The following is a 70806-nucleotide window of genomic DNA, read 5'->3' as shown; positions in this document are numbered from 1 at the left end:
GGTCGGACACTTTGCCCCAGCCCACAGACACCACGTCGAAGCAGCGCTCGGGCTCCCACCCAAAAACCCTGAGAGTGTCCGAGGAGCCGCTGTAGAGACACGAGCCGTCGGGACTGAAGCAGACAGACCTGAGGAGAGAGGGAGAGAGGGCGAGGGGAAAGGAGTTTAATCCAGGCGTTAAGTGTTCATAGTGTTCATAAACTTCCTTCTTCTCTTGCAATTTGAGACCTGGGGCTAGCTGCATACTTTAATATTCATAGTTGTACTGTAAATGTACAAAGGACACTATAGATTACAGATTTACAGTACAACTATGAGTACGAACATAGCCGTACACATAAACACAGACCTGACCGCGCTGGTGTCTCCCTCCAAAGAGCCGACCAATGTGAACTTCTCCAGCTCCCACAACTTGATCGTCCTGTAACAAGAAATTCATGTCCTTCCAGTTACTAAACATTGATTGATTCATTTTTATTTCGAGTTTGTGCCAAGAGAGAAACAATAATCATACATACTACTCTGGAAAAAGGAGTGGAAAGAAGAAAAAAATATGCAATTTATAATGATTTTATTTGAAAGTATTTTATATTAATGCATTCTTATTTTGCGTGGGGGGGGGATTTGTTTTTATTTTAGATCTGGATGACATTTAAGTTAAAATAAGGTTGGATGAATACATGCAGGGAGGGAAACCTTTCATTTGTTGTATATTTTCTAAAGGTTCCATCATTATTATTATTTTTTTTTAATATTTGGCAGACTGACTGACCTCCAATGTTTGTTTTTGTAATCTGAAAACCCATCCAACCCAGACCCAAACCCACAGGGGGCGCTCACCTGTCTGCGCTGCCTGAAGCCAGCAGATACTCGTTGGGATGAAACTGGACGATGTTGACGGCTCCAGAGTGAGACTTGAACTCTGTGATGGCTTTGCCCGCTCCCAGGTCCCACAACTGAAGAAAATAAGCACAACCACATGGACTTAACATACAGGAGTCAAAGTAATCTAATTGTACACATTTCTTCACATAATTTTGTCGGGATGAGGTCGTATTAGAGTCTGTTTCTTCTAATAAAAGGTGCACTGTGTATATTTACTGGCGGAGAGTCAATCACCTGCTTGTCTCATGAAAATGTGATTACTTTGTCTGGAATGTTATACTATATGGAACTTGGCATCTTTATTAATTTATTCCATCAGAGTTTACATTGCCGAAGAAATAGGTTTTATACCATTTTGTGTAATATTTCAGCCAAACAACATCTTCAGTGAGACAAGAAGGTTTCAGATCCTCTACTTAAAAACTTAGTAATAGTGGCTCTATACATGAGATTCAAGGTAAATCCTCCCTATAGCAGTACTGTGCCCTATAAGCACGTAGGCTCAATTTAATCAGATTAACATTTTTCTCCATCACTCTTAAGCACTTTGGTCTGTGAATGACCCGCTCCCCTAAAAACACATGCACACAGAAACCAGCACAGAGACGTTCTCAAACTGTGGTACATGAACTGCATAGACACTGACAGCTATTCAGTTTATGTGTTTGCCTAATACATGCATCCTGAATTTTGGACTTCCGGTCATCGCGCAATGCATACTGGGAAGGATCCTCTGAAAAAGTGAGCATCAAACCGCCATGTTTGATTTTACAGTGGGATGCATCTGTTGTCAAAGTCGATCTTTTCAAGTCTTTTGAACCATATCGCTTTTGTTTCTGGTTCTGATATTGTCATATTTTAGTTATGGGATTCGGATCGTAATTGTGTGGTTGTTGGATGTCCTAACAGCGGAAAACAGCTCGAGAAATGGGCTTTGGAAGTTTGCGAACTCTGTAAATGCAAAAGGGAATCAGATCTGTGTGACTGCAAACCTCCGTTCAAACTGTTCCCCTTCCCAACAGAATTGGAAAATAGTGAAAGACGAAGGTGATGGGCAGGATTGATACACAGGAAGGACGAAAAAGGAAACCTTTGACTGCCTAAGAAATCATCCCGAGTTTGCAGTGAACAATTTGTATAACTAAATAACTAAAATATGACAATATCAGAACCAGAAACAAAAGCGATATGGTTCAAAAGACTTGAAAAGATCAGCTTTGACAATAGACGCATCCCACTGGGAAATCAAATATGGCAGTTTGATGCTCACTTTTTCGGAAAATCCCAGTATGCATTGAGCGATGACCGGAAATCCGAAATTCTGGATGCATGTATTTCATCCACATTTTTGTCCTCATTTGGGAAATTTCCTGGCTGGACTACTAAGGCAATGATGTAGCCCTACTAGACCTGGTTTAGTCCTAGTTTCGACCTGGGATTGTATTGATATAGTCCTGGTTTAGATCTGGTGGTACTAGGAAAGTAAAATATTTTCTTTGGTGGAACTTGGTATGAAATGATTGACAGCCTCTACCCTTGGCTCTAGAGCAGTTTTTTTTTCCTGTTCAAGTTATACTTTTAAAAAATGTTGTTATACTTTGTTTTTTTTACATTTGAAACATTTTTTTACTTTTGTCCAGTTGACTAATTGAATTTGTCCTTTTGCCATGGACTCTACCTGGACGACTGCGGGATTGTACACAGGTTTTTACGTTTAAATTTACCTTCACTGTGCAGTCGTCACTCGCTGAAGCCAACCACTTCCCATCAGGACTAAAGGCCAAACTCCTCACTGCCTCTGTGTGACCCTGAGAAAAACAAAACATTCTGCTTTAAAGGTCCAACGTTACACAAAATTGACTCCTGTAAGCTTTAAATCATCTTATAATGTTATAATGTAATCTCCTCAAAATCAAACCTGGAGTTGTGTTTTGTTTCATTTACACAGGTCTGAGTAACGCTTTATTATTAGTAGTTTCAAGTTAATGTCAACATTTTACCTTTTTTCAGTAGAACTCCAAAATATGCAGGGTTTGTGTGTTAAATATGTGTGAATGAAACAAAACAAATCTCCAGGTCTGTCTCTGATGAAGAACCAATGTTATGAGATTCATTATGTTATGTTTTCATTATAGATCTGTCTAAAGGAGAGACATTTCCTCTCTCTCATCATGGGCTTACTGAGAGTTGTATTTTGATTGATTCACGCATGTTTCAGTGCTCAGGAAATGTCTGTTTTTACCCAATTCCTCTGCCAATTTCACAGCCCTGTGTTTATTTGTCATGTTAAAGTGACAGTCCAGAATTTTGGACATAGGACCTCATTTCCTAGTGAGCCAGAGTGTTGGAGACGTGTGGAGACACTTTTTAAAAATAATCCATCCAGTCCTTGTATTTGCAGAGGTCGCTGGTGCTAGACTAGTGCATGTCAATGGTCATTGTTATCCTGCCACTAAAAACAGTCTTACCCACTCCACAAAACACCTGAAGAAGATGTATTATTACACCAGACTGTCGATGTGAATGTTTGTGTTGATAGAATAATGTTTGAAATAAAACTAACCTTGCATTGCATGAATCGTCGCATGTTGAGAGACTATTTTCCCCATATATCAGTCTGATGCTGCCAAACTTTCTATCAGGAAGTACAATTTGCTGCTGCTCAGACATAAATCCTTCAAATGCAAGGTTGGTTTTACTTCTAAAATTATTCTGTCGACACAGACATTTACGTGGACAGTCTGGTGTAATAATAGATTTTCTTCGGGTGTTTTGTGGAGTGGGTAAGACTGTTTTTAAAAGCAGGATAACTATGACCATTGACATGCACTAGTCTAGCACCAGTGACCTCTGCAAATACAAGGACTGGATGGAATATTTTAAAAAGTGTCTCCACACGTCTCCCAACACTCTGGCTCACTAGGATATGAGGTCCTATGTCCAAAATTCCGAACTGTACCTTTAAAATAAGAGTTAAACAATGTCAAAGCAACTTTCTAAAAATAAAAACAAGTACTGGTACATGAAAATAAGCTGCTTTCTACAGTGAAAAATACAATGAGGATATGGGTTTGACCTGGTAGTTAATTGGCACATTTCTATTTTAAGCTGTTTTAGGTCAATACTGTGGTTTACAAATGAGCAAAAAGAGCTGCTCTAGTTAGTTTATATATCAAAACTAAGTATCAAAAAAGCATAATGTCCTTGTCTGACCAAATCAAAAAACAACTTTCTTATTACTTTAAACATTAGATAAGAAAAGACAAAGACAAGCTCAAAAAGCCGATGACTTCTGACAGATTGTTTTTACGTAAAACCATAGACTCACCTGATATCTGAAGATGTACCCTTTCCTCCGGACGTCCCACAGCTGCACAAAGAAAACAAGTAAGCCTGTTAGTCCATGAGATTAGACACATTTACAAATACAAACAACAGCTCAAATCCCTCCAGTATAAATGAACCACAGCCCCTCACCTTAATATTCGTGTCCATAGAACTTGAGGCCAGGAAGTTTTCAGACATCGGGTGACAGCCCAGACTCGTGATGTTTGCTTTGTGTCCCATTAAAGTGCGTAAAACTGAACAGAGAAACAGAGAAACAGAGAAAGGTCAGAGTGGGTCAACTGTGTCCTTCTAGACTATTTGAAAAATACAAATCAAACAACAAGGATTATGTGGGTTCTGTAGTTTTAACATGTTTTAATGTAAAAGTCCTACAAAAGCTCCACAGAACTGCATAAACACGTGACAACAAACCAAGTATTTCAGGGAATAAAAATGTAAAGTAAACAAATAAATAATAGATAGATAGATAGAGACAGATAGAGAGATAGATAAAGAGACAGGCAGACAGACAGATAGAGATAGAGACAGAGAGAGAGAGAGACAGAGATATATAGAGAGAGACAGAGAGACAGAGACAGAGAGAGAAAGAGATAGAAAGATAGATAGAGAGAGAGAGAGAGAGAGAGAGAGAGAGAGACAGAGAGAGAGACAGAGTGAGAGAAAGAGAGAGATAGAAAGATAGGTAGATAGACAGATAGACAGAGAGAGAGAGAGAGAGAGAGAGAGACAGACAGACAAACAGACTTTATTATCCCTACATACAAAACATAATATAATACATAACATCAATTTATATCAATTTATCAATCTATACTTTCCACATCACACCTGGAGTTGTGTTTTGTTTCATTCACACGTTTGATACACAAACTGGACACATTTTCACTCTGAACTGTCAAGCTCTACTGAACAAAAGGCAAAAGGAGCTGTTAACTTGAAAAATGCCATTTGATGACATCACAAGGTGGAACAGGGTTACTCAAACATGTGTGAATGAAACAAAACTCCAGGTCTGTTTTTGAGAAGGACGCAACATTATAACATAGATCAGAAAATAGTGTAATATGGGTCCTTTAAACTTATTTTAGGGGAGGTAACAGCATTATAAGATGGCATTTAACATAATATAGGACCTTCAATGTTTCCACCAGAAAAAAGTGAACTGGTATTAGATTTATTTCAAATACCAAACAATAATTCAATTTTAAGTATCGTAGACAAAGCAACTGTCTGATCATTGCTGATAATGAAATCAAAATTAGAGGCTAGTATGTTGATAATTAGCCTGTGAACTCATATCCAGTTGAAATAAAACCTTCAGATAGGGTTTACCAAGGACTGTATATCGTCTTTATTCAGACTATGGGTGTAACACTCACGTTTGGCGGCCTCCAGGTCCCAGATCTTGATGGATCCGGACTGAGACCCGGCCACGACCTGCTCCTCTGAGGCGTTGAGCTGCAGACACTCCACCGGACTCTTACTGCCCGTCAGACTCTGAACAAGCAACGGGGAAAAGATTTAGACTTTACACAAACTACTACTATACACTCAACAAAAACGCAATCATATAGCAGCTTCTGAAAATCTTTAAAAAAGATAAATAAATAACACAAGTCAGTTTGAATGACAGACGATACCTGTACAACCAACCAAAGTTATAAGATACATTTTTATCACAATTGGGAAAATACAAAAGACAAAATCCAATCATGGTCAAGTTACAAGTAGCTCACCAAGGGATTTCTGAATTCTATGTATTGTACTGAATAACTCAAATTTGATTAATGGTTTGATAATGCTTTTAGGTTTTACAGGCATCTAACTGAACAACACTAAGGCTTGCCCTCTTTTATTGACAAAATTTCTTGTGACCGCTAAAATGAGTGGCTCTCCAGCATTTTCATTTTGTAAAGGTAGCTCAACGGACACAAAAGGTTGGAGATCCCTGCTATAAAAATTTACAATAAAGCAATAAGGCTACAAAACTTTGCACAATAAGATGACTGTGGTGAAACTGCATCTTATAAAATACTAATTATTATTATTATTATATGGTTATACTCGTCAGACTTTGGACAAAAAGTGAAACGTAATTTTACACTTTTTAACCTTTTTAATCAGGTTTTGCATTTCTCGTAAAATATCTGCTTAAATGCTCCACTGTGTAACATTCCTGGCAACACCTCAAGCAGACAAACAAGTAGCAGACTCTCCACCAGAAAAGTTACATGTTTCATCTTTAGTCCTCAGTTAGATAGTGGGATTGTGGCGTTACCATGATGCAGTTGGTTTTGCTGACGGCCCAGATGTTCACCCTGCAGTCCTCTCCTCCGGTCGCTAGAAGGCGCCCTGAGCTTTTCCCCAGAGACAGACAGGACACGGTGCTGGTGTGGGCCGCGAACTCCTCTGAAAAAAACACACAGGGCACGCTGCGTTTGAGTCTAGAAAATAACTCTTCACTGGTTTACATGAACGTTTGGAAAAAAATACTGATCCACAAGAGAAATTGCAAGGGCACAAGCTCAGAAATACAACATGAAAACAACTGATCGACAAAGAATAAATGGAGTAAAAAAATACTAATAAAATATGAGTAAAATTGTAAAGAATAATACTCTGATACATTCATAATATACAGAGTAAAGCTTTTAAATGACTAGTTAGTATGTTGTTTTTATTATTTTTAGTTACTGCTTTATTTGATTGTGGTGGTGGCTCATGCTCCTCAACTGCACCGCAAATTTCTCTCATCAGATTTTAAAACTTATATCAGGTTATTCATATTATTTTCACATTTAATATCTACTTACTAGCTCTGAATTGGTTGTATAATCTTAAAAATTGTCACATATATTTCTTCCATGACTCAACTAGTCAGAAAAACTTAAATTTAGGCAATACATGCTTAAAATAAGCTACAATCCATTTACCATAGTTTTCCCCTGCAACACTTAACTAGTTTTTAGATTCAGTGACATTTAAGTATATTTATCTAAAACTTAGCATCCATAAACTTATTTCCAGCCCATGAACACTTACCACAGACTGCTTAATTCTAGTCTAGAGGTAGTTTACTTGTCAAGTAAAATTATCTTGCTACATGGACAGACCTTTTCACTACTTTTAAGTCATTTTCTGATAGATTTAAGTGTTTATATCATAAATCTTGGCCAAGCTTTTTTGCAGGATGCCATCTCTCTGTTATGAGGCTTTTCAGAACAATCCAAAGCTGCTTCACAGTTTGATGCATTATTCATTCATTCAGTCTATTCATAGTTACAATCTGGGGTGGAAACCTACTTCTAAAGCCACAGTTGCCTTGGGGTAAAATCCTGGCTGTCAGAGAACACAGCAGCAGTAAGTCTGGACAATAAAACTTTCTGAAATGTACTCACGCAGTCTCCATGAGATCTTGGTGGAGCCGACAGCGGCCATTTTCAATCACAGACTGGACGCAGGTTAGAGCATCAGGGTCGGTCTGAAGAAACACACAGGTCTCTGCTTCAGTCTGGACTCTCCACCTGCAAAAACAAAACAATACAAAAAAAACATTACAGTGTGTGCAAAGGATCGACAATATACATTTATATTATAAGTGTGACTATCGTGACAATGATAATAACATCTGTCCAAATGTGTTAAAAGGTGCAAATGTTGAGATGCAAGTGCAGATTTAGTGTATACTCCTACACTTTAGTTTAGTTTAGTTTAGTTTATAGTTTAATTTAGTTTATAGTTTAATTTAGTTTAGTTTAAAGTTTAGTTTAGTTTAGTTTAGTTAGTTTAGGTTAGTTTATAGGTTAGTTTATAGTTTAGTTTAGTTTAGTTTAGAGTTTAGTTTAATTTAGAGTTTAATTTATAGTTTAATTTAGTTTAGTTCATAGTTTAGTATAGTTTAGTTTAAACTAAACTATAGTTTAGTTCAGTTTTTAGTTTAGTTTAAACTAAACTATAGTTTAATTTAGTTTATAGTTTAGTTTATAGTTTAGTTTATAGTTTAGTTTATAGTTTAGTTTAGTTTAGTTTAGTTTAGTTTAGTTCAGAGTTTAGTTTAGTTTAGAGTTTAATTTATAGTTTAATTTAGTTTAGTTCATAGTTTAGTATAGTTTAGTTTAGTTTTTACTTTAGTTTAAACTAAACTATAGTTTAGTTTAGTTTATAGTTTAGTTTAAACTAAACTATAGTTTAATTTAGTTTATAGTTTAGTTTAGTTTATAGTTTAGTTTATAGGTTAGTTTATAGTTTAGTTTAGTTCAGAGTTTAGTTTAGTTTAGAGTTTAATTTATAGTTTAATTTAGTTTAGTTCATAGTTTAGTATAGTTTAGTTTAGTTTTTACTTTAGTTTAAACTAAACTATGGTTTAGTTTAGTTTATAGTTTAATTTAGTTTATAGCTTAATTTAGTTTAATTTATAGTTTAATTTAGTTTATAGTTTAGTTTAGTTTAGTTTCCATTTGCAGTATAAAAACCACACTGAACAAATGGTGCGAGAGGCCCAGAGTGTACAGCATTCATTCAAACAGACAAATTAGAACATAATAAAGCACAAATCGCATAATATAAACAAGAGTAAGAGACACTATTGATACATAATTTAGCCAAAGATGTACAAAAATAAAGTTTCTTCTATTATTATTATCAATAGCTCGGCATATTGCCCAGTCTAGTGTGTGTAAAATTGTTAGATGTGAGATAAGTGACATTTCAGTGAATTGGAAGATAAAAGATGTCTGGGGACAAAAAGATAAATGGTTTTCTCAACAGAAAACAGCAATTAAAGCATTAAAGGTGCACTAATGTTTACAGTGTTTTGGTTGGGGGTCCGTCACCTGCTTGTTTCTCTGGATATGTCATTGCTCTGCCTGGAATGTTCCACAATGTGACATTAAACAGCTCTACCTATTTATTGTATTTATTCAGTTACGGGTGGTTTTGTAGCTCAAAAATACCTAGAAACAGGTGTTCTGAATGTGTCTAGTTTAGTTTATTTGTTTATTTATCTATTTATCAGGAACAATGCACATAAAAGCATTGAGCTACACAAAAAGGTCATATGTTTGTGCCAGGTTGTAGGAAAATTGCCAGTAAAATAAAATACAATGCATCATCCGGTCAGACAATAAGGAAAACTAGCCCCATTCAGTCCCAGTGACCACATCCATCCACTATTTACATATTTACAGTTCATAATGCTGCATTGATACAGGTAAGATTAATGTGTCCAGGTTTGTTTGGTTAAAAGCCGTCGTTTGGCCAGGCGACGTGCAAACATTTCATAATTTGTACATGATATGACTTCATGGGGGAGGCTGTTCCAGAGGTTTATGGCTCTGTAGGAGAATGACGAGTGACCAAAAGAGGTTCTGCATCTTGGAACACTGCACTCTGACCTGTAACTTGGTCCAGTTTAGTCTCCGTGAAGGTAGAAAGGTTCACTGCCGTACTGTGAGACATTCCAGACAAAGCAAAAACATCTCCGTGGAGAAAAACATTTGACAAACATCCACCAGAAACGTTACACAATGCATCTTTAAGCGAAGACACCAGGTTCATCAAGTCTCCTTTGACCTATCTGCCCTTGGTCTCTGTCTCCCATTCATTTACAGGTCAGCTCAGGAAGAAACCCGCCCATGAGTTGGTTAGTTAGTATTAATAAGTTGCAAACAATAATAGGTTGACTATGTTAGTAGCATGAAGTTATTTTTAAATTTACCATTTACCAAAACAGATGAAGTGGGAGCTTAGACTATGCACTGAAATGTCACTATGCCTGAAACACCATAAATTAGGGTGACAAGATTCAAAATTCAAAACTGGGAAACACCCGGGTTGGGATGGTTGGTAAAATTAAAACTGTGAAAAGAGCTTGTAAAATTGTGCATTCTTGCATAGGGCTGGGTATCATTAAGAAGTTGCCGATACGATAAATATCTCAATACATAGGCCACGATACCATACATATCTCGACACAGTGAGCTTTCGAGTGGATATATTTCAAATCATTTCGATACGGTTCAAGAAAAAATAAAGTCTAAATAATGGCTGTTATACTAAAAGTCTTTGTTAAACCACTTCTTGTGCAAAGTTCATATGAAACACAAACATTTTAATCATCAAAACAGTGAAAATGTCAAATGTGTCGCATAAACGAGTTTCCTTCCACTAAACAAACAACTAAACTGTAGCTCTGTAACAAAATAATTTAGCAAAATATACAGAAAAATACTCTTGGCGATATATCGATACAGCATCCCACGATATCAATACTGTATCATCACATTAAACGATACGATATATTTGCAAACCTTTATTCTCATTCCAACATAATCTGAGGCACTTCTGTTGCTGGATTTTTTTGCTTTATTGTCACGATTTTCTGTATTTTGGCTAAACAAATGACAGTTTATCCTCCTTGTTACTGTTGGTGAGAATCTGATTAGTCAAAAATTGTGATAGTCCCGTTTTGGTCCTGGTTTAGACCTGGTTTATTCTTAGTTTAGACCTGGTTTAGATCAAATTGGTCAAAAATAGGGACACTTTGGACATTTCTTGTATAAAACTGGGACAAATCACTGGTTTTGTATAAATCTACTGGGACAGGGGACACAGAGCTCAAAACTGGGACTGTCCCGGGTAAATAGGGACGTCTGGAAACCTTATCATAAATGCCTCTTGACAATTTTATTTATTTAGTTTTTGTTATCTAGCAAATTGGTTAGATATTATAGATGTTTAATGGCATGTTACAAAGCTGACTGTATAATTAGCCCGACTCAATACAGTTTATAAACACGTTAATGTAATTGCACAAGACTCTTTATTTATTTTATTTAGTGCCAAAAAGCCCGAACAATCCGTGTTTACGTTTTATCTTTAGCTAACTATTCTCACCTTTATTACATTTAGCAGGTATCAGTTTGAGATAAAAGTAGATCTGATCGCTTTACCTGTGAGTTTCGGGTGTCGTCTACCATCGGAGAGGTCCTAAAAGTGTATTTTTAAGCGTGAAAAAAGCAGATTTTGTGCAGAAAAAGGTGCAGATGAAACTTGTTGACGGCTCTGACTGCTCCACTGCAGCTTAGCAACCGGACCACACTTTACGTCACTTCCGCCGCTCTATCTGGATTTTCGGTTTTAGCGTCACCTGGTGTAGAAAAAATTAAAATTAAAATTAAAATTAAAATTAAAATTAAAATTAAAATTAAAATTAAAATTAAAATTAAAATTAAAATTACCTGTTATTTCAAAACTATAAAATATATTACATAAAAAAATAATTATGCCTGTTTTATCTTGGTTCTTTTATTCAAGAAGCCTTGGTTTGGGAATAAAGCTTTTGAATTAAAACCTTGCTTGCTTAATTTTTATTACAATTTAGTTTATATTAAAATGTAATTAAGACCAGTTCAATAGGTTTTACATACATTTACATTAAGGTAATAGTATATCTCTGCATCTTTGGGCCTTGATTAGATGCTATGTCAATTATTTTCCTAGGACATCTCATAAAAATAATAAATAGCAACTTGTAATGATTTCCAGAATGCATTTTAGTTGGGCTGAATCTGATAGTCAGGCCATACTGCCAGTACCAGTGTATTTATTTATTTATTAACTAATTCTTATCATTTATTTATATGTTATTTATTGTTTGTTTTGTTTTTCTCATGTGATGTAAGATATTTTTCAGATGTATATTTTGCACTTTACTTTGACCTTGTTTAAAATGTGTTTATTACATTTTAATACACACTTTGCTTAACTCTGTTCTGCATAATATTATTTGTATTTCTTTATGGAAAAAAAAAAAAAAGAAAAAAAGAAAGCAGTAAATAGCATTGTTTTGACAAGCTGGTAAGATTTTATGTTTATGTTATGACTAAGCAATGAAAAAGTGAGGTTGCCTTATTAAAAATGTCATTTTAAAAACACCTCTAAAATAAAAGAAATGCAACTTTAGTCCATTCATGAGGTAAAATGATCAAATGTAATTCTAAATTAGCTTAAACGAGGCAGTCAAAGTCAAACAGCCCCCAGAGCTGTACAATGCCCAGGTCTGCACTATACACACTGTCAGTAATTTATTTTTCTCGTCATTTATTTAACAAAAAAAAAAAAAAAAAAAAAAAAATTAATTTTAATTAATCTTATGGCAAAAAAAAATTATATTTATATTGTTTACAATGTATTCCTATCTTTATTATTTATTATATTTTAATAACACAATATGTATTCACTAACAACATTGTCCAGTAGGTGGCAGTACCTCCGACACAATCACTACCAAAGAAGACGTGGATAACGATGCAGGAAGTGGTTGTACAGGTGATTTTTGTTTACACAAAAGTGCCAGCTTTTTACCCTATAACATGCTAATGACGACGTATCTACATGTATCCTTTACGCGATTACTTTAGCAAAATTTTAACTTCTTATTTTCATGTTTAGGCGGAATAAAGTGACCAAAAAGAGGATTAAACAGATCCAACATGGCCTCAGCAGTGGCAGCAGTTGACGTGGAAGACGAGAGCATCCTTGCGTCCGTGTTTAAAGACAGTTTCCCGGAGAGCTGGAGAGACAACCCGGACTTCGCCACGTATCTGTCCGAACTGAGCTCCTTCGGGGTGGAGAAGCTGCGGAGGGAGCCGGAGAGACTGGCGGAGGAGCGGGCACAGATCCTGCAGCAGACCCGGGAGCTCGCCTTCTCCAACTACCAGACCTTCATCCGGACCGCGGACTGCACCCACCACATCTACCGGGACTTCGGGCAGGTGGAGAGCAGCGTTTCCCACCTGCTAGACACCCTGCCCCGGTTCGGAGAGAAATGCAGGTCGGTGAAAAAGAGCAAGAAGTAGTCACAGAGATGCGTAAAAGTCCCATATTCAGTGTTGGGAAGGTGACTTTTAAAATGTATTCCTCTACAGATTACAGATTACATACCCCAAAAATGTAGTTTGTAACGTAATCCATTAAATTTCTTAAAGTGAGTAACGTAATTTGAATACTTTGGATTACTTGATTTGCTGTAGAGAAGCAAAGACGAGGAAATCGTAACATAAGATATTTTGTCTGCTAAAAGAAAATAAAAGCCCAGACTTTACCTAACCAAATTAAAAAATATTATTGATAGAAGAGGAGGAGACACGTCCACACAGCATGGTTTAGTCCTGGTTTAGACCTGGTTTAGATATGGTTTAGACCTGGTTTTAGTCCTGGTTTAGTCCCAGTTTAGACCTGGTTTTAGTCCTGCTTTAGTCCTGCTTTAGTCCTGCTTTAGTCCTGGTTTAGTCCTGGTTTTAGTCCTGCTTTAGTCTTTGCAATAGTATTTCTATTGTAAAAAGAACGAGCCACGAGTGTGTTCAGCTGTTATATCTGCCAAAGATGGACACTTTCATGAATCACAAGTTTAGAATCTGTTTTGGTCAACAGTAAACAGTAAAAAAACTGGAAAAAGTGCGGTGTTCTAAAACTTTGGTGGTGTACATGACATCACAGAGTAGAACAGAGCATTTTGAGCTTTGGAAATATAGACAGAACCTTGGTGTCATTGCGATATATAGAGGATGTTATGATATCGATTATTGTTTTAAATCAAAACCAAAATACCCATACTTTTGCTATGTATTGTGCAGCTCTACACATGTTACCTCTTTACCCCCTCCTCCCCTGACTTCCTTTGTTTTTGGTTGTGTGTTTTCCAGAGTGTTCATGAAGGAGGCGGAGCAGATCGGAGCCAGTCGCCGTATGAACAGTCTGACCCTGAACAGACACACGGAGATCCTGGAGGTGCTGGAGATCCCTCAACTCATGGACACCTGTGTGAGGAACAGCTACTACGAGGAGGCCCTGGAGCTCGCCGCGTACGTGAAGAGACTGGACAAGAAGCACTCCTCTCTGCCCGTCATACAGGTGAGCCGGGGGGAGAAATAAGGCTGGGTTTTATTAAGAAGTTGCCGATACCATACATACCTTGATACATAGGCCACGATACGATACGTTTTTTCGATACAGTGCACTTTCAATCCAATAGGATTCAGTACGATATACAGTATTTCAAATTGATTCAATATCGTTCCGTGAAATCGTTCGTGGCTGTGATACTAAAAGTCTACGAAGTTTGTGCAAAAAAAAACTATGAAAATGTCAACACAACTGTAGCTTTTACAGAAAATAAATTTGTAAAATATACCTGAAAATATTCTTGGCTATATATCAATGGAGCAGCCCATGATATCGATACTATAATCATCAAATTCAATGACACAATATATCGATATTTTAATATTTTTGCACACCCCTAGTGAGAATAATTTACCATAAAAATCTTAATGTTTTTAGTGAATATTATTGTACAAGAGATAACAAAAATTTCACAGTTTTCTTTTCTGTTAACTCTCATTATGTCCTAGAATAAGTCTGGGGAAAGAAGCACACATTTAGAGTTTTTTGTTGAGTTTTTTAGTGTCCGTAATTAAATCGCTATTCTTATGTTTTGCTTTCAGCCTTCTACCTGTAAAATCCATTGACAAAAATATAGTGAAAGTGTTACTTACCGGGACTTAATATTATTAAAATTGCTTGGGATCAGTACTTTTTAAGATGTCAATGTAGAGGTAAAAATAAATTACAATTTCTCTCAGTTTAAAATGTGCTCTGTGAACTGAATCATGCAAATTGCAAATCTAATCACAATCACCATTATTCAAATAATCACATAGGATAAGTCTGTGCAATTAATTGAGCTTTGATCGCGATTTCAATTAGTGTGTCAAAGGATCTCCAAACTCATATAATCGAGTTGAAACAATTTAAAGCTTAACTTAAATAAGTATATTTATTTTGTTTTTGTATTGAATATTTTGTAAAACAACTAGAGATACAGTTTATTTTGGATACATTTATGTTTTTCTGTGCCTTATTTCATGTTCAAAGTTTATTTTATTCATTTTATGTTTTATACATCGCAAAACTGCTCTAAGGTTCATATTTGTAGCTTATATTTATGTTCAATTTGAAAGTTTTGTGTAAATTATCAATAACAAAGTGTTTTGTTTTTTTTTAAGAGAGAAATGTTGAATAAATTCATTGTGTAACTAAAAAAATAATCGTTTGAATAATTGTGATTTAAATTTTGACCAAAATAATCGTGATAATGATTTTATCCCTAATCGAGCAGCCCTAATACAGGACGACTACTATTAATTAGAGATAGACGAACCAATAAATCGGAACGATATCTGCACTTTTTGGCAAATTGGTTATCGACAATACATTTCTGCTGGCTGTTATTTTGTTTTTGCCAACATGCTGCCTAAAGAAGCTCAATTTGAACGCTTTAGTGCAATAACAAACATGACTACACAGGTGTGTGGTAAAAGAAATGGCCATGGGTGACTGTATAGTACATTTAAATTACAGAAATTGGGGGAAATATTAAAACTCAGCCTTAGATATCAGCCCAAACTATCAGTATCTGCATCGTTCATAAAAAATAATAATAATAATATTAACATATTGGTTAAGCTCTATTATTAATCATAATCTCACTCGTGGTCTCCACTTTGTTCCTCTGTTTAGGGAATAGTCCGTGAAGTCCGCCAGTCGACTCAGCTCATGTTAAACCAGCTCCTCCAGCAGCTCCGCAGTAACTCCCAGCTCCCCGTCTGCCTCCGCGTCATCGGCTTCCTCCGCCGCATGGACGTGTTCACCGAGGCCGAGCTACGCGTCAAATTCCTCCAAGCTCGAAGCACCTGGCTCAACTCCATCCTCTCCGCCATACCCGAAGAAGACCCCTATTTCCACATCACCAAAACCATAGAAGCGTGCAGAGTCCATTTGTTCGATATCATAACTCAATACCGCGCCATTTTCTCAGACGAGGACCCTCTAGTGCCTCCTATTGGTGGACAAGCGTCGGTGAACGAACCTGCGATTTTTCACGGTTGGGTTGTTCAAAAAGTGTCAGAGTTTTTAGCAACTTTAGAGAGAGATTTGGATAGAGGAGTAGGCAGCAGGCTTGACTCCTTACTAGGCCAGTGTATGTACTTCGGTTTATCGTTTAGCAGAGTTGGGGCAGATTTTCGGGGACTGTTACCTCCACTTTTTCAGCGGGTAGCAGCTGAAACTTTTCGGAAATCGGTGAAAGAGGCAGTGGAGAAGTTTGAGGAGGATATGAATTTGTACACGCTGATTTCGTTTCCGTCGGTTCTCGGGGGGACGATTCCTGCTGTCCAGCCCACAGCTCAGCCCGGGACCCTGCAGCCCCCCATGTGCCTCCTGGACTTTCAGCCTTTAGCGTGTTTCCTGAATCACATCCTCACAGCGTTCAACGACCTGAGACTCTGCTGCCCCCTAGGGCTGGCCCAAGACGTGACAACGACACTGGAGGATGCACTCAAACTGGTAAGATAAACTAACTTTAACTAACTTTTATGACTATTATGGACTAAACTAAGGGATGTTGCCAATATAAAATTCAGAATAATTAACACCATGACCAAACAACTGTGTACAATCCTCCTCATTCACCATGACCAACCTTACAAAATCAAACTTTCTGAATCTAAAGTTAATGGGGTAACAGTGGCTCAGTGGTTAATGCACTAGGCTCTATTCACACTCACGTCACAAACCAGGAAGACGTTTGGAAACATGCAATGACAAATTCCGGTGTAGTTGCCGACACTGAACTCATCGACCGACTGTGATCAAACCCACTGAAGTAAATGTGACTGCATACCTATGTGCTGTTTGGAATCATCTCGTCTTCCTGATTTGTAACATCTAGCATCTGAGTGTGCTTTGCATTTTTTTCATTTATAAGTCGCTGCTCCTTGCATTTGCACCTCTACAAGAACTTTTAGTGTGCATTTTCTGTTTCATTTAATACAATAGTTCCGTACCACAACTATGAATGAGTATGAAGTGAAAGAATAATGACTACAGACTAAAGCCTAATGTAATGTTTGTGTTTTGAATAATTCTCAATACTCTTCTCTTCCTGTTTCCTTTCAGGTGACCCGTCAGATCATCGTGTTCCACCGCGCGGAGCAGACTGCCTTCAGTGACAAAGAGAGGGCGCTGTTCGTCCAGTTTTGCTGTGCGTTCGCTGAAGATCTGCTGCCGTTTCTGAACCGCTGCCTCCAAACTCTGTTCCCCCCGAATCAACTCGCCCTCATCCTCGGTATGAACACAGGTTTTATCTCCTGACCACCAGAGAGCGACTCTTTTATTTTGCTACATATATTGGATTTATTCAGTTTTTATTCTAATGTTTTAACTGCTGTCTGTTTCACTGTGTGATCATTTTCCTCATGTTAATCAATCTCAGGTTTCGATTATATTTTTTACTTATTAAAAAGGCGTTCAATATAAATTTACTGAACAATTTACACTTTTACTGTAGACCTCTCTCTTTAAAAGCACGCAAGCATATAGTTTTCACCACATTTGTTTCCGCTTTAAAAACAATTATATTACTCTATTATAATTAATGAATAGACTTATTTTCTAATTATTTTCTAACCCTCTTCCTCCCTTTCTTTTTCTCTCAGGTGTTTCTCCCACTCAGCTGTACAAACACGGTAACTTGGGCCGGATCGACATCTCCTCCATCATTGAACCTTTGGACTTTGTTTTACCCAAAAAAGAGATTCCAGACCCCACAGATCCTCTGCTCTCAGACCTGGACCTCACTGCGGACCTGGGCAGTCTCAGTCTAGACCCACATGTCCAAGATCCCAAAGCTCCTAAGCCTGCTTTAGACCCTCAACCAGAGCCTCAACCAGAACCCAAACCAGACCAAGAGCCAGACCCTAAACCAGACCAAGAGCCAGAGCCCAAACCAGACCAAGAGCCAGACCCTAAACCAGACCCTAAACCAGTCCTGGATTCTGCTCTAGACTCAGACCCCACACTGGAGGAGATCCTGGGTCCTGACCCTGGTCCTTCAGATGATGGAAAACCAGAGGAGGATCTAGACGATGATATAGAGGAGTTATTGAAGTAAAGAACGAGTTACCATATTTTTCGGACTATAAGTCGTGCCGGAGTATAAGTCGCACCAGCCAAAAAATGTGTAATGAAGAAAAAAAAACATATAAGTCGCACCAGACTATAAGTCGCATTTTTTGGGGGAAATTAATTTTTATAAAATGAGAGACCGGGAACCGACATTTCATCAAACGCAAGTTAAAGTAATAACAACAGAACAGAGAACAACAGACTGAAGGTGTTTGGTATGTTAACGTCACATATGAACAGTTATTCAAATAACTATAGCATAAACAACAGAACATAACAAGTTTACCAATCTCTCTGTTTCATTGCACATAACTAAATCCATTGAATTCTTCATCCTTGGTGTCAGTTCTGAGCAACTCCCATAGAACTTACCTCTGGAGGTAAACGAAGCGCCGCTTCCTCTTCCGTGTAGCTGTTGTCAGACTCAGCATCAGTTCCATTTAGAATTATTCCAGCCTTTCTGAATCCCAACAGGATGGTTTCGGTGTCACTAAATTCCAGGCTTTGTCAATCCATCCAGTGACTTCCAGGAAAGTTTCATGGTGCACCCTCCCGGTTGCTATGAAGCTGTGTTCTCCATTCTTACTTTCCACCAGTCCCTCACAGGTTTCTTGCTCACTCCAAACTTTGTTTCTGCTAATCGATTACCATTTTCGACTGAATATTTCACTACTTGCAGCAGGACAACAGCTTTTTCCGCACGAGACATGTGCAGTAGAGCCAAGTGACAGTGGTACACGAATAACAGGAGCAGCAGATACTGACACACAAGACTAGAGCCTCTCGCGGCTGTCAGTTTATTTTAATATATAAATCGCACCGGAGTCTAAGTCACAGGAAACACCCAAACCATGAAAAAAGAGCGACTTACAGTCTGAAAAATACAGCATATTTGTATGTAACATTTTGGATGGAGGGTCTGCCAACTGCTCGTCTCCATGGTAATCGTCTTACTTTGAAATGTTCTGCAATATGGCAAAAAGAAAACCTTGAAAAACGTGTATTATTCTGACTCTTAACTGATCTGTAACTTAACCTAGGGATATCGCCTCCTTGTCTCTATGGAGATAAGGTCAATGTAATGCCATACTGTGGAAATTTTGAGGCAAAGCAGTAACGCACTACGAGCAGGTGGCAGCTCATCCGCCAGAAAAGTGACATAGTGCCCCTTTAATATTATTTACAATTTTATATTTTCCATACCAGATTCTAGAGATGGGTGATATTGTGTACAGGATTTGCTAAATTGTTATTCTGGATGAATGCATGCAGGTATTTTTATACCTGCTAGTTTCCTGATTTTGCTCGGGCTCATCGTTAAACTCGTCACATGAAATAAAAGGGGCCTAATGTAAAAGTTCTGTATATTAACTGTTAATTAAGATGTGTAAATTATAAATATGTATTGATTGATCGGTTTGGGACAGATAAAGTTTTATTCCACAAGAAAAAAAGGATTGTATTTTTAATTTTTTTATTTTCATATTCATAGTAATATAAAGTGTATTTAAGTTACATACTTAAAGATGTATTGTGTAACTTTTCTGGTGGAGGGTCCATCACGTGCTTGTTTCTGTGGATATGACACAGTTCTGCTTGGAATGTTCCACAGTATGACATTAAACAGCTCTACTTTACATTTATTTAATTACAATTTGGTTTTACAGCTTAAAAATACCTAGAAAGACAGGCATTCTAACTGTGAGCGGAGTTGCTTCTTCACAGATCTGACCTGTAACTTGGTCTGGTGTGTGTCCATGAAGACAGAAATGTTTAATGCCATACTGTGAAACATTCCAGACAAAGCAATGACTTCTAGTGGAGGGTCCGTCAAAAGATAAAAGTTACACAATACAGCTTTAACCACTATCATTGAAAAATACAGTGTGTTGTTACTCCCAATCTGTGCATTAAATTGGCAAATCTGGAACATAACAATGGGTCAGTACAAAGACATTTCACATTAGGTCCAAATTGCTGAGTTCAGACATTTTTAACACATTTTATGATTAATTCAACTGAGAATAAATCTCATGATAAACAAACATAATATAAATTCAGGTTCGACTTTTAGGAATATTTGTAGAGTGAGTTTGATTATCTTTAAGGTGCGCTATAAAACTTCTCTGCATGTACCCATGGAGAGGTTTGTTTTAAAACTTAGTTCATTTTTACCTCTGTTGACTTTAAAAACTCCATCCAGAGTATTTTACAGGATCATTGCACATGAACACTTTTATATCTTTAATCTGCAAATGTTTCACTGTAGAGATACTTTAACTCTAATCTATGTTCCTCCCCTCACCTATGGTCATGAGCTCTGGGTAATGACCTAAAGGACAAGATCGCAGATACAAGCACTTGAAATAAGTTTTACTCCCTTAGAGATAGGGTGATGAGCTCAATCACACGGGAGGAGCTCAGAGTAGAGCCGCTGCTCCTCCACGTCAAGAGGAGCCAGCTGAGGTGGCTCGGGCATCTGTTCCTGATGCCTCCTGGGTGCCTCCCTCGAGAGACCCCGGGGGAAGACCCAGGACATGCTGAAGGGACTATGTCTCTCAGCTGGCCTGGAAACGCCTCGGGGTCCCTCCGGAGGAACTGAAGGAATTGTCCAAGGTGAAGGAAATCCGGGAGTCCGGTCCCGGATAAGTGAAAGAAAGTGGATGGACGAATGCTTCACTGTCTTACACATCAAACATAACATCAAACAGTGAATAGAGACGTGAATGTATTCAGTCTGTGCCGTTTTATTCTGCCTCTTGGTCGTCACTGCAAATGAGGTGTTCTCAATTGATTTACCCCTTTAAAATATTGAATAAATAATAAAAATAAAAATGTTATTGCTTCGCCTGGACCTAGGATGTTCCACAATATGGCATTAAACTTACGGAGACAAGCAGGTGAAGCCAACAGGCCAAGCTACAGGTCAGATCTGTGGAATGGTGACCCTGCTCACATGTTCTGTAATGCAATAAAAACACCTGTAATTGAATAAATGTCAGATAAGTTTAATACCAGACTGTTTAACAATCCGGGCAAAGCAAATATGCAGTAACGTCTCCATGGATACAACAGATGATGTATCCTTCATCATCACTAGAAAAGTTCCATGATACACCTTTAAACCGAGTCCATACAGTTATTTGAAAATGGCAAAGAAATTAGTGAATGTTGTTTTTTAGTCCAAACATGTCGCTCACTTCTTCTTGACAAACTTCTTGCGTGAGGCGTTGGGGTTGGCTCTCCGGCGCCCCCCTCCGCTCTGGCTGTCCCTCAGGTGCAGGTTGGCGGCGCGGCTGTAGATGTCGTTCTGGCTGAAGGGGGAAGAGCCGGCCACGTAATCGGGGTCGAACACGTTTGTTTTCTGACGTGCCTTTCGGGAGAGTCTCTGCTGAGGGAAGCGCTGGTCCTCCACCAGGTGAGGGTTATCTCCGTGTTTACCGCCCTGAGGCAACGGTAGCGAGTACTGGAGAGAGAGATTTCACTCATAAATATCATCAATACTCATAAATACAAATTCAGGAGGTATTTAAATAATAAGGTTAACATTATAGTGTTAATATTTCCTTTATCTAAATTACATTTCTTTCAGTTTTGCACAGTGTAACTTCTCTGGTGGAGATTGGCCATGATGTTTTTTAATTCTGAATTAATTGTTCTGAATTAAATAGTTCGGAATTAAAATATTCTCCTTGGAGTTTATATGGAAATAATAATTCTGAATTGATGTTTACATGGAAAACAGGTTAAATTGCCTTTATTTAATTCCACTCAACGTCTCGGGGTAGGGAACAGTTCTGATTGGACACGGACACGAACATATTTACGTCGACCGGAAGAAAACACACACTTCAGCTGCTACCGTCTTTTTTGTCATCTCAATTTGTTGTTACGCCACGGACACAAACACGGATCCTAACTTTTTCCGCAGTCGTTCTGATGATAATGAAGCAGCAGCTCGAGAATTCTCTCATTACGCTTTACGTCTGTCGGCTGAGGAGGAGAAGGGAAGAGTGTTGGAGAAGGGAGGAAGAAGACAAACTGAGTCAACAGCTGCTCTACCTCAGCTCACTCCCGCATCCCGCTCGCAAATCCAAAGAGCAGTGGATGAAAGTCCGAAGCCAGGACTGGTGAAGCCGGATCATCAGGATCGCGTCAGAAGGGCGACCCAACAAGCATGTGCTGAACGACCGAAATAATTTTTAAGAATAAACTTTTACATGATCAAGGAATAAATTAATTCGGCTTTAAAATCAGAATAAACCACCCACTTACTTCGGAATTTAGTTTAATTTTGAATAATCATTTTCATTAGGAATTAAGTGTTTACATGGTCTTTTTAAAGTGGAAAATTTTTTTATTCACAATGAAATTATTTTTATTCAGAATTAAAGCTCTCGTGTAATTGTGGCAACCGTTATGGCTTTATCACAATTTGGTATTAAACTTTTTATTTTTCAGTTACACGTCTTTATTGCATGGAGTCTTCGCCTTCATGTCTCCATGGAGATTTAACGTCTTACATTTAGCTATTAAAATTGAAAATTGACAAATTGGAAAGGACTTGTGGATGGGAGTCAAAAGATCTTGATTTCAAAAACTCTGAAACCACTGCAGGACCCGGCAAAGCAACAACATCACTGTGGCGAAAAGCAGGCGACAGACCCTCCACCAGAGAAGTTACAAGCTTAAAATGTTTACTAAAGTTGCACTATGTAACTATTCTCTTTACCCGCAGTCCTTTAGGGTTGAGCATTTTGGGGTTCCTGGAGAAGTGCATCTGGATGGAGCCGTCCTCGTTCACCGTCACCGCCAACTTCTTCAGAGTTTTGTTCCCACAGTGAGAACAGAACACCCTCTCCATGTGAGTCGTCGTCCTGAAGGGGGGGAAAAAAGAGGGGAAACATCATACATACATAAGTAAACACAAAATTACCTCTTGTTTTAAACTGAAATCAGGCTGATACTGACTTGAAGCAGGCGTGGCAGCGGAGGATGTAGTTTCGAGCCTGTTTGATCACCATCCCGTTCACAGAGAGAACATGGAGCCCAATCTGAATCAGCACGTTCTGAGCAAGTCAAGAAAACAATAGAAGTAACAATAAAAGACATTTCAAGTTAAATAATACTACTACATTCGCGGCCCTATTTCGATCTTGTTTAAACTAGTACAGATGTCTTAGATCATTTAATATTTAAAATTTCGACCAAAAGAATTTTATAATTTACTGCACTACAACTTTAATTACAGCAATTATACTTATTTTTTTTTAGTTTTGTCAATATTCTATAGTTTGCAGAACATTTTTGGTAAAGAAAGGAATAAAAAGAAAATTGAAAAAATAATTTGCAATTTTATTTTTAAGCAAAATCGTCCAGTCCTACTCCTACATTTGAATAGGAAAAAATAAAATAACCACTTAAAACATGAATAATTTGAATTTAAACACAACTAAACTAAATGTATTATTAGTTTCTGACAGTGTAGTGTACAATTATAATTAATATACAAATGATACAGTCTTCATTGTTGTTTCTTACCTGCATGGCAAAGTCAGTAGTGAGACAACCCACTGTGACGTCTTCAGGTTCGCCCCAGTTCCCAGTGTCCATTTTGACCTGTTTGATGTTACTAGGAGTGATCCAGCCTCCTCCATCGTCATCCTCCTCCTCCTCTTCTTCTTCTTCCTCTTCTGGCTCATTCTCTTTGTCTTCGTCTGAGTCTTCACTTACAGCAGAGTCCTGTTTAGACTCAGATACACCACTGTCCGACTGAGAGAAGAAACAAATAAAATACTATAAATTAAAAGGAGTTTGACAAGAAAATTTGGTGTAATCACAAGTTACTACACCCCGAACCTTTACAGCTGTATATAAAGGAATACAATTTCCATTTAAATAAAAGTGGTTATAATTATAGACTGGATTTTTGTGCAGTTATAGATGATCCTGAGATGTTGATTTGAGGGCACTGTATAGAAGTAAATATATTAAAGAGAAGGTATTTTACTAGCCTGATTCATTAAAATCATCTTAAATCTTCAAGAGTCTCACCAGTAAACTGAGCAGGTCCTCGTCAAATGAAGGCGGTGGTTCTCTCCAAAAGTAAAAACTGTTGAACTCTTCACCGTTTTTAGTCGTCGTTGTCGAGGGTTTATTTTGAGATTGTGTCTGTTTTTCTGTCGGAGGCTTCTCTGGTTTGGTCTCTGTTGTATCCTCTGCTACTGGTTCCTGTGATATTACAAAAAACATTTTATTTAATATAAAATGTGAGCTACTTACTCTCTCTTTTTTATTAAATGAAATGAAATGTAATTCTCTGTAGAGCATGTAAAGGTAGAATTATGACATAAAATTATCCAATATTTTAATAATAAAAAATTGCATAGACTTTTTTTTTTACACTTGCAGGAAAGAGTTTGGCTTTAAATAAGATTCAATGCACTCTAAGTCAGAACTCACACACAATAATGAAATAACCTAGGTTCAATAAGTAAATAAATCTAAAGTAATTAAATCTACTCAAATCAAAAACATGTCTCCATGGAGATCAATCTCCAAGGACAATCATATTAAGTCACAGGTCAGATCTGTAGAGAGGTACCCCAACTCACAGTAAGATGCAGGCAAAGGTATTTTTGAGTGGTACAGTATATGCGGTGGTGGGAAGAGTACAGCAAATTTGTATTTGAAAGTATAGCTGCAAATATTTACTCAATTACATGCAAAAGTCTTCTCACCAGTAAACTGAGCAAGTCGTCATTAAGTGAAGGCAGCGGTTCTCTCCAGAAATTAAAACTGTTGAATTCTTCAGTCTGTTCCGCCTCCGTCTGTGGCTCTGAACACGAGTTTGTCCGAGTGTGAGAAGGGGTCGTTTTGGAACTGTTGGGTTTCTGAAAAGACAGAAATAAAATATAATCTAATTTGCTTTGGTATGTTACGTACGCAATGAAAAGGTGTGAATTCATTTAAAAGCTTGTGGCTAGAATTACAGCTTTTTATGTTTAATATTTTTGTTTTACCTTTGATGGAAAGTGAAACCCTGCAACATTGACTGGTGTCTCTGGGTGACGTTTTGTGCTCTGAATATTGACCTAAAACAAAGAAATGGAAATACATTACACTGAAGAAGCTCACAGTGATCAGTTTGTCAGTCAGAATCCTTCTTTTATGATGCTCAGATCATTGTAAAAACATCAGGATGAAAAACACCATTAAAGAAACAATAACTGAGACATTTACGAACCTTGATTTCGGGCTCTTTCTTCAGGTGTTGGAAGCCCACGTGTTCGAGCTCAAGCTGATACGTCAGAGCCAAGACTTTGATATCTGTGGCAGACAAACTCGCATAGTCTCCAGTCTTTTTGGAAAACTCCGTCACTGAACAACAAAAAGAACAAGAAATTATTTACAAGAGAAAGTCTGAATCTCTCACAATCTGGCAACTCAGATGGAGAGAGATAAAAATAAAAGGGCATAATAGTGCATTTACTCTATTAACTAATTTTTTTAAGACAGTAAAAGACATTATCACATGTAGCCATTACATTTTTTAACTTAATATCGTCACTAACACATTTTTGTAGAGTACTTTTTACACTGTTTTATTGTGAAAATTTGTACTTTAGAAGAATAGTTTATCTTTTGTTTTTCACCCAACTTTAAAATGACCAAGATGTCACCTACGTCACTGAAATATATGACTAAATTTCACCGAATTATAAGCAGGTATGTCTTCCTTTTCTTTATTGTCTTGCATTTGGTTTAAGTGCACTTGTACCTGTCCGAATGTGTTCAGGCAGTGGCTCTTTAAACTTCAGCTCGTACGGCAGAAAGGCCAAACTCCTCCTCGTGGGTTTGTCCCTGATCTCCTCCACGACATCCTTCAGAGTGTAGATGTTTTTACCAATCTCCTAAAAAGAGAGACAAAAAAAAATCCATATTGTATTAAGGAAAATCAAACTAAATTTAACTTGTTTGACAATTACATGATGAAATTTGACACAATAGATTATCATAAAACACAAACTAACTCATATTAAACATTTATAGAAGTTATTATTTGTGACAATTACATGATGAAATTTGACACAATAGATTATCATAAAACACAAACTAACTCATATTAAACATTTATAGAAGTTATTATTTGTGACAAGCATCAAAGTGAAAGCAAATTCTCTGAAATCTGCTTGAATGTACAGTGTAATTATTATTATGTAACAGCGCCCTCTTTGGCCAAATAAAGGGCTCTTTAACATCACACGTGTAGTGCATTACTGGTTTTCAAACACAAAAACACTCGTATTTAACATGATACAGCAATTCGGATGACTATTCACTTCATCTGTTATAAAAACGACCTAAAGAATTCAGAAATAATTGTTGTATTAGATCAGATGCTCAGATCAGATGGGGCCTGTTGACATCTCCTCTCGTAACTACGCTATTAACGAAAGCGACACATGACAACAACAACAGGGCAGAATTATATACATTAGATTTGACTAGTTAAAGTCTTAAATGTGGATGTATTTTACCTGAAGAGGCGCTTTCTTGAGAAAAGCTCCCGCATCAGCAACGACATGCTCCACCAGGCTGGGCGCCATGTTGGACTGGGGGACGGAGCAGGAACGGACCTATCAGAACTCATGGAGCAATCACGTGGTTTAATCGCGTCAAACTTTGTATTTTTTTTTTTTTTTTTTTTACAGTATTGCAGATTTTCAGATACAAACAAGAACGACACCTTATAAAAGTATACAGTTCACATGAAAATAAAATAAATGCGTAAAAAACACAACAGTGAATAAAAATATATTCACATATGGTATAAAAGGGTTAATTTCAAAGCTGTAATTTATAGGAATAAATTAAAATCATTCAAAAAAAAGCCAGCCTATTTTCTCTTAGTTAGGTCTAGTGAGCTAGTAAAAGATTTCATTTATTTATTTACCTTTATTACATTCTATTAGATTTGCTTGTTTTATTAAGGAGTGGTTTGAAAAACATGTTCACTATTGATTGATTTATTTATTTATTTATTTTTTACTTTTGAACTGGACTTTGCAGATTATTGCCATTTTACAATGTACAATTTTTTATAAGCATTTTAATGTTGACATATAGACTAACCTTTTTTAGTCCCTTTCTAAAATTTCTATGTATTGTATTTAAATTACGTTAAGTACATAGAAATATTGTTGTTACATACTAAATTTGCTAAAAGGCATCCGATTAAATGTTTTCTTGAATGTATTTTAAATTAAATGAATATATCACAATTGTATTTGCATTTTAATTTTGACATAAAGTTTTCAGATTTAGTCAGATGTCTAGCTCATAGACTGTATATATGAATTCTTTTATTCTTCTTCTTTTATACATTATATACATTTTTTATACAGATTATTTTATTACTTTTTTTAAACAGTCTTTGGTCTAGACCAGGGGTGAAAAATATTTTTTTTTCCCCCAAGGGGCCACATGAGAAACAAAAAATATTGTGGAGGGCCAGACCAAAATGCTTAACTCAATTCTGCATAATATTAATTGTATTTCTTAAAAAACAAAAAAAACAAAACAGTAAATATAATTGTTTTGACAAGCTTGTAAGACTGGTAAGAGTTTATGTTATGACTAAGCAATGAAACAGTGAAGTTGCCTTACAAAAAATGTCATTTAAAACACCTTTAAAATAAAAACCGCTGCATCTTTAGTCCATGCATGAGGTAAAATGATAAAATATATTTATTTTGTTATTCCAAATTAGTTTAAACGGGCCGGTTAGAGTCAAACAAAGACTTTCTGACTATAACTTTGACCACAGAGTGTATATATAGACTTTGAGAGGATAATTTGATAATTTTCTCCACATTATTTTAATACATATTTAAATTGTTAAAGTATTGGGACAGTGCCTAGATGTATTATTACTTTTTATATTTTAAACTTATTACAATTAGATAAATAATGAAGTAAAAAGTAATCATCTTTAGTGAAACCTCTTTTTTCTTTGACAGGGCTCGGGCGTATTAGTGTCACGTGACTTTTGTTTATGGTGGCGGATGGAAGATGGCGGCGCGCTGGAGCAGTGAGAATGTGGTGGTGGAGTTTAGAGACGCACAGGTATTTATTTAAACATTAAACACTAACGAAACAGCTCAATAATGAACCGCACAGATGTAATAAATATGCACCAGTGTTTAGAGTAAATGCAACGAACAGCACCGCGCTAAAGCAGCTAGCATAAGTACCATTTCATACCATTGATTTCCAGAGCTGTGTTAAAGTATAGTCACATTTTACGCATTTTACGCATAAAACATTGCAAGAAGTATCCTTTTTATGCAGCCAAAAACCTAATTGACCTCACACTTAACATAACAGCATGTACAGAGCAGGAGGAGCATCTGAACTTTCTCAAGTTTAATGCACCATGATCTTTATTCACGTGATTCTCACATATTTGTGGGTTTACTGCCCAACAAAATGACAAAACAAACTTAACCGAATCTCCCAAGAACAAAATCCATTATTTCTGTCTGTTTTTACCATCAGAGTTACAAATTTAAGAATTGAAATCCAATCCACTTTATTTATATAGCACATTTCATGAACAAAACAGTTTCCAAAGTGCTTAGACTTAGACAAACTTTATTGAACCACAAGGAAATTATTTGGACACAATAGCTCACACATCGCAATATAATATAATAACAAAGAATTCTAAATAAGTAACAAAAAAGAGCAAGAGACTGGTGTCAATAAAGCTTAATTATATAAATGTAAATGTAGAAATCAAAATAAAAATTGAAAAATAAGTAATAAAATATTAAATCTCAGCTATATACAAGAGATCATAAGGAACACAGTGCAACAATAATATGATATGATGATGGACAGGGCATAGGGTGTTGTTGTACAGTTGTAGGGAGTATTATCGGTTACATAAGGGTGAGTTTTTGGTATGAGGAATATAGATATAAAATAAAATAAAGCTCTGTTTAACTCCACTCAACTAAAACTAGTAAAATCAAATAAGAGTAAAAATATCAATACATAAAAAGTCAAACTTGTGCCTTATAGTTTACAGTTTATAGTTTATAGTAACTTTTAATTTACCAGTGTATACAGTATACTAAGGGTACTTCTGTATGTAAATTTATAGAGGTGTTATGTCACTTTTATGCTTTTTCATTTAATTCCCTGACAACACAATCAAAATGGAAAAAAACTAAATGTATTATTATAATTATCATTATCATCATAACTGTCATGTCTTTGTGTTTTCAGGCGACTGCCATGTCTGTGGACTGTCTGGGGGAACACGCTGTGCTCTCAGGGTGAGTCTCATTCATCTGAACTTCATTAAAGAGCCCATCTCATGCAAAATCAACTTTCCAGAGCTTTCTACCTTCTAAGAGTGATGTGCAGGCCTTGTATATGTGGTTTTTAGATTGATTTGGCATTTTTTTTTAAAACAAATTGCAGCGTATTTCTGCCACACTTCCACGTGACAACAAACTAAAGCTGCTACAACGATGACGCGGCAGCTACACTTATGACTCGTTTGACGTAGCAGAAAGCGCTTTGCACCTGCCCCCCTCAGTGTATTGTTATACACCGCAGTGTACACGATATAATAAGTTTATTTACTAGTGTTTATTAATAGTTTACCAATTAGTAATGTTCAGCTGATGTCGATGCGGTGCTTGAGCTTTGTGCACCTCAAAGTCCTCGTCTGATTCCGGGTCCAACATATGCGGCTGAACGCGCTGTATCTCCATGATAAATAAAAGTTTATTCCTACCACTATCAGGGCACACGTCTGTCTCCCCCTCCCTCCCTGAGATGGGCGGAGGAAGGGTGGCTCACTCAGAGCCTACGTCACGTTTGGAGGGCGGAGCCTGTGCTTTCTCAGGACGGGCGGGGGGGATGAGTAATAGTCAGACTTTCATTGTTCCTGGTCTGTGACTGCCTCCAAGAAATCAGTAAGATTTCATAACTGTTGTGTAATGGATGTTCCAAAACCCAAATTGTGCTTGTATATGTGCAGAAGATACAATGTGAAAAGAGTTATTTTGCATGAGATGGGCCCTGTAAGTAATACCAGATCTTTGGCATTTTTTGTCCTAACATGAAAATTGGCAATGCACACACCCGACCCATTAGGATGATACACTCCAGATTTGAGATTGGTCGGATGAGTGGTTCGAGAGTTATGCGTGGAACAGACAAACACACAAACAAACACACAGACAGAAGTTCCTTGATTAGACTAGATAGATTAAAGTGTCTACTTTTTCATGGCTTCATCATATTACATCCTCATCTGTGCAGTGTGTGATATTGTTGTTGCTTGTTGTCTGTAGGCGTCGCTTCCTGTACATGGTGAATCTGGAGAGTCCTTCAGAAACCCAGAGGAAAATCGGGCGTCAGAGCAAATGGGACGTGGGGACTGTCCAGTGGAACCCGCACAAATCAGAAGCTCATATCTTCGCTGCTTCGGTCAGAAAACAATTCACATTATAAATAAAGTTATGTTGATCAAAACTAGTTAAACATGGACTGGAGTTTATTTTAATTTTCCAGAGTAACCAACGCGTGGATCTGTATTCGTGGAGAGATGGTTGTGGAGAGGTGCACACATCTTTACAGGGACACACAAGAGTCATCAGGTAACATTTCAGCTTTTTCAAGATGTTCAAAGATTCATGATTTAATTCGACTGTAATTTTTTTGCACATGAAAACAAGATGCTGTTTTCCAGTGTAATGCTAATATGTTTATCATACACAATTACCATATAATTTTAAAGGATTAGTTACTCAGAGGCTCAAAGAATTCAGTGATATTTTCGATTTACATTTAAGCTCTGTCATTCTTTTTAAATTTGTTAATTACTTAAATTGATAAATAGATAAATAGATTCATTACATTATAAATCTTTCTTCTTTTTCTGTATCTTATAATTTATTTTGTACATTAACAAATAGTGATTACATAAAACTACCTGACTCTGAGTATTAGGCAGGTAAAGTGAAATTATAGTGTATTTTCTGTTTTTATGCAGTGACTTGGACTGGTCCTGGTTTGAACCAGAGCTTTTGGTCACAAGTTCAGTCGACACTTTTATCTACATTTGGGACACAAGGTAAAAGAGTCAAGTTTTTATTATGCATACTGTTTATTGTTTAATTATTTTATCTGTCCATCTATTTTATTGTATTTCAGAGACACTCGGAAACCAACAGTCGCTTTGTCAGCAGTTGGTGAGACAAATAATTTTCCATCTTCAGAATTTGGCTGTTATAAACACACAGTAGTTTCATAGTTATTGCTGAATGATTTTAGAATTGTAAATAGTTATTTTCTTGTTCTCAGCCGGAGCCTCTCAGGTGAAGTGGAATAGGAAGAATCAGTATTATTTAGCCTCAAGTCACGATGGAGATGTTCGGATCTGGGACAAACGGGTGAGAGCGTTTTTTTCAAAATACTTGTACCTTGTACTTTACTTAATCATAACCAGATTAAAACTGTTGAATAAAGATTAAAAAATACTTACATAGGTTATCTTAATTTTTATTTTAAGACTAGTTAAGTTTCAGTTCCAGACGTTTGTTACAGGATCATATAAGAGCATGTACACCGCTATTGATGCTTTTTGTATTTAATAAATGCTTTTTAGGCTTTGGTTTCGTTTTCTACAATGGTTTTACAGATAATTTTTGTATTGTCTTTTTCAGAAACCAAACACAGCCATAGAGTATGTCGCTGCTCATTTGTCAAAGATCCACGGCCTCGACTGGCATCCCGACAATGAGTTTATCTTCGCCACATCCAGCCAAGACAACTCAGTCAGGGTGAGGTGCAAGTAAAGCAAAAAGCAAAAATATAAATGGTCACATATCCAAAATAAAAACAAAAAACAGTTAGAGATCTGTATATGCAGAGGAAGAATTGATAAATAATGTTGTGTTTGATTTGTTTCCGGACAGTTTTGGGATTACAGACAACCAAGGAAGTACTTGAACATTTTGTCGTGTCAGGTGCCAGTGTGGAAGGCCAGATACACAGTGAGTTTGACCAGTTAAATTATACAAGGGTCTCTAAGGGTGCTTTCACACTTTTTCTGATTTGGTCCATATTTGCAGGGTTCCCGCGGTGTTTTAAAAAGTCTTAAAAGCATTGGATTTATGAATTTGGAAATAATACCTTAAAAATACTTGAAAAAGTCTTGAGTTTTTATATCTAGGTCTTAAAATTTGTGCCGTATGTAACGTTTCTGTATCACATTTCTACTCAGAAGTTTAAATTGTCAACCACCATTAAATAACATAGTCTAAATAAAGTGGCTTAACCAATAATTAAGAACGCAACTCAGCCCTGGGTCAAAATCCTCCGAGCGCTACAGCACCTCAAGAAACAAGCAAAGAAGAAGCATAAAATCAAAGGAAATCTCAGCAGAACACAAAGCCTGATTAATGCTGTTATGTTGTTTTTTATTGTTGGTTTTACGTTACTGAGCAACACATTTTATGCTGGAGTTATTCGGAACAGTTTCTTTACTCTCCCATATTTCTTTTTCATAAAATAGGCCATGAAATAGGTATTAAGTTTGTATATAAATAGTCTTAAAAAGGTCCTAAAAATACTTAATACTTAAATTTAACTTAAAGAAACCTGTAGGAACTCTGTATTTGGTCCTGTTCTATTCCTTACGCAGCAAGATGGATTCTCATGATTTTTGTTAGTTCACAAACTCATGACAGTCCATCTTGAGATACTCCTGCTGTAAGGTTCAAATTCACACACCCTAAGGTCCCAAATATATCCTTAAAAAAGCATGAATAAAGACTGCTTTTCCATTGAATCTCCTTTAAACCTGTGTGTGGCTTCAGCCCTTCTCAAACGGGCTGGTGACAGTGATGGTGCCGCAGCTGCGCAGGGAGAACAGCCTCCTCTTGTGGAGCACTTTGGAACTGAACAACCCGGTGCACGCATTTGTGGGACATGACGACGTGGTGCTGGAGTTTCAATGGAGGCCACAGAAAGAAGGTACAGGCACCTCAGTCAATGAATTAATGTTTTTATTTTACATTTAGCACTGAGTTGTTGTTTGAAAAAAGTAAGGTTATCAAAAATATTTACACAGATACTTAACAACTTAGCAACTTTGAAACTACATACTTTGTTCAGGCTCTAAGGACTATCAGTTGGTCACATGGTCCAGAGATCAGACTTTGAGGATTTGGAGAGTTGACCCACAGCTTCAGAGGGTAAAGAAGTGAAAACTGTGAAATAAACTCCTATTTTCTGTCATCATTGTTACTGTAAAAAGTCTCTCTCTTGTGTCTTCAGCTGTGTGTGAGCGATGTGGACGACCTGATGGAGGACCTGACTCTTGTTCCAGAGAAACCTTTGTCTCCAGAACCAGGAGCTCCTCACAGCTCAGTGCCCCTGTTGGAGAGCACACACGGTGAGGGCTAAAGATACCTTTAATTACACCTGTGAAAGAGTTAATTTGGAGTGTTTAAACGCAGTGAGGAGGGGGGTATGATGTGAGGGGCAATGGCCACAGTTACAGAAGAAACCATGATTCTATGGTGCATAAGTGAAGGAAATGTTCATTGCTTTTAGCCCCACCCTCTGGCACTCAGGAAGGATGAGATAGAACCTGCTCATTTAAGATTTCAGTCATTATTTGTCTTCTTTGGCAAAACACAACCTGGATTAACCTCAGTTATGTTGATTGAAAACCAATTTCCATATAAAAATATAAAATTCTTCCCTTCTCTTTAAAGATAGATTTTTTGCTTGTATAAATCATTTCTACATAATGCTTCTGCCTCTCAGACCCGGACGACCGACTGCCCTCTGCCTCTAAACTGGACTCTGCTGCTGTGGGAGCAGGTCTGCCCCAAACTCTGCAACAGGAGTTCTCTTTGGTCAATCTACAAATCAGAAACGTCAATGTCGAAGTAAGAGAAGAACATAACTGGTCTCGTCTAAAATATATCTGCTTAATCTGAATTGTTTTTCCCCAATACGTATTAAAAATGTTTTGTTTTGTTTCAGATGGACGCTGTGAATTGCAGTTGTGTGGTCACGGCTCACTTTGGGACTCATCAGGTTCATCTGGTCGTGAAGTTTCCAGCTCAGTATCCGAACAACGCTGCTCCCACTTTTCAGTTTGTCTCACCAACCAATATCCCCAACTCCATGAAGAGCAAAATATACAAGGTAACTGTGCAGGTGGTCTTTAGTTTAGACCAAAATGTATACTTTATGATCTGTGTAGGAAAATCTTTGCTCTGGATTTGACTTCTTCTTTAGTGCTGCTAGAGCGACCTTTCAGGAGCAATGCTCAGGGAAGCATCTTCAGATCTTGAGCTAGTCTTGGTTAGGACTACCTTAGCTGGAGGATTTTATCTGTTGTGCATGTTTTGGGGTTCATGGACGAAACTGGAATGCGAGGAGGAAACCGACCCAGATACAGAGAGAACCAGAAACACCCGGGAGTCAAACTTAAAACCTTCTCACTGAGGCAAGAGTTCTCGCCACGCTAAAAGACGAGCTGAATTTGTTAGTTTGAGGACAGAGGATGAGAGAGTTCACTAGAAATGTATAATTTGTGTCATGTCAGTAAATCAATCAATTAAACTAAATGTTTATTTAAATAATGTGTTAATGATAATTTCTCTGTTTTGCTCAGACCCTCACAGACACGTCTCTACAGAAAGTGAAGAGGAACCAGAACTGTTTAGAGCCCTGTATCAGACAGCTGGTCTCCTGCCTCGAGTCTGATATGGTAGGAGAATTAATCTATATTAAAATGTAATAATTATATGTTAGTATTTCAGCTGTATTTGGCTAGAGTAATATGATTTAACATAATAAAGGACATACAGATCATGGTATTCCGAATTTTTGCATAAACACTCTTTCTATAGCAGATCCTTCACAGTGGTGTAGGCCTGTAGGCTGGATATTTGGTGGTTCAAGTCTAGCGCTTTAGAATTGAAAAAAGAAAAAAAAGGAAATAGGCCATCTCAGTTTTTTTTTGTTTTTTTTTTTCATTTTTGAAGTTGCTCCTTCCATGTGCACCTCTATAAAGATATTGGTGTGTGTTTTCTGTTCATGTCCAGCTCTTGCCCGTAGAGACAGTTTTTGTGTCCTTGGGCAAGACACTTCAATCACTAAGCTTTTGTATGAATGAACTTCACTGTGTCATTTTTTAGGAGGACGGCACTCCGCCTTTCGTTCCTTCAGCTCTGCAGGTGTTTCCTCGAGTCACAAACACCTACGGCTCCTACCAGGTAAAACTGCATTTAACAACAATGCATCCAAATATAATCGTCTTTATAAACTAACATCTTTTCTATGCTTTTTTTTTTATTTTCCAGGACGCTAACATCCCGTTCCCTCGTACCTCCGGCGCTCGTTTCTGTGGCACTGGGTGTTTGGTGTATTTCACTCGGCCAAACACAATGCACCGCTCTGTCCCGGCCACGGAGCCCACACCCAGGTATCAGCTACGGAAACGCTCATAATATTACACTGCGTTCATTTTTTATTTTGTTTTACTGTAGATCGAGCTGCACAATATGAGAAAAAGATACAATATTAGATGATTCTTGTTTTGTATTATATTTAAACCCATGAACAAAACTCATTTACTTATATGCTTTTTGAAAACAACCTTTTTACCTTTGAAAATTTGTGAACAGCTGCCTTTTTCAGAACTTTTTCTTTTTTAAAACAATTTTGTAATCAGTAGGGATGTAACAATAACGGAAATATTTAAATATCGTATCGTCCAAAGCCTCACAATAATATCGTGGGCTGTCACAATATATCGAATCACAAGTTTCTTTGCTTAAATTCATGGTTTTACAGTATCAACAGTTTATGAACATGGGAAACTACATATCCCATGATTCATTTCAGTGCAAACAACATGAAGAAATATGTTTTTTACTTGAATTCTTGGGATTATGACAGAAATAATTCACACCAAAATCTTGTCAAGGTATTTTAAAAGGAAAAAGTGTCCCATCTACAGTTATATCAGCCTGTTCAAAATATCGCAATAATATCGTACTGTGAGATTTGGATATCGTTACATCCCTAGTAGTCATCAGGTAGGTTAGACTGGATCTGACTTGATTTGTACAGGTCCAGAATAGGTTTGGACTGGTCAACACCGGGTCTGAACTATTCCAGGCAGGTTCAGACCAATCATACTGGGTTCATACTGGTCAGAACAAGGCTTGGACTGGGACTCGCTGAGTTTGGCCTGGTTTTGACTGGGTTCTGACTTGTTCTGACCTGGTTTTGACTGGTCTGTACAAGGTTCAGACTGATCCAGACTGAGTTTGGACTGGTGGAGACTGGGCTCTAATTCTAACAGGGTTTAGACTTGGCTAAACTGGGTATGAACAGGTTTGGACCGGTTTAGACTGATTTTGTTGTGGTTGAGAATTAAAATTAGGTTAAGGCTTTTTAAATATGCAGCTTGATCTTTGTAGCTTGATTCTAAATTGAGCTTTGACGATAATTGTACTGCATTCGTTGTCTGAGGAAGTTGTCCTTCTACTGTGTAGATAGAACCATGGAGACACTGTTTTATAAAACGTTTATGCAATCAGTTTTAACTTTTTCACTGGTCTCATGGTTTGAGGGCATCTCTGCTAAAAATAAGACCTAAATCAGTTGGTTAAATGAGCGAAAAAAGTGATTGTTCATCCTCAGAGGAGCCTGGACTCTCTGTACTCAAGACAGTAACAGAGGATGTCACAGAGTATTTTAAAAGATGTGCAAATTCCACTAAACTCAGAGTTTCAGCTGATTCTCTCTGGTCAGAAGCTTTCAGTCCTAAGATCTAGAATGAATCGTTTTAAAAGGAGTTTTGTTCCAGCTGCTATCGTACTTATGAATAAATTGTAATCTATTTATCTGTCAGTTTTAGTATGTTATCTTGGATAAAATCGTCTGTGTTTTCTATATATTTAATATTTATTGTGATCTTAGCCAGATGTAATGGATGAATTTAATTAATTATTTATGGAACAAAGCCGTTCTGCACTGGAGCACTGTAACACTTTATTTTGTAATTGTCTTTTTATACGTGTTTATTGTATATAATGTGGATGAATGAAATGTGAAATGTGGGACCAGCCCCTCAAATCTGCAAAACAAATTTACCTTCGGGTATGAATAAAGTGACCTAGCCTAAACTAAAACAAGATTACAATAAAGGTTAAAATAAACTCTATTGTTGTACTTTTGTAATCTTTCCCTAATATTTGCCTTACATTTCCATCTTCTGTCCTTAGGTCTCTGTCTGCACTGTCGGCCTACCACTCCAGTGTCCTGACCCCGATGAAGATGCGCTCAGAGTCTCAGAGGCTCTACAGCAGCAGCCCCACGCGCTCAGACAAAGAAACTGTCTCCATCTCCTCCTTCTACTACAAAGAACGGGTGAGACCATAACACCACAGCACACACAGGGCTGGGAGATGTCACAGCACAAACAATTATTTATCAAGATTTCTGTTTTCCTGATATTTCTGAGTTTCAAATCACATCACAGCAATCCAAATCCCAATAATATTTAAAGGGCACATATTACGTTGTTTTGTAATGTTTCCTCATCACAAACAGGCCTGGAGTTGTGTTTTGTTTCACTCACACATGTTTAACACACAAACCCTGCATATTTAAACTGAATTCTTTTCTCAAACTGAAAAACTCTGTTCCACCTCCACCTTTGGTAATACAGAAAGTTCTCCACTACTTTTGTAAACTCCATAAACCTTCACTAGAATCATGTGGATAATTTCAGCCCCTGGATTTGCCAGTCTATTGAACAAAAGGTAAAAGGAACTGTTAACTTCAAAACTACCACTTCACAAGGTAGAAAAGAGCATTTTGAGCTTTGGAGATGTAGACAGACAAATAATAAAGGGTTATTCAGACATTTGTGAATGAAACAAAAAATAATCCTTGTTTCATTCGTTCATTTTTTTTCAAAATAAAACAGAAAATAAGAAAACAAAAAAACAACAGATAAATGTGTTTAAATTAATAATGGAACAACGGATATTGACTGTTTCCCGTTTTCTGTGACAACTTTTGTGGCACATACAGAGTGAACGAGGACTGAAACCAGGTCTAAACCAAAAAGGTCTAAACCATGACTGAGTGTTGGAACGGGCCAGAGGTGCGCCCACGTAGACTGTCAGGTGATCGGGACCAGACCAGGACTGAGACTGGTTTAGTCCTGGTTTAGTCCTGGTTTAGTCTTGGTTTAGTCCTGTTTTCGAGCCGGGCATTGCAGTTTTAAGTCACGAAAACAGGAAACGTCCGATATCCCTTTTTTCCATTATTTATTTTAAACACAAAAACTGTGAGATTGACAGGCGGATCGGTGCAGCTTCGGCAGTGATGCGGTCGCTGTATCGGACCGTTGTGGTGAAGAGGGAGCTGAGTCGAAAGACGAAGCTCTCGATTTACCGGTCAGTCTTCGTTCCTACTCTCACCTATGGTCATGAGTTCTGGGTAGTGACCGAAAGGACGAGATCGCGGATACAAGCGCTCGAAGGCGCTCCCTTAGAGATAGGGTGAGGAGCTCAGTCACACGGGAGGAGCTCGGAGTAGAGCCGCTGCTCCTCCACGTCGAGAGGAGCCAGTTGAGGTGGCTCGGGCATCTGTTCCGGATGCCTCCTGGGCGCCTCCCTCGGGAGGTGTTCCGGGCATGTCCCACCGGGAGGAGGCCACGGGGAAGACCCAGGACACGCTGGAGGGACTATGTCTCTCGGCTGGCCTGGGAACGCCTCGGGATCCCCCGGAGGAGCTGAAGGACGTGTCTGGGGTGAAGGAAGTCTGGGAGTCCCTGCTTAGGCTGCTGCCCCCGCGACCCGGCCCGGATAAGCGGACGAAAATGGATGGATGGATGGATGGAACACAAAACTGAAAAAACAAATCGTTATCTGTTTTTTCATTTTAGGTTTTGGAGACAAATAATCAAGAAAATAGTAGTTTTTTTCATTTTCTTTATTTTTGGTTTTATTTTGAGAAACGAATGAACGAATGATACACGGATTAAAAACAACTCCAGGTCTGTTTTTGAGGAGGTAACAACATTATAATCGTAAAATCAATCACAGTTATCTGTTTGATTGCAGTTTGTCCTTTTTAAATACATAAAAATGCAAACGTCACTGCCATTTAAAACAAAACATAGTTAAATTTCTTCCTTAAACGTCTGAAAGTTGCTGCTAAACCACATATTGATCATTGACCGTAAGAAATGGCTGAATCTCCATCGTGACATTAAAAACTGCACAGCCCTACTAGCTCAATATTAAACACTATAACTTCACTGTGGGTAACTTCCTGTGTGGAGGCGACTGCTGCTGGTGTTTTAAAGGTTATTTCTTCACTAAATGTCTTAACTGATTGATTTAAGTTCACAGTTTGGAGGTGACTTGGTTTCATGACGTGGTTTTTCTTATGTTAACTTGAGTGGAAGAGGGAGGAACGGCTGTGATCAGGGGTGGAATTTAAAACAACAAAATATTCTGTTAATTTGACGTATTTATTCTAAAACATTTGAACATTTTCAGATTACTTAAATACTAAATACAGTATACATTTTTACTTTTTTGTACTGTTTTAATTGCTACTTATTTGCACACATGGTCATCATGATCATTTAAATGTATGGATAGTAGAAACCAAAATGTAATGCAGAGAATTGGATTAATAAGTAATTTGTTTTCTTGTGTCATATTTGTATTTCATTATGACGTATCTGTACATCCAGCAAATAAAATAATTGAAATAAAAATTATTAAATACATTTAAAATAAAAATAATTGAAAATAAAATGAAAATGAATAAACTGAAAATCAATAAATTGAAAATAAAATAAATAAAAATAATAATAAAATAAAATATAACAAAACAAAATTAAATAAAACTAAATAGGTCAGAATACCAGATTGCAGTTCTGATTTTATATTTCAAAATTAGAAAAGTGTTGAATTAGTTTTCATTTGACTTGATGAAATTCTCATGTATAATATTAAAAGAAAAAAATGATATTTTCATGATATTAACAAGTAAGAGCAGACTACAGTCAGCCACCATATAAACTGTGTAGGGCTGCAGGATTTTTTAGACAAGCATTTATAATTTATGTTTTGATTCGTAGGATTCTGTTCGTATAAAAAAAAAAAAAAAAAAAAAACATCCAGGAGCATTAACATTTGAGAAAAGACTGAAACTGAACTAATAAACTAAAACAAGAATCATATGTGTTTGAGAACATGTTTGTAGAGAATCTGTGTATCATTTGTTCATTCGTTTCTCAAAATAAATCCAAAAATTAGAAAACGTAAAAACAACAATTTTCTTCATTATTTGTCTCCGAACCCAAAATGAAAAAACGTATATTGATTCGTTTTTTTTCAGTTTTCGATTTTGTGTTTAAATGAATAATGGAAAAAAGGGATAACGACCGTTTCCCTTTTATGTTACTTAATCTGTGATGCCAGACTTTTGCACTGCATACGGACTGGACAAGGACTGGACCAGGACTGGACCAGGACTGAACCAAGACTGAGCCAGGACTGAACCGGGACTGAACCAGGACTGAACCAAGACTGAGCCAGGACTGAACCAAGACTGAGCCAGGACTGAACCGGGACTGAACCAGGACTGAAGAGTCTACGTGGTCGCATCTCCAGGCTTGTCCCGACACTCAGTCCTGGTTTAGTCCTGTTCAGTCCTGGGTTCAGTCCTGGGTTCAGTCCTAGGATCAGTCCTGGGATCAGTCCTGGGTTCAGTCCATATGGGTCAAAATTGGATGAAATGGGAAACGGTCGTTATCCGTTTTTTCTATTATTCATTTAAACACAAAATTGAAAACTGAAAAAACGAATCGTTATCTGTTTTTTGTTTTTTTGTTTTTTTCATTTTGGTTTTGGAAACAAATACTGAAGAAGATAGTTGTTTTTTGTTTTCTGATTTTTGGTTTTATTTTGAAAAACAAATGAACGAATGATACACTGACTGTAGAGGTCTAATCTACAATCTTAGCCGTTTTTACTTATTTGTTTATCTAACATAGTACCTAGTCATTCCACCGCTGGTCGCAGCTTGTTGTGGGGTCGGTCGGTCTTTTACTGATTTCTGTGAAACTCTTTCTGTCTCACTGGTGTCTGTGTTTGGCCTCTGTCTTTGTCTGTCCAATCACTGCCCTGCGCTGTGTCCCGCCCCCTCCCTTCTCCTCCAATCAGAAGCTCCCTCTCTCTGCGTCGCGCCGCTGGTCTGTTCAAACCCTTCACGATTGGCCGGTACCTGTCTGCTCCTCCACTAAAACTGTCTCTGATCTTAACCGTCTACTAAAAGACATCACGCCCACTACACTTATGTGCTCTGAATTTAAGATAAAATGTTTAAATAGAACAGCGAGATGTGACTTTGTAAAAACGCATTCGTGATCTGACCTTACAAACCAGGACAGATATTCAGATTCATAAAGTAGTTCAATGTTTTTTATGTTTAATGCAGCTCTATGCTCAAATTCAGGAACATGTGTCTACTTTTCCCCACCCACTCCTCCTATTGGTCCTGTTCTGAATGACTGACAGGTGCATTTAACCAATCACAGTGTAGGAATTACACATTTGATTTTCATTATGTTTTTGGACACTCAAAAGTGATATATATTGTAGATTATATTTACAATATATATTGTTATATTGTATTTTAATCATGCCATACACTGTAGTTAAGTTACTTTTCTAGCCACTGCTGCCCTGGGGTAGACTGATGCAAATGAGGCTGCCAATCTGCGACTTTGGTTTAAATAAATAATGGAAAAAAACTGATATCGGCCGTTTCCGTAACTTAAACTGCAATGTTGGACTTTTGCACCACATATGGACTGAACCAGGACTGAATTAAGACTGAACCAGGTCTAAACCAGGACTAAACTAGGACTGAGTGTTGGGACGGGTACAGAGGGGCGCCCACGTAGACTCTCATGTGATCAGGACTGAATGAAAGCTCGGACCACCGTTGATACTGATCCTTAGCCCAGGCGTCCACGATCCATTGGCAGATCGTGGCGTAAGTCGCTCGGCGCTGTCTCCCTGTCTTGGTGAATGTGTGTTCACCTTCTCTCATCCACTGCTCCCACGCAGCTCGCACTTTAACTTTATAATAGTCTTGAGTTTAAAGTGGGCGTTGTAAGTGTGTCTCTTGACAGGTGCATTTTGATATTAAAAGGAATCACAGTATCTATTACTCTCCAATGCTCCTGACTACGGGAGCCGTAATGCTGCAAGCTTTGTAGTTTACTAAAGTTGGACTAAGACACCCCAATAAATTCATATATAAGGCGCTCTAGATTATAAGGCGCGCAGTCGTTTTTTCATGAAATTAAAGGCTTTTAAGTGTGCCCTATAGTGCGGAAAATACGGTAGATAACTTACATCCCAAAGGCATAATAAAGCTATAAGAATACAAGGAGAGTGTAAACATACATTTCATTATGAACAACTAATCTGTTTGATGCAAGAATCTCCCGTCAGGACACTCAAATCCTGGAACAAGGAGGCAGTTTTTGGGCTGTGTTCTAAACAGAGGCCTACTAATTTCAATATAACCCATATATTAGCAGAGATCATTACAGAAATTGGCTCTAAAACATTAAATTTTAACTGACCAGAAAGCAACAATCGATCCAATCCAATCCACTTTATTTATATAGCACATTTTATAAACATGACAGTTTCCAAAGTGCTGCACAGACAAATGAATACAATATCAGACAGTAAATCATAAACAAAAACAATAAATAAAAAGTGTTAACATGCATAAAGCTAAAAATGATAAAACAATTAATAAAATAAAATAAATAAAAGACACAGAGGACCAACAGCTCGAACCTCACGAATAATCTAGAACTATCAGGACCAATTCTGCGTCTTCTTAATGATCAAACTCCATAGAAATTCACTTGTCGCAAACCTAATTCTTATAGATTAATAGTACTTTTCATTTGGGTCTATACATTATTTCCTTTATTCAGATCATATAAATGTAGCTGGATACTAAACCACTCAAATCTGTCACATCATAACCACTAACCGCCCTTTAACAGCCTCAGGTAAGTGTCTGCTCCGTCCGGGACCATCTCTGGAATTTAACTAACCTGCTATTCAGAAATATATAATGCTTATTTTGCAGCTAACTAACTGTTTGTTCACAGCGCGAGAGACAAAATTGAAATATTACACAAATTTAAATAAAAAATAAATGTCAGAATTCTTGGGAAATGAATTTGTTGACAACTGGTGCCAAATTGTAAACACTAACTTTTTCGTTTCATTATAAAAGGACAAGAACTATGCACAAAAATCTAACAAAAACTAAACACAGACATAAATTATGCCAACTTATTTTATTTTTTTTCAAACTTTTAATGGCAAAAACACTTTATATATTCCAATATATACAGAATAAAATCACAATATTCTCACTTTTCCATTTTTCAGGATCAGATCACAGTTTGGGAACACAATTTTAGCAAAACAAAAAAACAAAAATACTATCGTGACTGCCATTAGATTTAGAATATATGTTTAAAAAGTTGGGTTCTGTTCAGAGGGCACATTGTAAACAACTCCAGGAGCTTTAACATTTGAGAAAAGACTGAAATATGAACTAATAAACCATAACATTTCTCAATAAAAAGAAAATTTTGTTCTTTGCAGAGCCTTTTTGATTTGATAATTGCACTGACATAAATTGTGATTTCGATTTGATAATGATTCATTGTGATTCCCTTTTATTTATTTATTTCTTTCGTTATCAAATTGACATAACGTTGTAAACATAAAATAACTTTACATGAACTTTTATCTCACAGGCTTTTAATTTTCTGTCCATTTAAACCACATGTCCAGTTGCATGCCAAAGTATTTTAAACTATTATACTTTTTTTTTTATGATTTAAATTCTGTGTCTCGCCCTGTGAAGTTTGACCTGTCAGTAATTGTATTGTTCGAACCACTTTTAATCAGGTGGTGCTTGTGTCATGCAGAAATCCAGACGCTTCAAAACAAAACGAGAGGCGTCGGATTTCGCCAGCCGTCCCATCAAACTGGCCGGGAAAGTGATCATCCAAGACATCTCCTGTTTACTGCCGGTGCACAAGGCTCTGGGAGAGAGCTACATGTGAGAAACTAACGCCAAATACTTTTTAAATGTACCTTTATTTAACCAGCATATTCTCAAGGGACCCCTATTTTTCTTTCATTTTCATTTTATCATTAAAAATGTATCATTAATCCCGATTACAGGCAGAAATGTTGTCAATTAAAACTTACACCGCCCTCGCTCGACAAAGGTGCTCTCCTGCCCTCAGTTCACTCGCTTGACCTCTAGGGAGAGTTAACCACATGGTCTTTATTTAAATATTTCATCCTGACAATGCTGATATTTGGAAATTGTTATTAAATAAAGTTTTGGGGAAAAAACACGTGCAGGGGTCAGTAAGAGCAGGTTAAGTTGACTAAGTTGATGGGGGAAACCGGAGCGCCCAGGAAACCCATCATTGGTGCATATTAACTGTAGTCACATTAGTAAAATGAGAACATGCGAGAAGCACACAGATTAAAGACAACAGACACAAATCACAATCACACAAGACAGAGACATTTGCTATATGATGTTAAAACACATTACAGATTAGTCAGTGTTAATCAGTTTTATTCTTGTTGCCTAAAATTATTACAACATTTTGTTCAGATATTATTTCAACAAAGGTGAATCGTTCACAGAGGTGTTTAGGCCCCCTGTCCTTGGTTTGAAATGATGACACATTTGAAAATGTTATCAGCAAAATAAACCTTTATTATTTATTATGGTTTTGTTGACATTTTCTCTCATTCTGTTTATTCTCAGTCTGAACGTGGACGACATCCAGGAAACGTGTCAGAAAAACGCAGCTGCAGCTCTCGCCGTTGGACGAAGAGACGTGGCCAAAGTAAGACCAGAATGAACCTCAAATGAGCTCTTCATGAATCCTGTTTAATACAATAACAAACTGACAGAGTAAACTGCTCTTTTTCACATCTGACCTTCAGGTTTGGGCTTTAGCGTCTGCAGCCACCAGCCAAGACCTGAGTCCAGACTCAGACCCAGACTCAGAGACGCCCTGGGCCAGACATCCCTTTGGGCGCCACCTGCTGGAGACACTGTGAGCACCAGACTGACACACTATTGTATAGCAGGGGTGTTATGTGTTTCAAAAGCATGAAAAAGTTTGAATGAAAGTAACAAGTAGAGGGTTAAACCACTCAATTAGTGTGGTTGGGATGTTGTTTTCAGATTGAGTTTGTTTGTGTGATGATGCTCTCCTCCCTCAGACTGGCCCACTACAGTCAGATGAGCGATGTGCAGACGTTGGCGATGCTGTGCAGTGTTTTCAAATCTCAGTCTGTCCCTGTGGACTCTTTCTCTCTGTACGGACAACACTCCGCACGCTCCTGCTTCCCTCCTCACTCACGATATGTAAGTACTGCAACGCAACACGTACACAGCAAAGGACAATACACATTTGAATGACCAATAAGACCAAATGGTGGAGGTTTTGTAAATGCTTTTTTTTTTTTTACTTCTATGTGTCTTTTTCAGCCCAGTTGTACGTCCAGTTCCCTCACTTCAGGCTCCTACTCCAGTACCTCAGACTCAGTCCCCACCAACATCTATAACCCAGGTAAGAGTCATGTCTGGTCCACCTGCATGGCCCTTTGTGGTCTGAGGTGCACAGTAATAGTTTTTGTGTTGAATTTCCAATATTATTATCCTGTAGGCAGAGACCAGGAGCACCTGAGTCCGTGGGGTGAGTCTTCTCCGGACGAGTATCGCTACAGTTCTCAGAGTTTCACAGATCCACGAGAACGAGAGCGAGAGCAGCATGACATGAACAAGAGGTACCTGCATTTATTAATAAAGACCGTAAGCTTATAATATTGTAACATGCACTTCTTTTTCTGAAATTGTTACACACTACTTTATAAACTATGTAATAATATAATTTTACTCAGGCTGCTGGATCCTTCAAACATGCTGCAGTTTGATGAGTTTAAGAAGTGTTATGGAGAGATCCTGCATCGCTGGGGTCTGAGAGAGAAGAGGGCAGACGTGCTCAAGTTTGCCTCCTGTCCTCCAGAACCACACAGAGGCATCGGTGAGTAATCTACAACACTTATTAACCTTAATTTAACTTGTATGTATAACTAATATAACTTTTGGTAGATCTATAGGTTTTTTATGATAAATTATTCCCAGTCTTCTCTAACGATCCACTTTACAGTAAAATCTTTAAAGATACTCTGTGTAACTTTTCAGTCACCTGCTTGTCTCTGTGGAGATGTTATTGCTTTGCCTGGGATGTTCCATTGTATGACAAAAACTTATCAAGCTCCATGGAGACACCAGGTGGCCAGGTTAGAGGTTAGATCTGTGGAGAGGTGATTCATACCATTGATATGTTGGTTTTGTCTTATGGACTGGGTCAGTGGTTCTAAATATACCACGAACAGGAGTGGTGACCAGGCACATCCCTGTCTATTCCCTCTGAAAATGTTGTAAACCTTTTGCATTTAATCCTTTTTTATTTTTATTTTGTAAACATTAATATTTACAACATGAAGAGCATATTTACAAAACTTTAGGGGGCAGGAGTGCTATTTGGATATGCAAAGATTGTCTTTTTGGTGCTCTTCAGTGTAGGAACCTAGCCTGATTCATCAGCCGGTTTCTACGAAGTGAAGTGTATGACCTCGCAGCATTAGGACTCATTCGCCCGACGGTAGACGGGTACTTTTTTTCATTTAACCAATTGCTGCTATTTGGTCGTGACGTATGTAATGCGCCACTAACGGGGCTAACTGGTATATTAAGCTTTTCCCAAATCCCGTAGAAAGAGGGACAATAACATCTTTCCCCTTGATAAAATTCACCAAACATTCTCTTTGTTCCGGCTTTAAATCCTCAATCTCAGGAGTCGTTTACAACACAGACTGTATGGCTCTTCGCTGATTGGCTGGTGCCCGGACTTGCACTTCCAGGGTTCTTGCAAACCGTCTATTGTATTCTGATTCCTGACCAAGTCACTGGAGAGAAACGAAATTGAGCGGAGGCACTAGGTGGCGCCAGCCTGGCGAGTCTCAAATACAAAGTCGAAAAGGCACTCAAAAAGTACAAAATAATTAAAAGCCTTTAATTCCACATGGCAGATAATGTTTCTTTCTCTCTTGCAAATATAATACTTTAAGTAAATATACAAAAGTAAGGGGAACATGAGACATAAGACAGAGTTTTATGGTTCATTTAATTTGCTGTTAATCTAATCCTTTGTGCTGTCGTCCTGCAGAGTTTGGCGTGTACTGCTGTCACTGCCGGAGCCAGGCGCGGGGGACCCAGTGTGCCGTGTGCAAACGCCTGACTTTCCAGTGCGCCGTGTGCCATGTGGCGGTGCGCGGATCCTCAAACTTCTGCCTGAGCTGCGGGCACGGCGGGCACACCAGCCACATGCTCGCCTGGTTCAGGAGCCAGGACGAATGCCCCGCGGGCTGTGGGTGCTACTGTCTGCTACAGAGCACGTATTGAAGGAGAGACGAGGGATACAGGGAGGATAAAGCAAGGGGAGGGTCATAAGAGGTTTAAAGGAGGACTAAACACCTAAACTCTGCCCACAACCACATTTCCAACAGAGCTGCTAAACCGGGAAGTACCTGGAGGACTAAAGGAAAGAAGGAGGGGAAGAGATATCCACACTTCAAACTCCGCCCCTGGTGTTTGTAATCAACGCAGTCCTGTGTGATGTCACGTAGTACTTGAAATCACAGTGGTCCCTGAAGGCAGCACACACTCAGCTTTTGATTGTTTTAGGACAGAATGTTGGAAATTTACATAGTTTGGAGTAAAACTGAAAAATATCAAACCATTATATACGCAATTTAGTAAATTTATTGATTGATTGATCAGTGTTTAGTTCCACTTTACTAAGGATTTAGATTAATGAACTTTTAAATGAATCTAGTCAAATCCCTGAGTGCGCCTAAAGGAAGTGTCACCACTGCTTTCTTCAAACACAAATAAGTGGAGTTCATCTGGACACGTTTTGAAATAAAGATGTCTCGGCCCCCAACTGAAGACTGTTCAAGATTGTTGAATTGAAATAAAACAGGGACATGTTTTAAAGGACTCTTCAAAATGCAATAACGTCAACTGCCACGGACACTTGAGACTTCTGATGCCAAGAACTCACACTACTTTGCTGCTCGTCCACTGCACTGTCACATTTATTACAAGAAAATGGACACACGTCAACATCAACTGTAATGTAAATAATTCATATTTTAATAGCCATATGTGTTCTACTTTGAAAAAAAAAAAGATTGCCAAGTATGTACCTGCCTCATTTGTCTGTTTTAAGTAATCTGAATGGTTTACTGAAGGGATTTTTGTGTTGCTTTGAGTGGCCTTAAAACTTTGACTGTTTCAGACTTGAAACCCTTGAATGTAAAATACACATTTATTTGTAGCTACTAACTACTATTTAATAATGAATAAATGTATTTTAAGTCTGTCTGCTCATGTCATTGATGAATAAATTATGAAACATTAAAATATTTTAATAGAATACACTGTAAATACAAAAAAGAAGGGTATTTGTTTCTGATCATATTTAGGTCATGTTAAGCCCAGAGAGTGGCTGAATGTTTCATACTGTAGCATTAGTGAAGATGGGATATCAATATAAGTTCATTTTGTATTTTTTCTGGAGGGTCTGCTGCCTTCATAGGGATGTGCATTCTTACTGTGAGCCGGGTCACCTCTCCACAGATCTGACATGTAGCTTTAATGCCGTACTGTGGCGATAAGCAGGAGGCAGAAACTCCCCCAGTAAAGTTATAATAAGTTATAATATAATCATTCATGTTAATTAATAGTGCTCTAAGGGTGTTTTCATACTTGTACAGAGAGCACATCTAAACTGGCCTAAACTGGGTCTAAACCCGGAATAAACCAGGACTAAAGTGGGCTCACAAGAGGAGCTCTGTATGTACCCTAATATACTGTTTTTGGTCTTCAATGATCCTTTGATACCAGGTCTTATGGTGTCTAGACCGGGTGCAGAGTCTCTCCCAGGGGCATTAGAGGAGGAGGGTGTTACGGTTCCTCACAGGGGCATTAGAGGAAGGAGCTGGTCTCACAGGGGCATTAGAGGAGGGGGCTGGTCTCACAGGGGCATTAGAGGAGGGGGCTGGTCTCACAGGGGCATTAGAGGAGGGGGCTGGGGTCGGTATCTTGGCGGAGATTTGAGGCGACAAAAAACACATTTGGTGAGGAGCTCTGAAGTCTGCAGTCTGGACACAGGGAAAGGTTTACCGCACTCCTCACACTGAAACAGAGAGAAAGTTTTAAGATGTTATTTTAAGATGTTAAGAAGTAATTAATTAATTTTGGTCAGAGAGCATCCTAAATGTAGCAGTAGTAATATTGATAATAGTATGATATAGTAATAATCAGGAGCAGCTTTATATTGGTCAAAACAGCAGTAGTAGTATTTGAGTGTCCATAAAAGCACTATTAAGTACTAGTAGTTGTAGTAGTAGTAGTAGTAGTAATAACAGTAGTAGCTCCAGTAGTAGTAGTGAATATTTAGCGCTGTGCTACCAAAGTACTGCACTGTTTATTTACTTTGAGTATGTGAACTCCTATCCCCTGGGTTTTTTTCTGCTCCATCACAGCCGGGATTTCATCAATGTTTTCAATGTCCCACATCCGGATGGTGTGGTCCTGAAAGAGATAAACATTTAAAGTGCATATGAGATTCTCCTGTTTTTCTTATTTATTTTGGTGGGATAGTACTTGTGGTAAATATTTATCATAGTTTATCATCAGTTTATAAAGAAAAGTTGAATTGAATAAGATGAAAAAGTTCTGTCATCAAACAAATTCCACCCAAAATGTTAATAAAGAATGGTGTGTAACAATTGTTTACCTCTGTTTGTCACATCTGCAACCCACATGTCCAAATAACATGATAAACTTCACCAGAATTGTCAACAGTATGTACATATAGTACATTCCAGTAGCAGTAATTACCTTTGAGGCCGAGATAACCAGCTTCCTGTCAACGCTGATACACACATCTGTCACCCAATCACTGTGGCCCTGAAAAGATTAGATTTAAATTGATTAGAATAATTACTGAGGAACATAAACATTTACAATATTTATAATTATTATATAATAATTTATATATTTTCAGACAGTGCTGGAGTATTTAAAGTTCACCTTCAGTGAGAGGGTCTGACTGAGGGAGGTCATGTCCCACAGAGACACTGTTTTATCAAATGAACCGGACACAAGGAGGGCACCTACACAAAGAACACAATGAGTTTTAAAACAGTATTAAAAAACAAAACAAAAAACTTTTTCATAAGGCTTGGGATTAAAGGACTAAGAGGTACAAGGCCAGGACTAACCCCAGGACTAATTACTTGTACTTTTATATAAAATTAATCTAATTTTAAAGTAAAAATGATGCAATATTCTTTAAAACTAGTACAAAACCAATCATGTTTATAAAGTATATTTGTCATGCCAGTATAACCCTTCTTGATTCTGACCGTCGTTGGAGAAGCGACAGGAGCTGACGCTGCCCTCGTGTCCTCTCTGAAGAGACGTCCCCCCATGGCTCCTAAAACCTCCTGACTGCAGGTCCCACAGCTTCAGGGTCTTGTCCCATGATGCAGTGCACAAGAAGTGACCGTTTGAGGTGAAGCAGCAGTCTGAGATGGCGTTGGAGTGATTACTGATGAAGGAAGAACAAAACTGTAGGAAACAATTAATTCAACACAGACTGAAAGACCTAAGAACAGAGTCAGGGGATGGTGTGTAATTCTAGGTTTAAGGTGCATTGCATAACACCTGTATATCACCTGTCGATGGACACAGTGGTCTTGTGGCTGTGCAGATCCCACAGTTTGATGCAGCGGTCGGCAGAGACACTGACGATGCGTTTGCTCTCAGGATCAAACCGACAGCGAGAGATTGTGGTTTTATGATAACCTGAGAAAATTATACAGAAACAGGTTAAAAACAATTTACTCAAAAACCTGACACTTATTTGGCCCAGAGAAGAGACTCCAGCTGATTGTCGCCATGGAAATGGTATTGCTTTGGATAAAATTTACAATTAAAATATCTTAAAACACCTTAAATGCCTTAAAATGTTCCAGTGTATGGCAGAAAACGCATCTATCTCTATGGAGAATGTTTCGCCGTGTGGTTTCAACTTTCCATTTCCATATATTCATATCTGTGTCATGCTGCTGCCAAAAAAATAATGCAGTGTTGCTTTAAGTAAACAAATAATGTAAAATACACTTCATTTTCTGACCAGGCTCTGATGTTATGAATTATTTTCATTTCCAAAACCACATTTGACTTTTCACATTTTATGATATTCTGAATTTAATTTCCCCACTAAACCCACATCATGTCCCACTTCACTTTTGCATTTACTATTTCAAGGACAAAAATGTACCAGTGCAGTCTGATTTTTTTCATGTGGACTGGATTATACGTGAACAATGACGGGAACAGCGAATATTTTCCGTACCGTTGATGTGGTGCACGGTCTGACCACTGGCGGCGTCACTGATGTAAACACCGTTCTGAGGAACAGAGGCACAAACCAGGAGTCTCCCATCAGCCGAGGAGGAGCAAGAGGTGAGGAGGCCGGGCTGACGACACTTCCACTGGGAACAAGGGAGAGAAACACAGGTATAACATTTATGTATGTCAATTATGGAGGAGATTGGATTTAAATTTCTATTCAGGGACCCAGCAGATTTGACACTGAAACTGCAAGAATAATGTACAATTCAAGATCAAAATAAAGTGACCAAAACATTTTAAAGTATCAAGATTTTGTCATGATTGGCTCTTCGAGGTTTGTTTTAGTTACTGACAACTACGCCTCGGTTAACCATTAAAAGGATAATGGATAAAAGGATAGCAGTATTCCTACATTCATCCATTTTCTGTTGGGATTAAATGAATATGTTAACTCACCACATAGTTAACATTCATGAGTCACCACAGAGCTGAGATTGAGACCGAGATTTCAAACTTTTAATATTGATTTTTTTTCTGAATGTCTATATTAGGGTGACGAGATTTTCAAAACATAAATGAAATTGTGAAAGGAGCATGTAATACTGTGCATTCTCGTGTCAGTCATAATCTGAGGGGCTTCTGTTGCTGCAGCTTTTTGCTTTATGGTCATTCGCAAACATGGATTTTTGTGTTTTGGCAAAGCAAATGACAATTTATGCTCCTCTTTACCGTTGGCAGGGCTCAGATTAGACCTGACGTAGTCCTGGTTTAATCTTAGTTTAGTCCTGGTTTAGATTAAATTTGTCAAAAATAGGGATGCTTGGGACATTTCTTGTATAAAACTGGGACAAATCACTGGTTTTGTATAAATTTGCTGGGACAGGGGACACAGACCTCAAAACTGGGACTGTCCTGGGTAAATAGGGACATGTAGTGGTCACCCCAGTCTGCGGGGAAAATGAGAAATTTCCAGGACCAGTGGCGTGGGCGGTCACTGCTGAATTCTGTAAGAGGTAGTTACCAGCATCTGTCCTGTCTCCATGTCCCAGGACACCATCTTCTTATCCCAGGAGACTGTGACCATCCTGACGAGACGAGAACAAACAAAAAAACACATGAGGGGTGCATGAAACTTTGCGTTCTTATGATAACATCACAACTGGGGGACTGGTCCAAATTGGATTCCAGGTTCTTCTGCGTTCAAACAGGATATAGGACTGCCTGGTCACGCAATAGTTTTTATGTAAACACAATAAATTCAGTTGAAATTCACAAACCTGTTGGTGTCTGGGATCATAGCACACTCCGTTATGGTTCTTTCATGGCCTCCAGTGAAGTCTCTGACCGGTCGACAGGTCTCTACCTCCTGTAAAAACATTTCATTATGACAGGCATCATCAATGTGCTAAAATTTATGTTTTGGTAGTAAAAATCAGTGGTTCTGAGTTCAGTACCCAGAGGCGAGTGGTGCAATCGGAGGAGCAGCTCACGAAGTGTGTGTCACTGAGGCAGAAGCGAGCGGCTGTGACCGAGTCTGTGTGAGCTCTGAACGTCTTCACTGGGACCTGAAAGACAAACACAAATTATGTTATAGAAGAATCAAAGAATGTCTGATTTTCACAGAATTTGCATTTTTTGGTGTTAAACTATAAACCTTTAAAAACATTCATTCTAACTGAGCGGGTTCACTTCTCCACAGATCTGACTTGTAACTTCATCTAGTGATGCCACCTGATTTTCTCCGTGGAGACTGATGCTTATAAATGTACAGTGGAATTTTCCAGACAAAAGAATAACATCCATGGAGACAAGAGTGTGGGGATCCTCTGCCAGAAAAAGTTACATAGTGCACCTTTAAGGGATTTTTCATTTTATGCCAATTTTACTAAACTAAAAAAAAGAAAGATAGACTGCCACCATTTTTTTTTTTTATGTAAATAATGCCGTTTTAAGTCAATTAACAGAAACCAGTTTTATTCTGTTATTATGGTCGAGTAGCAGAATTGCAATCAGAACTATCCTAACCTAATAGAAACAAAACATTGGGTAATAAAACTTGTTCAGAACTGAGACTAAACTGGAGTACATCTGTATGAGTCTAATCTGATAAATGTTATGGAGGCATCATGGATCTGTAATAAGATCTTACACTTCCATTGATGGAGGACGGTGCTCCGGTCGTGTTTGCACCGTGTCTCTGTACTTGTGTGTTTGTACCTGTGTAGTTGTACTTGTAACTTTATATTTGTACCTGTGTGTCGTAGCTCCACTCCGGTGCTTCGTGTGAAAGTTCCGCCTCATGTCTTTCCGCTTTTGGCTCGTCTGCGGACAACGAGCCCGGGCTTACAGACATTTATACAATAACTGAGCTCTTAAGACACAATAGCACAAACTTCAGCTAAAAAAAAAAAAGACCCAGTATCTGAAAGTCATAACACGTTTAACACATTACATGAACGTACAGCCTACGGACAAGAGAAAACTGGAAACAAGACCGGCTACCGGTTACCATAGCAACAGGGTTAGCTGACCAGGGTAGGATAGGTTTGTGACTTTTCAGAAAATACATAAATAATAAATAAATAAATAAATAGCCTATCCCATAAAACAATCAAGTGGGAGTTGCTTAAAAAAAACAAAAAACTTTTTTTTAAAATAAGCTAAAAAAAATAAAAAAATAAGGGACCGAGACGCAAAAGTCAAATAAAAGGCAATTTATTGACATTTCAGACACATTTAAGTCACAATCTGGTCAGTCTGGTCACTTTAGGTAGTCAAAAAAGAACAGCTAGTTTGCGACGGAAGAAAACAAACAAAAAAACAAAACAAAAAAACAAACAAACAAAAACAAAAAAACTAACAGGAGGTCTGTTTTTTGTATTCCTTCTCCAGCAGATGGCGCCACTGCTCTGGGCGACGCGGGGTACTTAGTTTTTCAGGGGAAAATCTAAACCAATTTAAAAGTTAAAAAAAAAAAGAAAGAAAAAATGTAAAAGATTTCCCCACATTTCATAATTTTGCTTGAGAAACATGTATATACAATATTTACAGATTTACAGAATAGTTTACAGATGTTCTTTTTATTCTAGCAGCAGGGGGCATTTTGGCACTAAATCAAACCTATAAAAATAACTTATTAAAAGCTGCAAAATAAACACAGATTTAAGTTGGCACAATCAATATATTACATTGGATATGGCATGTTTGCAATTAAATTTATTAGGATTTCTACAAACTTTATTTCCTGGTTGAACAGACAGCAGATGCAGAGCTAATTTCATAACTTTTACCTAACAACTGTACTGTGAAAAAGGTGTCAAGACTTGCCTAAATTACACAATAGTTCAATTATTTCTGCATGTGAAAGTTTTAACGTAGATGTACGAACCACTACATCCTTTACTTTTGTGCTTTTCTTTCCAACTTTTGTCTAGAAACTAACACAAAACTGATATAAAACTATGATAAATATTCACCACAAGTGCTATCCTACCATAACAAGTAAAAATAATTAGAAAAATCTGCCATAAACACTTTAAGATCAGGGTACAAGAGGCAGGTTTTACGCCGAAGCAACCCTCTCCATTTATCCAGGCTGGGGACTGGCACAGAGGGACACACACAGCGCCCTCTGTGGCTGGATTAGACCCACCGCCCGTGATCGTACAGAGTTAGTGTGTTAGTAAGTGCGTGCAGACATACTCACAGTAAACAGCAGCAGCCTCTGGACCTGTGAAGACTAGTTTAAAAGTTTAGTACAACAGTTTAGAGCTGCAATGAGAAGAGTCAGAAGAGTTAGGGTTAGAACTGTCATTTCACAAAACAAACCCGAAACAATTTTACAACATACACAATGACAAAATTAATATGAGATTTAACCTTTAACCCTGTAAAGTTAATACAATGTATTACAGAAGTACAGAAATGTCAACAGATTTCAAACTGGTTAAAATGAACAGACCCTCTGCAAACCTGTGGAAGAGTTGAACAACTAGTATTACAGTTTAGTCTAAGGGTTAGGACCAGAGCCATCAGACTCTATAAACCAGTCCAAATCTGGCCCACGTTAAGACCAGTTCAGACCAAACCAAATACAAAACACATCTCCTTTAAACAACCCAAGACTCAAATCAGTTTTTAGACCCTTTTACCTCCAAATGAAACTGTTGAAGGCTTAGTTTCGAATAAGAAATTTCACTTTCACCCGATAATAACATGATTTACCAGCCTGTTTAAATCTGGCCCATATTTAGACCAGTCGAGGCACACACCAAAAACACACAAGGGCCCAAGCCCAAATGAAACCTGTGGAAATTATGGTGTAAACATTTAATCTGGCCCACTCCACATTTAGACCAGATAAGACCAGGAGAGACCAGCAGTCTCCATAAAAGTGAGGCAACATTTAAATATGGCCCACTTTCAAACCACCTTAGGCCTAAAACTAAAGCCTTGGACATAAAATCCTCAGCATATTCAGGCCTTGTTTTGAGATGATGATTCACACAGAAATGTCACCTACCTGAGTTAAAGTCTGCATGAACAGACCAACGAATCCAGTGAAACCTGCACTCGGGAAAGATCCCTGTAAGATTATGTCGGTCACAAATCCAACGTCAAAGAGTCAGAAGAGCCGAGCCAACTCGCTTTGTTTGTCGACAGCTTCACTAAATAGTCCGGTTCCTTATTGTCATTTTTTGACCTTAGTGGGAAGTTTTTGGGGATTTGCTAACCTATATATTTTTGGAAAGGTTATAGTTTATGGAGTCAGAAGCAGGAGCTGTGTTCGCATTGCCGGCAGTAAGTCAGACCTGTTCCTGATGTTGGACTCTGCCAGGGCCGCCACTGTCACCGGTTCTGTTCATTGTGTTTATGGACAGAATTTCTTGGTGCAGTCAGGGGCTGGAGGGTCTGGTTTGGGGACCACAGGATCTTCTCTGCTGTTCACAGATGATGTTGTCCTGTTGTCTTCATCAAACCAGGACCTGCAGCACTGGGGCAGTTTGACCCGCGTGTGAAGCAGCTGGGATGAAGATCATCTCCTCCAAATCCGAGGCCGTGGTTCTCGACCGGAAAAAGGTGTCTTGCCCTCTCCGAGTGGGTGGAGAGTCCCTGCCTCAAGTGGAGGAGTTCAAGTATCTCGGGGTCTTGTTCATGAGTGAGGGGACGATGGAGCGTGAGATTGACATGCGGTTCCTTTTTCCTCATATTACCATCTCTTGGTATTGTGATGTCCACCACCATGGCTCTGCTCTGTTTCTTATCCACCACCACTATGTGTGGTTGGTTCATCACCATCCTGTCCGTCTGTATGTGGAAGTCCCACAGGATCTTGGCGCGGTTGTTCTCCACAACCTTTGGAGGTGTTTCCCACCTTGATCCTGGGGTCTCCGGCCGTACAGATGTTTCTGTACATTATGCCCGCCACTTGGTTATGTCACTCCATGTATGCTTTCCCTGCCAGCATCTTACACCCTGCAGTTATGTGCTGGACTGTCTCAGGAGCCTCTTTGCACAGTCTACACCAGACTGCACAGTCTGGTGTGGTAGATCTGGGCCTCTATTACTCGAGTGCCCAGTGCCTGCTCCTGAGCTCCAGGATGAGCCTCTGTGTGTCCTTCAGACCCTCTCAAGCCATTGGTAGGATTTCTTGATATCAGCTACTTCAGTTATGTTCTGGTGGTTCGCCCCGTGTAGGGGTTTGTCCTGCCATGATGGTCCCTCCAGCACCTCTTCGTCTGGACCCCACTGTCTGAGACATTCTCTGAGCACCTCATCTGTCAGGGCCTTGTCCTTGATGTACTCAAGGTGCTTGGATGTTTCATCCTGGAGAGTGGTTCCCACACTCACTATTTGGGATGGAACCCTCCATGCATGGTCAGGAGCTTTTGTGTCTTAACATCTGTGGTCTGTATCTCCTCCTTTGGCCAGCTTATGATTCCTGCAGGGTATCGGATCACTGGCAGGGCGGAGCTGTTGATTGCCTGCGCCTTGTTCTTGCCATTGAGCTGGCTTCTTAGGACTTGCCTCACTCTTTGCAGGTATTTGGCTGTAGCCGCATTTCCTACATATGGAACCTGCGGCCAGACCAGAGCTCAGAGGCAGCAGAGCTCGGAGCCAGGCCGGCTGTGGATCTATCCATCTTGTTGAACAGTAGCTAATGTTTATTAACCAAATATATGAAATACGTGCATGCGCAATTTGCTTCCTTTAGTTTTCTTTAAATAAATGATGTCATGATAGCAGCAGTTGGTCCTAATGAAGGTTCAGGGTCCAGGTCCACGGTTCACCACTGCCAAGTACAAAGGCGACTGCAGAACTGCACACCACAAACTAAAGGTTTATCCTGTACCAACATGTGTCAGTGCAGCAGCCAGTGCCAGAATGATGATGATTCCCAAGCCATGTTGTTGCATAGACTGTATAAAAGAAGTGGACTAAGTGAGTGTGACCCACAGAGTTCAGTACCACTCAAATGAGGCTCGTGATGTTCACAGTTACAGGAGCCAATCTGGAACCAGACTCTATATTATGAATAGGATTTTTTTGACGGACAAAATAGCAAAAAAAAAAAAAATCAGGATCATGTGTCGTGGCTTAACACAAACATTTCAAGACCAAAATGTCGAGGCTCACTGCAGCAGATACAGAGAGAGGAGCCACAAGATCCTAATGTCCCAATCCCATTGGAGCCAGAGTCAGAAGGAGCCGGAAGAGCCTCCTGGAGAACTTCCTATTTGGCACATGGCGGCTACAACATTAGATCTGTCCACTCGTCTATACAGTCTATGGTTGTATGAAAGTGATGATGATAACGATGATGTATAGAAAATGTCTAATAAAAAGTTGTGTAATCATATTGTATCTAAATGTGTGTGTTTACATCCAATATCCAAATTTTATGTTAGCTAGTTTTAAACTCTTTGAGTTATCTGACCAGCTGCATGTGATGTTTATAATTTGTTTTACCAATGTTGTTGAAGTATTTCAGCAGGATAATTAAAAACAAAAACAAAAAAAAAGAAAGAAAAACATGTATTTGGAGGAACATGGGGTATTACATGTGAATATTACAGTGAAATTGCAAGAAAACAACCAAACCGGGTCATTTTTGACCCACTTATGCATCTAAGGGTTAATGTGGGTAGGTTTTATAGCTTTGTAACTAGCACCATTTGATTTCCTGACCCTGAAAATGTGGGTTTAGCAGTTAAAATCAACATTTCAACTTATTCAGAGGCTGAGATATTCCAAAAGAGTTTTTTGGCGGCCATTTTTTTAAAATTCAATATAGCCGCTACAAAGACATGTGGGCAAATGCAAACATTGATTTTCTGACTCCATATACTATAACCTTTCCAAAAATATATAGGTTAGCAAATCCCCAAAAAATTCCCACAAAAGTATATAAGGAACCGGTCTGAAAGTGATAAGACTTCAAACGCTGTTTTATGGCAGCGCGCCGTTTTTAGCAACAAAGAAAGAAAAGGTGGTGTGGAAGCGCAGGACCCGCAGGATTCAGAAAAACGCGCCAAAAATGCAGCGAGACCCAAATCACCATCAGCACGACAAACAGCACGTAGGAGTCCAGATAAGTCTCACGAGTCCAGGTGAGTCTTGTTTGTGGATACGGAATCATTGTTGCAATAATAAATTGTTGTTCGTTTGTAAATGTTGGATGAATGAAACTGCTGCGAGTGCGTAGTTACTCTGCGCTCTGATTCATGTTTATGCAATGTGCAAACTGGGTTGAAATAAATAAAGCGTCAATGTGATGAGTTTCAAATGATAAAGATGCTTTTGTTGAAAGGAAATTTATTTCACTCTGTGGATGTGTTTTAAATGTTGGCTCACTGAAAAAGGTGGATTATAAAAGGAAACATGAAGGTGCGGCCTTGTGTCCTGAAACTGTGTGGTAAAAGGAAACTTACAGAAAGGCCTTTTCTGAAAACAAATGCAAAAGGTTGTGTCAGTAAAATGAAGGAATTTGTGCCAGAAACGAAATTCATGAAACAAAAGCAAAACTTGTCTCAAATAAAATCTCTCGGTATTTTGATGTGTGAAAATGTCATTTATCACAAAGTGTAAAACCATGGTGAAAAAAATGTGTTTTTCAAATGTAACAAATTGCAATGAAAAGGTTTAAACATGTCCACCAAGCTTGGGTCAATGAACTGGAACACAATGACTCAGAATTATATGAAATGAATGGTACATTTGTGGAATTAAATGATCACTTTCCAAACATGAATGATATAAGGATGGTACAGGACCTGCCATAAAATACTCAAACATGCAAATTTAAACAAATGCAAAACAAAAAGTGGAAGGTGTCATCAAAGGTTTCAAATGAGATGAAAACCTACTTGGAAAATAAAAATCTCTCATCTGTCCTGGAAATTTAAAACCGTCCAAATGCACCCAACTGTACAATGGTCAACTCCTAAAACTTCTGTTCTTTCTTTTTATCCTTTACCTTGTGTCCTCTCAAAACAAGATCTGAGGATTTTAATGACTCAGATTTGGGCCTAAACTGGTCCAAATGTGTCATATACTACATATTTTTATGGAGACTGTGTGGTTTGTTATGGGTTGATCTGGTCTAAATGTGGACTAGATTTTAATGTTTAATTTCCACAGGTGGCACTTGGTTTTGGGTTCTTGTATTGTGTTGGGTGTGGGTTTGGGGTGGTTGGTAATAATAAAACTGAAACAAGTGCATAATTAAGGAAAACTGTGATGCACTCAGACCACCTTGCTGGAAGAGTTTACCTGAACTCTGTGAGGGAAGCTGACGGACGTTCAACCCAAAACAAAGACCCAAAGGTGAAAATAAAACTGTTTTACTGAAATACACTAGTATATTGTCATTTTTGTTTCTAAGTTTTCCTTTGTGTTTGCAGGTTTGGGTGGTGTCCTCTAACCTTTCTACAGGTCTCAGTTTGTTATTTTCATTGTTAATTAGTTCATAGTTAATCTAAGCTAAATATACTTCATGTCTTGCAACTGTGAGACATGAAAATCATCTGCGACACCTGTAGCAGATGTTAGTTTATTTTATTTGAAATGAGCTAAAGCTAAAACATGTCTGTCATATGTTATTAAATAACCCTGGAGTTTTCAGGTTTTAGGTTGGTGTCTAACCTTTTTACAGCAGCTCTGTGATATCTACTACTGCTATAGAAGCTAAAGAGTGAAAAATGAACCTTTGCCTCCATCTGAAGTTAAAAAGGGCCCAAGAACTAAAGAAAAAGAATGGAAACTCTTATATCAGAGGCTATGCTCCAAAATATGGAATGAATGAAAGAACTGATCCAGACCACCTTGTTGGAAGAGTTTACCTAAACTCTGTTTTGGGTTGGGTTGGGTTGGGTTGGGCTTCAGCCAGCTTTCCCCCAAAGACCCAAAGGTGAATTTAAAACTGTTTTGCTGAAATACACTAGTATTTTGTAATTTTGTTTCTAACTTTTCCTTTGTGTTTGCAGATTTGGGTGGTGTCCTCTAACTCTTCTACAGGTATCAGTTTATTATTATTATAATTGTTAATTAGTTCATAGTTAATCTAAGATAAATCTATTTCATGTCTTGCAACTGTGAGACATGAAAATCATCTGCGACACCTGTAGCAGATGTTAGTTTATTTTATTTGGAAACAGCTAAAGCTAAAATGTGATGACTGTCATGTTACTAACTCTTCAGTTTTCAGGTTGGAGAAACCCACATCTTTTTAAAACCTGATCATTTGGAATAATCTTCAGGTACAGTATATTTTAGTAGGGAATTTTTAAGGGAAATTCTCCCTCTGTTGATGATGAATGGGTCAAATGTAAAGTGCTGTTGGGACAGCCTGTCAGGAGCAGTGAGCTGCTGCCATACACCTGTGCAGGTTCTGCACACTTGCTGTGAGTGAGTGCTCAGTCACTCATCTTGACTTGAGTTTTGGTCCAAGGGTTGAGGCCCCTGTGTTCTGTCACTTTTTTCACTTTCCCGGCTGCAGTTTTCACAGGATTCGTTGGTCTGTTCATGCAGACTTTAACTCAGGTAGTAGAGATGCGCGGATGGGCTATTTTTTCCTCCGTAACCGCGACACAAAACTCATCATCCGCCCGCTGTCCATTTTGCACCGAAGGTTTTCAAAACCGCACCCGCCCGCCATCCGCCGATTGATTTTAGATTTTAGAACAATCATACAGCAAACAAACTAAGGAGCCTCGATAAAAATGCAAACTATAGCTCATTCATCCCAAAATTCGCTCAGCGTGTATGTTCGCATTCTTAATTGTCAGAGTCGGCGTCAGAGCACATCTACTGGAGGGGCATGGGTCACCAGCAGGGGGGGCACTGCCATTTGAGAAATATTTTAACGCGGTGGAGTCATACACAGCAGACATGCTATCAAACACGTTTTTCTTTAACAGTATTAGGCTAATTATGTGTTGTTGTTATTATAATCATTATTATATTAAGATTATTATTATTATTAGCTGCAATAGTTGTTGAGGCTGTGTGGTAGACGATACGCACACAAGACAATAATAAAAGGTTGAGGTTTATTAAAAAACAATAAGTCCTGCCACTGGTTGTAAACATTAAACAACAGCGTCTAGTCAAAAACACCACTGAACTAGAAATAGCCACGCATCGGACAGCACCAGGGCTGTAGTGAACGTGGTACGCGAGTCGCCGTCCAGTCCTGTCCTATAGAGACCAGAGACTTGAGGGACCGGGACTAAACCAGGACTAAACCAGGACTAAACCAGGACCAATGGCGGCTGGTGGTATAATTTTTGGGAGGGGCACCAAGGGCAAAATTATAAATATATATAATGAATAATATATGTATTATATATATAGGCTGTATTATTATAACAAATACCAGAAACAGACATTTTGGTTAGTATTGGCTGAACAGTATCGATCAGAGCACAATGAACAGCCAAGCGCAAACTTTATGCAACAACACAACGTAACACACCGCTCACACCCAGACCCAACAACGTCAGTAAAACTACAATAAGAGACATGAACACAGATGCCGCTCCTACAGCACACGACAGAACAACCAGAGCAGCTCCATCGCACCCACCAGCTCATTTACGCACTATTAACTCTTAACACTATAACACTATTTACCTGTGAGGCTCCAAGTTCAGATTTGCCGCAAACTAATGAAAACCAGCCTCTTACCTTCTCCAGAGACTGAAGCAGAATGTTTCCTCTATCCACTGTCCCACTGGTTCTGTTTCCAAAAGTCTATTGTCCAATATGAAGAGATGAAACTGGTCCAAATCCTGGTCCAGTCTGGTCCGTGACGCGAGGTCCGGGAGCCGAGTGCTTAAGTCTTAATCCCACTTCCCACTTAAATCTGAAAGTTACACCAGTCCATATCAGCACCAGGACACCAGGTAGAATTATGCCTCTGCGCGCTATGCTCAGGTCAAACTTTTACACCCAGAAACGAGCGGGCAAAGGCGGATAGAGCAGCGAGCGACTGCCCTGGCCCCGGCGGCGATAGTCCCGGGTCCCAGCGGCGGGTCTGTCCGTGGGTCTTTGACTCTGTTCTCGCCATTTCCTGTGTGGAGCTTTAGGCTAAAGTGCCGATAATCGTGGAGCTGCTACGAGTTGACGCAGCAGGTTGACGTGACGTGACGTGAGTGACAGGACAGTTGTCCAATCACACTAATCTAAATAAACAGAGACTGTGATGTCATTGATGTCACAGTAAAGTTTGTGCCCTCGGCCCGAAGTGAAATGCGCCAATCAAAATCATTTTAAAATAGTAATAATAACGGCCTGTTGGGGGGTGGGGCACCAGTGGCCGCTAGGGGGGCACGGTCCTCAAATGCCCCACCTTGCCGCCGACACAGTTAATTGTCCGTAACAACCCCAAACTTACCTGGTTTTCTTGCGCAGCTAATTAACTGACAACGTTTTCCGACTAGGCTATTTTTGAACCTTCTTGCCTTCGTGTTGGATGTTGTTACATTCAGAACATTCTGCCATTGCCCGATGTTATTTCAAAGTCATAGCCTCACTCCATCGGTCTTTCTTTAAGTTTTAAATACCCCGAGTGGCAGTCTACGCAATAATGTCTGCGTGTTTTAAAATATATCTGACATCGAAACAAAAAAAAAAAAAGCATAACTAAATAAATATGGCCCTATAGCCACTTACGTGTTGGCAAACAGCTGAAATAAATTAGAAATAATAAAATAAACTGCATATAATATGTGCCTCGTAAACCTTAGGCTATCAATAACCCGACGCAACCTTAACCTTCAGAACATAAAAACGAGGTCAAATGGGCTAATTAAGGATATGACGTACACTTCATACTACAAACATAGACAATGAGACTCAGATGTAGGTAACAATACTAACAATAACTTTTTTCTTTTTTTTTAGTAGTTAAACCGCCACCCGCCCGAATTTAATTAAAATATATTTTTAACCGGTTTTAACCGCAATCCGCGCATCTCTATCAGGTAGGTGACATTTCTCTGTGAATCATCATCTCAAAACAAGGCCTGAATATGCTGAGGATTTTATGTTACAGTTCAAGATTTTAGTTTTAGGCCTAAGCTGGTCTAAAATTTGTCTGAGGGCCACATTTGGCCCCTGGGCCATAGTTTGGGCATGCCTGCTTTACTCATATTGATACGTAAGGTTACAAAACATGTTCATTCAATTCTGATTATTTTCACAAAAATGTGCTCTTAGAAAATATACCATCCACTTTTCTTTTTGAAATAAACATTGAGGCACAAGAAAGAGTTTGATTTTACTTTATTATTTCATTATTGCTTACAAGTATGTTGGGGAAGCGTGTTGTCAATGAAATGGGCAGTTTCCCCGTCGGTCAGAGTAGTGCACTGCCCTTAAACCCAAAGGAGGGCATCGTCGTGTATTTGCATGGGCTGACGCTGAGCGCTCCATCTGAGTGTCATGTCACAGATGCCCAACTGGATGAGCAGTATATGTCTGCCGGCCTCATCGTGGCTCAGCTGGCAGCGGCGCTGAATGAAGCTGAAGACGAACACCATACAGTCACACGGCACCGCTCTCCAGGATTGTCCTACGAGGAGGGCATTCTCGTGTCTTTGCGCGGGCTGCTGCTGAGCACTCCTTCCCAGTGTGATCTCACAGGTGCCCAACTGGATGAGCAATGTGAGTCTGCCGGCCTCATCGAGGCTCAGCTGGCAGCGACGCCGAATGAAGTTGAAGACGAACACAATACAGTGACGTGTTACTCTTCTCCAGGAGCATCCTTCGGTGGCCATCCCCTCCAGATCTCTTGTGGTGTGTCACAGGGCACGAGACAGCGGCACTTTGGTTGAACTGTGGCTTCGGCGTTTTCTCTGCACTCCCTGTAGGGACTTGGCTTCACCAGCAGAGTTTTCAGCCGTTGCTTCACTTCTTCAGACTTGGCTTTGAGTGAACTCCCAGGCAGTGGACGACTGTCTTTCCTCTGAACTCTAACCACTGTTAGTAGTTTGATTTTTCCTTCTTTGAACAGACCCACAAAGGCACTGGAGGCCGAGACTCTGTGGAGGACCTCAGGCGTCAAACGGACTCTTTCGCTCGTTTTGTCGGTCACTTATGCGAGTCTGCCGACGTTCACTCATCCTTACTTTCACAGCACAACGTTAATAATCAAATTTTTCGGTTTTGACCAGGGCCACGAAGTGCAGGCGGCCGACACTCACGGAAGATTGTGGCTTCAATCACATCCAGGGTCGAGCGGCCTGGCCTGTGTGTCGTTCACGCTCAAATCCTCGGTCAGAGCCTGTTGGTCTTCCACGGTGCGCTGTGCACCGTGTAAGACCAACACTACGGTGCTGGAGGGAAGCACCGTGTGGGACAGGAATTGCACTTCAGTCACATCCAGGGACGAGCGGGACCGGCCTGTGTGTCGTTCACGCTGAAGTCCTCGGTCAGAGCCTGTTGGTCTTCCACGGTGCAGAGCGCACCGTGTAAGACCAACACTACGGTGCTGGAGGGAAGCACCGTGTGGGACAGGAATTGCACTTCAGTCACATCCAGGGACGAGCGGGACCGGCCTGTGTGTCGTTCACGCTGAAGTCCTCGGTCAGAGCCTGTTGGTCTTCCACGGTGCAGAGCACACTATGGTGCTGCAGGGAAGCACCGTGTGGGACGGGAATTGCACGATCGACACTGACTGTCGGGTGTGCGCTGGGCTGGTCTCGAACCTGCGAGCCTTTGTTCCAGAGGCAAGAGTAAAGTCCACTCGACTGCAGCAGCAGCCAAGGAAACAGGAAGTGTTCTACTGTATTTGAAGTGGCCATATACCGAACTTGTAGATAAAGTGAAGAGGTCCGGCTCTATTTATTTGGAGGAGAATAGGGAGAGAGCAAGCGGACAACCTTCGTCTTTTTATGGCAGACTGACTCAAGGGGCGTGGCCATTCACACGTACAGCAGATTAGTTCTTTACACCAGGGGTGTCCAAACTTTTTTCATCAAGGGCCACATATCTAAACACAGACAAAGCAGAGGGGCCGACCAAGGGCCGTAGACTGGTGCTCAGTACAGGGAATAATTGAAATATGTGCATGTTTAACACGTTAGAATGAGCCATCGGTCTTTATTCATGCTAAGATCCTTAAAATCACACACTAAATATTAAATATTAGCCTCATCAAGGTAGAATTTCAAAAAATTGCAGTAAAAAATAATTTTTTAACTGATGCGAGGTAATCTGGGCCAATTCACCTGGAAGCCTGAGGGCCAAGAAAAATTTGTCTGAGGGCCACATTTGGCTCCCGGGCCATAGTTTGGGCATGCCTGCTTTACTCATATTGATACGTAAGGTTACAAAACATGTTCATTCAATTCTGATTATTTTCACAAAAATGTGCTCTTAGAAAATATACCATCCACTTTTCTTTTTGAAATAAACATTGAGGCACAAGAAAGAGTTTGATTTTACTTTATTATTTCATTATTGCTTACAAGTATGTTGGGGAAGCGTGTTGTCAATGAAATGGGCAGTTTCCCCGTCGGTCAGAGTAGTGCACTGCCCTTAAACCCAAAGGAGGGCATCGTCGTGTATTTGCATGGGCTGACGCTGAGCGCTCCATCTGAGTGTCATGTCACAGATGCCCAACTGGATGAGCAGTATATGTCTGCCGGCCTCATCGTGGCTCAGCTGGCAGCGGCGCTGAATGAAGCTGAAGACGAACACCATACAGTCACACGGCACCGCTCTCCAGGATTGTCCTACGAGGAGGGCATTCTCGTGTCTTTGCGCGGGCTGCTGCTGAGCACTCCTTCCCAGTGTGATCTCACAGGTGCCCAACTGGATGAGCAATGTGAGTCTGCCGGCCTCATCGAGGCTCAGCTGGCAGCGACGCCGAATGAAGTTGAAGACGAACACAATACAGTGACGTGTTACTCTTCTCCAGGAGCATCCTTCGGTGGCCATCCCCTCCAGATCTCTTGTGGTGTGTCACAGGGCACGAGACAGCGGCACTTTGGTTGAACTGTGGCTTCGGCGTTTTCTCTGCACTCCCTGTAGGGACTTGGCTTCACAGCAGAGTTTTCAGCCGTTGCTTCACTTCTTCAGACTTGGCTTTGAGTGAACTCCCAGGCAGTGGACGACTGTCTTTCCTCTGAACTCTAACCACTGTTAGTAGTTTGATTTTTCCTTCTTTGAACAGACCCACAAAGGCACTGGAGGCCGAGACTCTGTGGAGGACCTCAGGCGTCAAACGGACTCTTTCGCTCGTTTTGTCGGTCACTTATGCGAGTCTGCCGACGTTCACTCATCCTTACTTTCACAGCACAACGTTAATAATCAAATTTTTCGGTTTTGACCAGGGCCACGAAGTGCAGGCGGCCGACACTCAGGGAAGATTGTGGCTTCAATCACATCCAGGGTCGAGCGGCCTGGCCTGTGTGTCGTTCACGCTCAAATCCCGGTCAGAGCCTGTTGGTCTTCCACGGTGCGCTGTGCACCGTGTAAGACCAACACTACGGTGCTGGAGGGAAGCACCGTGTGGGACAGGAATTGCACTTCAGTCACATCCAGGGACGAGCGGGACCGGCCTGTGTGTCGTTCACGCTGAAGTCCTCGGTCAGAGCCTGTTGGTCTTCCACGGTGCAGAGCACACTATGGTGCTGCAGGGAAGCACCGTGTGAGACGGGAATTGCACGATCGACACTGACTGTCGGGTGTGCGCTGGGCTGGTTTCGAACCTGCGAGCCTTTGTTCCAGAGGCAAGAGTAAAGTCCACTCGACTGCAGCAGCAGCCAAGGAAACAGGAAGTGTTCTACTGTATTTGAAGTGGCTATATACCGAAGTTGTAGATAAAGTGAAGTGAACCGGCCCTATTTATTTGGAAGAGAATAGGGAGAAAGCAAGTGGACCACCTGTGCGTGACTTAAAGGGTGAACCTTTGTTCGGGAGGTAAAAATTAAATCCTCTCCGCCACAAACCTGGCCAGCTTACCATGCAGGGTTGTGCTGTATTTGAAGTCCCTGTATACAGAGGTAGCAGGTTTGGCTAGGCTTATCTGTTTTTTTGGAGGAGAAATGTGAAATCAAACGGGCAACATTCGCCTTCATACAACAGATTAGGGCCTTACAAATATTAAAACTCAGATTCAACTCACTTATGGCTTCCGTCTTTGGGGTGGTAACAATCACTCACACCATTCCCTGTGCTCCTTATGCACTCAAGCAAATAGCCTTATAAGGTAACATTTTCAACGTTGCTCCTCCTTTGGCTGTATGTGGGTTTATAGCTCATAAAATTACTTATCTCCTTACTTAAGCCAGAGTCAGATTTGAGTCTCCGACCAGTGTTCAGACTTAAACACGTTACCTTTACTGTACTTTAAGTTGTTTGGTTTTCACAAAGCGACAAAGCTCAGAAGTTTTGTTTTGGATTATGACTGCAGCACCGAGCAAGGAAAGGACAGCTCTGTTCTTCTGTTTTTTTAAAGCTGAAATTCTTAATTCAGAGGATCAACAACATCGCGTCCTTCTTACCTTTAAAGGTGCATAGTGTAACTTTCTGGTTGAAGGGTCCATCAAATGCTTTTCTCCCTGGAGATGTTATGGCTTTGTCTGGATTTTTTCACAGTATGGTATTAAACTTTTATATCTTCATGGAGACCAAACCAGGCCAAGTTACAGGTGACATTCGTGGAGAGCAGAGTAGCCGCAGGGTCTTAAAAAGACTTAAAAAGGTCTTAAATTTGATGTTCCCAAATTAAGGCCTTAAAAAGTCTTAAATTATGATGTCCACGTCCTATTTTTTTCACAGAGGTCTTACATTTCATTAACCTTTTTTTTTTTTGGTATACTGAACTTGTCGGAGGGGAGAGAAAAAACAAAAAAATTATGTGAAATCACGTAAAGTGACTTGTTGTCTAATTTGGAGTTGGCGCAAACAATACTTTGGTTTCAGACGCAGACGGCAATGAGTAAACAATCAGTACAGTGGAGGAAGTGTAGGATTAATCCACAGTGGCTCTTAGAGTATATGATCTTAGTATGGTAGTTGGCTGGTCATTATTAGAATTGGATCAGGTGTTTTTCGCCCACATAATGGGTGGGATGTTGGTCTTAATTTTGTGGTCTGAAGTGGTCTTAAAAAGGTCTTAAAAAAGTCTTAAGTTTGGGGTAGTCAAACCTGGGGATACCCTGGAGAGGCACAGCCTGTTTTTCTAGGTGTTTTTCCAAGCTATTAAACAACTTAAATAAATGTAAGGTAGAGCTGCTTATATTGTTCATACTGTGGAACATTCTAGGCAGAACAATAACATATCCACAGAAAGAAGCAGGTGCCGGACTCCCAATCACAAAGTTACAAGTGATGTTCACTGTCAGGATAATGTTTCACTCAAACCTCTGAGCCTTTGTGGGAAAAACAGGAACATTAATCTCTCAGCCATGGAGCTGAGAAAAAAGAAAACAGGACGTGTTTTTTAACTCTAGTTCAAGTCGCTGTATGCCTGCAAAATCCACGCTTCAGATCATTTTAAATGTGCACTGGGCGACCTCTAGTGGAGGATCCATCACCTGCTTGTCTTCAAGGAAATGTTATTCCTTTGTCTGGAATATTCCATGTTATGTGTTTGAACATATCCATCTAGCAAAAGTTATTTCAGACGTTAAATCAAGGCGAAATATTGTGGGATCCAAAATGTAAACCCAGTGGACTTTTTGGAGGACACTTACACATTAGAAACATGACGCTGTTATTATTAACATGTTTGGAAGGGAGCATTCTTCTGTACATGAAATATAAGTTGAAGTGTAAGCAAAATGAAACTCCAAGAGAAATTAGTTTAGAATGCATAGATGTGACCATTTCTCTTTCATCATCATTTACAGAAACCCATCTGAAATTTTTTATTTATTTATTTATTTTTTAAATCAATATCCTTTATAAAAAATTCTCCTGAATAACAGTGATTTAAATAAAGAGCTAATAATCTTGGGAAAAAAGGGATAGGATAAATCATGTTATTTTTAATCTCAAGCAAACGATAGACAAGCCCACAAGGATCACCTTCTGCTCCTCTCTCTGCACTGATTTATTATTCACACAATTCACACAAGAATTGTTAAAACATAATTTATTAACAAGGTTGTCTGATCATAACATTATCCTTTTTACTTGTAAACTTACAAAAGCAAGATTTATTGAATCATGCAGAAGAACAGCTTTTCAAGATTATTTATATAAAAAACAAACAAATTCAAAACCTTGACATGGAGCTTAAAGAGGCTGACTGGAATGATATTCTGCAATTAATAATATAGAAATGAGCTGTAATTTATTTGCTTCAAAGTT

At 39.0% G+C, this 70806-nt stretch overlaps 5 protein-coding genes across 9 annotated transcripts in view; 2 read left to right on the top strand and 3 right to left on the bottom strand.

Annotated features, from left to right (window-relative positions):
* Positions 1-11325, bottom strand: part of katnb1 (katanin p80 (WD repeat containing) subunit B 1) — a 21165-nt gene extending 9840 nt beyond the window's left edge. Inside the window, exons 1-10 of the mRNA XM_055154563.1 lie at positions 11184-11325; positions 7632-7757; positions 6512-6642; positions 5613-5730; positions 4363-4466; positions 4214-4255; positions 2610-2693; positions 841-956; positions 350-421; positions 1-128 (exon numbers count right to left, since the gene is read on the bottom strand). The exon at positions 1-128 is cut by the window's left edge and continues 23 nt beyond it. Coding sequence (XP_055010538.1) covers positions 1-128; positions 350-421; positions 841-956; positions 2610-2693; positions 4214-4255; positions 4363-4466; positions 5613-5730; positions 6512-6642; positions 7632-7671 — 835 coding nt within the window. The 5' untranslated portion in view covers positions 7672-7757; positions 11184-11325. The remainder of the gene's footprint in view (positions 129-349; positions 422-840; positions 957-2609; positions 2694-4213; positions 4256-4362; positions 4467-5612; positions 5731-6511; positions 6643-7631; positions 7758-11183) is intronic.
* A 1173-nt stretch (positions 11326-12498) lies between these two features.
* On the top strand, positions 12499-19687 carry cog8 (component of oligomeric golgi complex 8). The gene is made up of 6 exons (XM_055154300.1): positions 12499-12561; positions 12685-13066; positions 13938-14145; positions 15814-16638; positions 17251-17419; positions 17790-19687. The coding sequence occupies exons 2-6, from the start codon at positions 12726-12728 to the stop codon at positions 18242-18244; spliced, it is 1998 nt and encodes a 665-aa protein (XP_055010275.1). The 5' UTR covers positions 12499-12561; positions 12685-12725; the 3' UTR covers positions 18245-19687.
* Positions 19688-19715: 28 nt separating this feature from the next.
* On the bottom strand, positions 19716-26885 carry nob1 (NIN1 (RPN12) binding protein 1 homolog). The gene is made up of 10 exons (XM_020934589.2): positions 26799-26885; positions 26039-26171; positions 25505-25638; positions 25281-25352; positions 24999-25151; positions 24313-24489; positions 23800-24030; positions 23230-23327; positions 22991-23135; positions 19716-21724 (listed from the first exon to the last, which is right to left on the bottom strand). Exons 1-10 carry the CDS (start codon positions 26865-26867, stop codon positions 21455-21457), a joined length of 1482 nt encoding a protein of 493 aa, XP_020790248.2. The 5' UTR covers positions 26868-26885; the 3' UTR covers positions 19716-21454.
* On the top strand, positions 23177-48935 carry wdr59 (WD repeat domain 59). 5 transcript variants are annotated; one of them, XM_055154297.1, is made up of 27 exons: positions 28281-28386; positions 29554-29603; positions 30633-30768; positions 30853-30938; positions 31334-31414; positions 31495-31532; positions 31645-31733; positions 32007-32123; positions 32259-32336; positions 33162-33318; positions 33460-33539; positions 33622-33739; positions 34117-34241; positions 34339-34503; positions 34976-35071; positions 35502-35579; positions 35667-35788; positions 37599-37743; positions 41571-41624; positions 44381-44514; positions 45244-45325; positions 45426-45538; positions 45708-45852; positions 45976-46057; positions 46154-46274; positions 46389-46531; positions 47720-48935. In XM_055154297.1, exons 1-27 carry the CDS (start codon positions 28333-28335, stop codon positions 47953-47955), a joined length of 2925 nt encoding a protein of 974 aa, XP_055010272.1. In that variant the 5' UTR covers positions 28281-28332; the 3' UTR covers positions 47956-48935. The 5 variants fall into 5 exon arrangements, with proteins under 5 accessions (XP_055010274.1, XP_055010273.1, XP_055010272.1 ...); XM_055154296.1 differs by having other exon boundaries at positions 41568-41624; XM_020934560.2 differs by lacking the exon at positions 41571-41624 and having other exon boundaries at positions 28282-28386.
* A 686-nt stretch (positions 48936-49621) lies between these two features.
* On the bottom strand, positions 49622-54334 carry LOC110169036 (WD repeat-containing protein 88-like). Its single transcript, XM_020934538.2, has 11 exons — positions 54233-54334; positions 53436-53546; positions 53259-53347; positions 53003-53066; positions 51983-52121; positions 51300-51429; positions 50988-51172; positions 50653-50735; positions 50461-50529; positions 50053-50151; positions 49622-49753 (listed from the first exon to the last, which is right to left on the bottom strand). Exons 1-11 carry the CDS (start codon positions 54332-54334, stop codon positions 49622-49624), a joined length of 1203 nt encoding a protein of 400 aa, XP_020790197.2.
* Between the last annotated feature and the right edge of the window lie 16472 nt (positions 54335-70806).

This window comes from Boleophthalmus pectinirostris, unplaced genomic scaffold (assembly GCF_026225935.1).
Source record: "Boleophthalmus pectinirostris isolate CB_2022bp ecotype Guang Dong unplaced genomic scaffold, ASM2622593v1 HiC_scaffold_19, whole genome shotgun sequence".
In the NCBI taxonomy this organism is placed as follows: Eukaryota; Metazoa; Chordata; class Actinopteri; order Gobiiformes; family Gobiidae; genus Boleophthalmus; species Boleophthalmus pectinirostris.
Note: the sequence above shows the minus strand (reverse complement) of the source record. Positions and strands in the feature narration are given on the sequence as shown.

Bases quoted from the DNA above. Each gene is read 5' to 3' on its own strand.
- nob1 (XM_020934589.2), bottom strand. From the start codon at position 26,867: ATGGCGCCCAGCCTGGTGGAGCATGTCGTTGCTGATGCGGGAGCTTTT. The intron at 25,152-25,280 runs GTAAAACAAAAA...CTGTCTTTTCAG, and splicing joins GGTTTCACTTTCCATCAAAG to AAACCCAACAGTTCCAAAAC. The intron at 23,136-23,229 runs GTCAGTATCAGC...CCCCCCCTTCAG, and splicing joins CGCTGCCACGCCTGCTTCAA to GACGACGACTCACATGGAGA.
- LOC110169036 (XM_020934538.2), bottom strand. From the start codon at position 54,334: ATGTCTGTAAGCCCGGGCTCGTTGTCCGCAGACGAGCCAAAAGCGGAA. The intron at 53,547-54,232 runs GTACAAATATAA...TTTGTCTTTCAG, and splicing joins AGTGGAGCTACGACACACAG to GTCCCAGTGAAGACGTTCAG. The intron at 51,173-51,299 runs GTGATATACAGG...TTCCTTCATCAG, and splicing joins ACCACTGTGTCCATCGACAG to TAATCACTCCAACGCCATCT.
- cog8 (XM_055154300.1), top strand. From the start codon at position 12,726: ATGGCCTCAGCAGTGGCAGCAGTTGACGTGGAAGACGAGAGCATCCTT. The intron at 13,067-13,937 runs GTCGGTGAAAAA...TGTGTTTTCCAG, and splicing joins CGGTTCGGAGAGAAATGCAG to AGTGTTCATGAAGGAGGCGG. The intron at 16,639-17,250 runs GTAAGATAAACT...GTTTCCTTTCAG, and splicing joins TGGAGGATGCACTCAAACTG to GTGACCCGTCAGATCATCGT.
- wdr59 (XM_055154296.1), top strand. From the start codon at position 28,333: ATGGCGGCGCGCTGGAGCAGTGAGAATGTGGTGGTGGAGTTTAGAGAC. The intron at 30,769-30,852 runs GTCAGAAAACAA...TTAATTTTCCAG, and splicing joins CTCATATCTTCGCTGCTTCG to AGTAACCAACGCGTGGATCT. The intron at 41,625-44,380 runs GTACCTGTCTGC...TGTGTCATGCAG, and splicing joins AAACCCTTCACGATTGGCCG to AAATCCAGACGCTTCAAAAC.